The 72,089-nt window shown below is 40.0% G+C and overlaps 2 protein-coding genes across 2 annotated transcripts in view; both read right to left on the bottom strand.

Annotated features, from left to right (window-relative positions):
• rab33a (RAB33A, member RAS oncogene family) overlaps positions 1 to 9,915 on the bottom strand; it is a 20,785-nt gene extending 10,870 nt beyond the window's left edge. The window contains exons 1-2 of the mRNA XM_047353545.1: positions 9,160 to 9,915; positions 1 to 84 (exon numbers count right to left, since the gene is read on the bottom strand). The exon at positions 1 to 84 is cut by the window's left edge and continues 57 nt beyond it. Coding sequence (XP_047209501.1) covers positions 1 to 84; positions 9,160 to 9,573 — 498 coding nt within the window. The 5' untranslated portion in view covers positions 9,574 to 9,915. The remainder of the gene's footprint in view (positions 85 to 9,159) is intronic.
• Positions 9,916 to 18,019: 8,104 nt separating this feature from the next.
• si:ch211-159i8.4 (matrix-remodeling-associated protein 5) lies at positions 18,020 to 61,410 on the bottom strand. The gene is made up of 17 exons (XM_047353544.1): positions 61,245 to 61,410; positions 52,808 to 52,933; positions 52,358 to 52,494; positions 44,459 to 44,588; positions 42,552 to 42,790; positions 42,267 to 42,418; positions 31,231 to 34,221; positions 30,859 to 31,103; positions 28,331 to 28,592; positions 28,015 to 28,206; positions 27,360 to 27,878; positions 27,104 to 27,275; positions 23,555 to 23,821; positions 23,308 to 23,434; positions 21,212 to 21,292; positions 19,822 to 20,968; positions 18,020 to 19,206 (listed from the first exon to the last, which is right to left on the bottom strand). Exons 2-17 carry the CDS (start codon positions 52,892 to 52,894, stop codon positions 18,653 to 18,655), a joined length of 7,302 nt encoding a protein of 2,433 aa, XP_047209500.1. The 5' UTR covers positions 52,895 to 52,933; positions 61,245 to 61,410; the 3' UTR covers positions 18,020 to 18,652.
• Positions 61,411 to 72,089: the final 10,679 nt, after the last annotated feature.

Below are 72,089 nucleotides of genomic sequence, written 5' to 3'. Positions count from 1 at the left end.
CACCACTGCGTGAACATTGCGATAATAATGTTCCACCATGGATTTGCGAAAGCGCTCCTGGCCTGCTGTGTCCCACACCTGCACCTGTGGAGACAGACAGAAAACATTTTATTATTTAATACATTTGATCTTTCTTTTGTCAGTTTGATACATGATAGCTCCCATCTAGAACGACAAAGTTCAGACTTCCAGGTTTCATTGCAACTTTTCAGCTATGTTTACCAATAGCTAGAGATACAAACTGGGTAGGTGTGTCTATAGATGTCTTAAAAAGAAAGTACACCTTCCTTCAGTTCTAGTGTTGCATTAGAAAATAATATGCATGTTCTAGTTTCTAACCTCAAATGTGCAAGCAATACATTATTTTCCGCAAAGTCTGTGTTTATGAAACAAAGAAGCCAACAAGGAGAAGTTTGCTGGGAACAGTTTGGTAGACCCTCTGATTCAGTAGTTTTAGAACCACCTTAAGCAGCAACGTCTTAAAGCATACACATTTTATCAGTTTCTTACATCCCTGTGGAGGAAATCTGGCCCACTAATATTTCTAAGGTTGCTTCACTTCTTTAAGGTTTGCAGACATATGTTTCTGCATAGCTCTCATACAGCGGAGTTAATGGTCAACTCTATAACCCAGGGGTTTCTAATTTGCAAGCCGGGGGCCATTGAAAACTTTTTTTGCTTTCATTTTATTGTGGTAGGTAGGACCAAAACCATTCAGCCCAAAATCATTCCAAATCATTTCAAAACAGACTTGGGCACACCCATTCATTGAACTTGTTTAAATACAGCAAGGGTTTTTGAAGAAACTTCTCATTTTTGTTACTGGGAAAAACATTTTCTGTTTGGAAACTGTACAACTCTATTTTTTAAGGAAAACACCAGAGACTCTTTAGCCATTGGGTTTTCAATTTAATGCAGTGTAGGACAAAATAGGTAAAAGTGAAAGAATTCACAAAAAAATGATTTTGTGGTTTTAACTGGGGTAAAACCACTTCTGTTTGTTGTTTTGTACCATCCACCAGGTCCTTTCTTTCAATTTTTAAATCAGTTTTCAGACCTTTTATCTGATTTAGTGTTAAATACAGATAAGGTTATTATAGTGGGGGATTTTAACATTCATGTAGATGCTGAAAGTGATGGCCTAAATATAGCGTTTAATACTATCTTAGACTCAGTTGGCTTTGCACAAAACATTAACAAACCTACCCACCTTTGTCTTCATTCTCTGGACCTTGTGCTGACAAATGGCATTGAGTGTAAAGACATATTTTCTCATAACCCTGTCCTGTCTGACCATTTCTTAATAACCTTTGAGTTTAATTTAACCGAGTACTCCACACCTGAAAGAAAATGTCATTATAGTAGATCATTATCAGACAATGCTGTAACAACCTTTAAAGAATCTGTTCCACTTTTAATTTCCTCATTGTCACAGAAAAGCACAGTGGAGGGCAATAATTTTGTTTCTGGCCCTTCACAAGTTGATTCTCTTGTTGATAGTGTTACTTCATCATTGCGTGATGCATTAGACAATGCAGGCCCCTTGAAAAAGAAGGTAATTATTCATAGGAGGCTAGCTCCCTGGTTTAATTTAGATCTGCGTACTTTAAAGCACAGTGTTAGAAAATTGGAGAGAAAATGGCAATCTACACACTTAGAGAATTCCTACTTAATCTGGAAAAATAGCCTACTGTTGTATAAAAAGACACTTTGCCAAGCCAGAACAGCTTATTTCTCATCATTAATAGAAGAGAACAAGAATAATCCTAGGTTTCTCTTTAGTACAGTTGCTAAACTTACACAGAGTCATAGCTCTGTTGAGCCATCCATTCCCTTAGCTCTCAGCAGTCATGACATTATGGGATTCTTCCAAAATAAAATTGATTCTATTAAAAAGAAAATCTTTGACATACTCCTGAAGATGATTACTTCATCCTCAGCAAGTGAGACAACATTGGAAGTAACTGTAGAACCTGATCTGTGTTTGGACTGTTTTGATCCTATGGAGCTTCCTGAGTTATCAGAAATATTAGCTTCATCTAAACCTTCAACTTGTATGTTAGACCCAATCCCAACCAAGTTATTTAAGGAAGTGTTCCCTCTGATTACCAGCCCCATTTTAGATATGATTAATCTATCCTTAGTAAATGGATATGTACCACAAGCTTTTAAGGTGGCTGTAATTAAACCTTCCAGTTTGTTCATGTAAATGATAAATCATCTTTAAACTCCAGGGTTAATTGTGGAGTACCACAGGGTTCAGTACTTGGGCCAATTCTCTTTACTATATATATGCTTCCAATAGGTCAAATTATCAGGCAGCATAGGATAAATTTTCACTGTTACGCTGATGATACTCAGCTTTACTTATCCATAAACCCTGATGAGCCCAACCAGTTAGATAGACTACAAGCATGTCTTGAAGAGATAAAAACTTGGATGACTTTAAATTTTTTGCTTCTAAATTCAGACAAGACAGAAGTTGTCGTCTTTGGACCGGAGTCTTTAAAAAAAAAAACTGATTAGTCAATCACTTAACCTGGATGGCATTAAATTGACCTTCGGTAATAAAGTAAAAAACCTTGGTGTTGTTTTTGACCAGGACATGTCATTTAAATCCCATATTAAACTGGTTTATAGGATTTCCTTCTTTCACCTCCGGAACATTGCCAAAATTAGAAATATCCTATCCAGGAGTGACGCTGAAAAACTAGCCCATGCATTTGTTACTTCAAGGCTGGACTATTGTAATTTGTTACTATCAGGATGTCCACAAAATGCAGTTAAAAGCCTTCAGATGATTCAAAATGCTGCAGCAAGAGTTATGATGAAAATTAAAAAGAGAGATCATATTTCTCCTATTTTAGCTTCCCTTCATTGGCTCCCTGTTAAATCCAGAATAGAATTTAAAATTCTCCTCCTCACATATAAAGCCCTTAATGATCTAGCTCCATCATACATCAGAGATCTGATTGTTCCATATGTTCCTAACAGAGCACTTCGTTCTCAGACTGCAGGTTTGCTGGTGGTTCCTAGAGTCTCTAGAAGTAGAATGGGAGGCAGATCCTTTAGTTATCAGGCTCCTCTCCTGTGGAACAAGCTCCCGATTTTGGTCCGTGAGGCAGACACCCTGTCTACTTTTAAGGCTAGGCTTAAAACTTTCCTTTTTGATAAAGCTTATAGTTAGAGTGGCTTAGGTTTTCCTGAGCTATCTTACTTATTTTTTTAGCTCCGCCTTCCTCCCTCCCTGTTGGATGGAGTAAGGGGTGTCAGGTTTAGCCTAAACCGGCTCAGTTATGGTTGAGGTGCAAAGACACCCTCTTTTCCAATGGTTATAATCAGTCTGACAGAGAGAGGTATCCCAATCCTTGTGGTTTTTAGTATAACAATGGCCATCAGTGGGTTTTAGATGGACAAACTTTATCAGTTTATTATTTTACTTAATGCCCCTACACGTGGCCCGTTCTGGGGTGGCCGGGCTTTGGCACTTGGTGGTTTGGTCTGGCCTCCCCGGCAGCCCCGCGCCATTCCGGACCCTTTGTGGGTTGCCTTGAGATGACATTGTTGTAAATACGCGCTATATAAATAAATAAACTGAAACTATCTCTGTAGTTATGCTGCTATAGGCTTAGGCTGCTGGAGGACATAATGACCACTTTTAAACTGAATTGAACTGAATTAAAAACAAAAGCATGGTCAGTGAGTAATTTCTATTTGCCCATTTTGGCCCACGGAGTGAAATGTTTGGACACCACTGTTATAACCACAAGGTGCCAAGGTACCGTAGCTGCAAAACAAGCACAGATCATAAGTCCTTCACCACCGTGCTTCACCGTTGGTATAAGGCTGAAATCCTGTTTTTGGTTTCAACAAATATTAATCTGTGAGTTTAGGCCAAACATCTTCACTTTGGTCTCATCTATCCAAAGGACATTATTTTACACGTCTTGTGGCTCATTTCAATTCACCTTAGTTCTTTTCAGTAGGAAGAGACTCTCTGCTGACAGCCCTTCTAAACAAGTCATACTTGTTCATCTGTTTTGCAGTTGTACTGACATTAATGTTAGCATGTTGAAGCATGTAGAGTCTGACATGGAGCTTTTGGGTTTTTGGGATTTTCTCTGAGCATCTCCTGCTCTGACATTGAGGTTAAATTGCAGGGTCATCCACTGTTGGGAAAAATGCTGAAACGTTTTACACCCATTGAAGGTCTCCCACTCTGCAAAATAATAAAATACCAAAAGTGTGCAAAAGGCCTTCAGGGGGCATTAGTGTTATCTAATAATCTTGTATTCTACATAATATGCTCCTGAGATTGTTCAAGAGTTAAGATTATGATGCTGTTACGATGAACTGTTTATTTGCATGCATGTAGAAAGACTGCTCTGAGTAAGAATGTTTTTCTGCTTGCTTAAAACTCAGTAAACTGAATGCAAACATGTATTTTCCTCTGCTAAGAATACATCAGTGCACTCTGAGACCTTGAAGTCTGCTTCCTGCTAGTTTTTATCATTTATTTTCAAACACTACTCTCCTTTGAAAATTTAACATGAGGTTTTGAAAAATAGAATCTATTTTCCTAAGGACTATCTAAGAAGACATGGGAAAACACTCCTCCGACTTCTTTTTTATTCCTTGTAGTGATCTAATCTTCTAGCAAGACAGTTTTTTGAACAGCTAACAATTCTGTTCTGAATTCCAAAGAGTTGTCAAAGAAATAAACCTCTCCGGGCAGACAGAACAGCTGTGAGCCAAGGCTGCTGACGTTTCACAATGGATCCCCAGACAGATGACAAGTCGGTTTTCCGCAAAAGTAAACAGTGTGTGACCTACCTGAAGGTACTCCTCTTTATATCCAATGATAATAACAATGATTGGTATCGGGACGTACTGGACCTCAAGGTTTTCCTCTTTTGAAATCCTCATCCCTTTGCAAACATTTCAAAGGTTAAGGCACGTATTTAGAAAATCCAAATCATGTGGGAAAACCGTTAGTTCAGCCTATCAAAGAGAGACAGAGAGATTAATAGCAGTCTTGATTAGGGATTAGCTATGTGCTATTTGTTTGGGAATGTGACAGTGATGGAGCAAAGGACTGTGGGGTGTTTAACTGAAGCAGAGAAACAATGTCAGTGGTGTAGTAATTTTTTCAGTATATATAACATAGATAATATCGGTAAATATCAATGATCGGCCATAACAGCAATATTAATATCGGATATCCATATCGGCCTCATCCCTCATCTTAATAACAGTAAATCTTTAATCGGCTGAAGATGAGCTAATCATTCTTTCTCAGTTTCCCCTCAGAATTCCCTTTAATTAGTTTGGTTTAATGTTGTCTCAATAATGTCTTTTCAAATACAATAATGTGATTACTAATAGGTTAGTTATGTATACATTCAGTGACTAGATGCCTGACAAAATAATTAACCCTACAGGCAAACAGATATTTGACTGATTTGACAGCAACGATTAAAAAAAAAACTTTTTTTTTGTATATTTTCAGAATCAGAATCAGAATCAGAAAAGCTTTATTGCCAAGTACGTTTTTGGACATACAAGGAATTTGTTTTGGCGTAGTCGGTGCATTTATGAGACTGATGTGATTTTTGACACAAACACTAAATTGAGGGGTTTATCTCTTGCTGTGGTTAATGATCTGTCACCGATGAGACATTTATTTCTATATCTATCAATATCTACTTGGTACATAACACTTCATAGATTGATGGGAAACCGTCATTGCTTCTATGAGGTCTGTACTGGCATCTCCTCCTTTCCGTCATGTTAACACACACCTGAATACTTTGAACCAGAACACAGCCAAAAACTCCTCCTTTACAGAGGCGGTCATACTGACTGATGATCAGCTAATCCAGTGAATTTAATTAGCAGTACCTGGCTGAAATATTCCCTTTTAAATCTTAAGGAACAAGCAAGTATCTACAACTTTCATTTTGGCTTCATCTTTATATAATAAATGCTGTCAGTGAAGAATCTGTTGTATGTGTTTGTACAACTGAAATTAGACTCAAATAAAATAGAACCCTTAAAGGCCATTTCCGTTTCATTCTGTCCTAAAAGAAAGTCCATTGACAAGCAGCTTATAAACCCGAAATACAACAACATTACAGCACTGGGGCTTGTACCAAGTCAACAGGAAGCATTGTGAGGATATTCTTACACATTCTCAGGGGGGCATGATAGGATTATCCTCATAATCATTAATACAAATGACAAGCAGTGTTTATAGTAGGCTAAGTGAAAAGCACTGTATACCTCAGAATAAGGTGCAGGTTTCACTCTAAGAACAGCAGCAAATTAGGCTTTACTTTCTCTCAGCAGCATGAAAAATCTAAAACGATCTTTGCATGGTGTTTATTAAATAAAAATTTAATTTCGGTACATTTAAAAATTAATGTACCGAAGTACTTTCTGAAACTGTTAAATAACCATTCCCGTTTTATTCAACATTAACCATGCATCAGGTTAATAAAATAATACGCCATATGCGGCAACATCTGGTGGGACAGAGTGGACACCATTGCAACCTTTGCCCAAACCCCAAACTACAGTTACAGCATAAAAAAGAAAAAAAAAAGCTGGACATTTTGGCTCCTTAGTTATTTAGTGCTTTCGGAGTAATGTTCTTCTTTATGCTTCACTTTTTCTGATATAAATAAGAGTCATTTGCAATATGATTCAATTTAACAGCTGTAGTGGGGGTGTTTCATACCTCTTAATATATATTAATTTCCTGTAATCTATTCTTAGTCTGCTGAAAGGAAATGTAGCTATATGCCTCCAGTAAATGATTGATTCATTTCATTTGTATATAATAGTTTGTCTACAGGAATGGCATAGCAGTAGCTGGGAACAAAACACATGGATACAAAATGGGGGCACGAACTAATGCAGAACCACCAAAAACAAAAGAGCTGATGCAGGGCCTGAGTTTGTTTTCTACATGTGGTGGTTGCTGTGGTAACACAGGGATGCAACATAACAGAAGGGCAGGGGAAGGACAATATAGTAATAAAAATACAAAGATTTCTCATAATCAATAATAATTCTAGAGGGCTGCAAACAATGCTGCAAACATATTTACATAAGTATAATCCTCCATTTATCCCAAGGTGGTTTGATTACATGGGATTGATATTAACACTTACACACAATCCTACAGTGCAAGATATTTGTGTGGAGGAGGTGTTTTCTGGTGGAGGTTCAGTGATTCAGACATGCTGGCCCCAGAGATAATGCATGTGTGTGTTTGTGAGTTAGCATTAGGGGTCATCTGGAGGTTCATCTTAGACACAGGTCAACCCCTAGAATGGGTCTGAGTACTGGTAACTTTATGCATGCAAGTGTCAGGATCTGCCATTTTGGACTTTGTTGTGGTTTTATGTTTACTTTTCAGCTTGATGTTTCTATTCCATTGGGTTTAGTAGTTATGTTTATTTATTCCTTCTGTTTCCTGATAAGTTTTGTTCTCTCTCCTGCCTCCTAGTTTTAGTAGTTATTTCTCCCCTCGCCCATAGTTCCCTTGGTGGTTGCTTTCTCATTAATTTATTACTTAGAATGGTTTTCTCCTCTGATTATTGTTATTATTATTATTATTACAGTTCTCTTTGCTTCTTTGGGTTTTCTAGTTTAGTTTCCTGCTTAGTGTTTCTGTGGTTGTTTATTGTTAGGTTATTTGTTCTTGCTGCACTCTTCTAGTTTATTAGTTTCTTTTCCCTGTTCCTCCTCTTGTCATTAATTCCCCTTCAGTTATTATTTACTCAGTGTTCGTTTCCCTTTATATTTGTAGTTCTTCCCAGCCTTATCCCTAGTTTAGTTCCCCGTGTTAGTCTCTTTTGTTTCAGTTCCTTCTGACAGGTTAGCTTTTAGTTATTGTTTGCCGTTATACTTAGTTCTATTTATTGTTTACGTTTTGATTAGCATTTATTCTAGGTCATCACTTTCTCTGCTTCCCTCCCATTAAGTTCAATCAGTACAGGTCCTTCTCAAAATATTAGCATATTGTGATAAAGTTCATTATTTTCCATAATGTCATGATGAAAATTTAACATTCATATATTTTAGATTCATTGCACACTAACTGAAATATTTCAGGTCTTTTATTGTCTTAATACAGATGATTTTGGCATACAGCTCATGAAAACCCAAAATTCCTATCTCACAAAATTAGCATATCATTAAAAGGGTCTCTAAACGAGCTATGAACCTAATCATCTGAATCAACGAGTTAACTCTAAACACCTGCAAAAGATTCCTGAGGCCTTTAAAACTTCCAGCCTGGTTCATCACTCAAAACCCCAATCATGGGTAAGACTGCCGACACTCATTTCCCTCTGTATATTAGTTGGTCTGTTTTCTTTGTTCCCCGCTGGTTTGTTTTGTCAACTTCCTTGTTCCTTTAAACGTCTCCACAAATTTCTCCCTGACCTGTCGGCTGTGTTCCTTGGTCTTTGTGATGCTGTTTGCTTAGTAAGGATCTCTACCAAACGTCTGAGACTGTCAAAGTACAGCTGTGTTTATAACAAGATTAAATAGCACACATGTGGACTTTGTTAAATGGTTAGCTGGCTTCTGGAGGTAACTGATTGCCCTTTGAGTTTATTTAGAGGTACCAGAGGAAAGGGGGATGAATACATTTCAGGGTTTTATTTTTAGAAACAAACATGTCCTTTTTCTTCCAATTCATGATGATGCACTACATTTTGTCTGCCACATAAAATCCAAATGAAGCACTGAGGTTTATGGTGGAAAAGGTAGAAAAGTAGGAGGGTACTATAATTAATCATGTAAATGTATTTTCAATTTTCTTTTCAATTCAAGAACAAGCTACGTCTAGTTAGCCATCCAAACACATACTGTATTGTCTTGCTTTGTTTTCTAAAACAAAGAGAGACAAACCCCTCAAGTTATTGTGGATTTCTGCATTAATTTCATTAATGTAAAACACCCTAGAGATATTTAATAAAGCTGATTAGGCGAACTGTGCTTTGGCAGTTTTGAGATAAATGAGAAAATAGGCCCTGGCATCCTCTGGCAGCCTCTGAGCTGAATCCGATCAACAAATGGAGGGGAGGGGGAGGAGGAGGAGGGGAAACGGCTCTCATCAACCTCCAGCTCCACTGCTGCCTTTACCTTGATGGTCTCCCCTTCGATCTCCACCGCCTTCTCCCTGAAGTCCACGCCGATCGTGGCCTCAGTTTTGTCGGGGAAGCTGCCCCCCGTGAAGCGAAAGGTAAGGCACGTCTTCCCCACGTTGGAGTCGCCAATGACGATGATCTTGAAGATCCGCGTCTGAATGCTCGTGTCCAGGGAGGAGCTGCTCAGGTCAACGGAAGAGGTGAGGCTTGGGGCGGCGTCGCTGCTGCTGCTGGCTCGGCTCCGTCCGGCTCTGTAGAAATCCATGGATGATGTCAGGATGGTCACATTGTCGTCCGCTACGTTTCTTCTGGATGTCCCTTTTCCTGCGCCTCCTCCTCCACCTTCACCTCCTGCTCCGCCGCCGCCGCCCGGAGCTCGGGTCTCCTCCTCCGGGGAATCCTTGGTCATTATTGCCGGAGGAGGCTATGCGCAAGTCGGGATGCGTGTGTGGAGAGCAGAGTGGAAGAGAAAGGGAGGAGGAGGAGACCAGAGATGCAACAATGACCTGGCTGCTGTTTTTCAGCAAGTGACGGAAGCCTTAAAGGGAGAAGAAACATTCTGACACAACACAACACTGGTTTGTGAATAAATAAAGAGAGCTCATTAAAGGTTGACACATTAAACTCAGTGTGTCGACCTTATCCCTGCTGAACATATGCCTTAAAGTCTGAATAAAAGCCAGATCTGTGTGAAAAAACCAACCAATTTACATAGAAACTAATAACATTTTAATTACCTGTCATTTCTACCAATAACAGTGGTCAAGCAATCAACAATAACTATGCCAAAAGCTTGCTGATGACAACAAAAACCATGTGGGTGAGGTGAAATCGTATGTAATCAAATATTAGTGGTGATGTATGGATATATTTAGCCCTGTATGTAGAAGTTTAACCTCGTGCGGTTAAGAGGTTAATACTTTAACCATAGTAAAAGAACAGACATTCATGTCCAAGATGAGTTTAGGTCTCACCAGAACAGTACTTTAACTGGAATTTAAAGTACTGTCGAATCCCTTTATTATAAATATTTAATATGCTGTAATTGTGAAGTTGAAGTTGAAAGAATACATTAAATCATATATAACCATATTAGATTGTAAAACACAAAATAGTGCTCCATTTAAGGTTGCACCACAAAATAGTTTTTATGACATTCCTGTGTAAAACCTCAATGTCCTGTAGCTCTAAACAGTTCATGGTTTGACTTTAAGAAAGATAGAAATTCAGTGGGATTTTACTGATCTTCTCTATTAAACTCCATATTATTTTATTTATTTGCTCTGGATCAGACTTTCTAAGTTAATCACCTGCTGAATTCCACACAGAAACATAAATCAAATTATTTTTAAAACTATAATATCGCTGCAGCTATAACTCAGAAGTTTCCCACACCGTCTAGTTACATGATCTGATCAGCTAGTTAAACTTGTCACATTCCATGAAATAACACGGTCAGGATGCTGAGGATTGTAGCGTTCCCAGAATCCAGTACTCATTAACATAATATGAAGAAGCCACATTAAATCAATACTATGATCATATTTTCATATTAATATTTTAATATTAACTTTGTTGTAACTAGGTTATGAGAGCTAAGGGGTTTTGTGCTGAGTAGGAATAAAATAAAATGGACTACATCCCCCCAGGGTCAATAGATCTAGTAACTGAAAGGGTGTGCTAGGATATTAGCAGGTGAACAAGCAATGGTTCATTCTATAAAGTAGACATTTTACATTGTCTATTTTTCTTGAAGTTACAGTTAACATTTAATCATTGCTAATAAGTAGAGGAGTCTTCCTTCTTGGGCCCTTCTGCTTAATGTCACTGTGCCATTGTTTTAAAAAGGATTTCCTGGTCTGATCCCACACGCCAGCTCCTTGTCCCAATCAAGGCTTTTTAAAATCAAAGGTAATCAGAGTTGCTGATGAAAGTCCCAGTACCTGTTGTTGCTTTAGAGTCTGTGATTTTACACTGTCATACCCCTTGTAAGTCATGTGGCTGAGTGTGGAAAGTTTGTGTAGCAGCTAAAAAGACACAAGTCAGTGTTCACAGCCTGCAAAGCTGTATTATAGGTCATGCACATTATTTTCCTGACCTGATAAATCTGACTTTTTGCAAACAATATAGTTGTTTTTTATCTGAATGACATTGGTGCTGAAAGGCAGGCTGCTCTGCCTTTCTGTTCATCTGTGTCAGGTCACCTTGTCAGCATACTTTGCTCAGATAACATGGTTTAGACGTCTACAGGACGGATATCCCCAGCATCCTGGTAGAGGTGTAAAAGGGGAGCTGAAATGCCAGAAGTTAAAATTTATGATGTTTAAAGGAAAGCACTTAGTCTATGAACCAGGAGAAAATATGTTTTGGTAAGTTTTCTCTGCTCTCGATTAACTGGAACAACAGGAGCTTGGTTAAATCTAATGTGGCACCACAACAAAATGTCCCCTGTGCAATAAGTCCAGTTGTGAAATGTCTTTTTGACTAAATATTACACCGTCAACTGTTAGTGATTTTATAATAAATTGTAAAAAATTGGGAACAACTGCAACTCAGTCACAAAGTGTTAGGCCACATATATCAAAGAGCAGGGTCTGTGGATGCTGGGGCTCCAAATGTCATGTGACTCTCAGATTAACTCTAGAACAGTTTGTAGAAAGCTTCATGGAATGGGTTTCCATGGATACGGAGCTGCATAAAAGCCTTCTAGAGAAGACCTGTTCTCTGGCGTGACAAATCAAGGCTCCATGGCTGGCTTATTTTACTGAAATGTATCACTGATTATACTGAGGCATCTGTACTGGCAAATCCCTGTGCCTAAATAACTTAGACTGGTATTGGGGGCACAAAACTCCTGATAGGGACATCACTTATTCTAGAATTGCGCCGCTCAAGGTGGCAGCAGGTTGAAGTAGCTCTGTTACTTTTGATTCTGATTTATTCTTTTTTGGGAACTATTCCTCTTGTGGTGGATACAGTTGATTTTTTTTGGACTACTGTCCACTCCGGTGTTGGATGCTGTGCAGCTTGGAGGATTTTTCTTGAGACTTTCTATTTTTGGACATTTGTTATGATGCATTGCCATGGCAACGGGGTTGTTTCTTACAACCGGGAGCAGCTGATTAATATCTCAAAAGCTCAAATAATACTTCAACTACAACCCCAAATCCCTGATGAGTTGAAAAGGAGACGCCGTGGATGCAGAGCAGGAGCTAAGAGAAGAGAGAGAAGGAGGAAGTTCAAACCATCTCTTCCGTCGATTATGATGGGCAATGTGAGATCGTTGGGAAACAAGTTGGATGAACTCCAAGCCCTACAAAGGACCCAGCCAGAGTACCGGGCATGCAGTATCATGTGTTTTACTGAGACATGGCTGCAGGATCATATCCCCGACTCCAGCGTCTCTCTGCCGGGCTTTTTAACCATACGAGCAGACAGAGACTTAAAGAGGAGCGGCAAATGTAAAGGAGGTGGACTGGCAGTACTTGTGAACAACAGATGGTGTAATCCAGGACATGTTACTGTGAAGTGTCAACTCTGCAGTCCAGATATTGAACTGTTGGCAGTAAGTTTTCGTCCATATTATTTACCCAGAGAGTTCACCAGTGTTATTTTGGCAACAGTTTACGTTCCACCTTCCGCTGTTGCCGACACTGCATGTGATGTCATCAGCTCAGTTGTTGCTAAGCTACAGACACAAAACCCCAATGCTTTTGTGGCAATTTCTGGTGATTTTAACCATGCTTCACTCTCTGCTACACTTCCAACGTTTCAACAGTTTGTCAGCTGCTCTACCAGAGAAAACAAAACATTGGATTTGTTTTATGCAAATGTCAAGGACTCATACATCTCTACAGCAAGACCTCCGCTAGGCAAATCAGATCACAATCTTGTTTTTCTCTGCTCGAAATATAAGCCCCTTGTTCAGAGGCAACCTGTAATAAAGAGGACTGTGAGAAAATGGTCACAGGAAGCTGAAGAAGCTCTGCAAGGTTGCTTTGAGGCTACAGACTGGGACGCACTGTGCCAGCCACATGGAGAGGACATCAATGCCATGACTGAGTGTGTAACCGACTATATAAACTTCTGTGTGGATAACATCATCCCCACCAGAACCGTGAGATGCTTCCCCAATAACAAACCTTGGATCACCAGTGACCTGAAGGACCTGCTTAACAAGAAAAAAAGAGCCTTCAGAGAGGGAGACAGAGAATTATTGAGGAGTTTACAGAAGCAACTTAAAGTCAAGATAAGAGACAGCAAGGAGGTGTACAAGAAGAAGCTGGAGAGCAAGCTCCAGCAAAACAATATCAGAGATGTGTGGACAGGGATGAAGAAGATCACAGGCTTCAAGCCGAAGGATAATCAGACCGATGGACGTCTGGACAGAGCCAATGAACTGAACCTATTCTTCAATAGGTTCAGTTCAGAAGGAAGCTCAGCATCCTCCTCTCCTGCTCACAGCCAAACAGACATCCCACCCTCCTTTGGCCCACAGAACCCACAGCTGTCCAGTAACACCTCACATTTTTTATCTTCCACCTCAGCCCTAGACCCTTCTACATGTTTGCCATCAACCATATCAGAAGATGCTGATGCTTCCTTTGCTTCCCCCTTCCACCTGTGTTTCTCAAGAAGTCAGGTGAAGAAACAACTGGAGAGACTGAATAGGAATAAGGCTGCAGGTCCAGATCATGTCAGCCCTAGAGTCCTGAAGGCCTGTGCAGAGCAGCTCTGTGGGATTCTGCAGAACCTCTTCAACCTTAGCCTGGCCCAGAAGAAGGTTCCGGTGTTGTGGAAGACCTCCTGTCTTGTTCCGGTACCAAAGAAAACTCACCCATCAGTCCTCAATGACTATAGACCTGTTGCCCTGACATCTCACATCATGAAGGTCCTAGAGAGACTCCTGTTGGCCCACCTGAGTAAGCAAACAGTAAACCATCAGGACCCCCTTCAGTTTGCTTATTGCTGTGGAGTTGGAGTTGAAGATGCCATCATACACCTGCTTCAACAAACCCACTGTCATCTGGACAAAGCCAGCAGCACTGTGAGGATCATGTTCTTTGATTTCTCCAGTGCATTTAATACAATCCAACCTGATTTGCTTTGTCAGAAACTCCAGAAGACTCAGGTGGAGGCCTCAACAATCTCCTGGATTAAAGACTACCTGACAAACAGACCACAGTTTGTGAGACTGAAGGGTTGTGTGTCTAACCAGGTAGTCAGCAGCACAGGAGCACCACAGGGGACTGTACTCTCACCATTCCTTTTCACTCTGTACACCTCAGACTTCCAGTACAAGACAGACTCCTGTCATCTGCAGAAATACTCGGATGATTCTGCAGTCGTGGGGTGGATCAGAGATGGACAAGAAGCTGAGTACAGGATGGTGGTGGACCGCTTTGTGGCATGGTGTGGAAACAATCATCTCATGTTGAACGTGACTAAAACAAAGGAGATGATTGTAGATTTTAAGAGAAACAGGAATAAGTCAAACACTATTTCTATCATGGGAGAAGAAGTGGAGGTGGTGGAGGAGTATAAATACCTCGGTGTTCACCTGGACAACAGACTAGAGTGGAGATGCAACTGTGAAGCCATCTACAAGAAGGGACAGAGCAGACTGTACTTCTTGAGGAAGCTTAGGTCATTTGGTGTTTGCAGCAAGATGCTGCATATCTTCTATAAGTCTGTTGTGGAAAGTGTGATCTCTTCTACCATCATCTCCTGGGGAAGCAGCATCAGAACCAGGGACTTAAAAAAGCTCAACAAGCTGATAAAAAAGGCTGGCTCTGTTCTGGGGACTCCTCTGGAACCTCTGGAGATAATTGTGGAAAGACGGATTCTTCATAAAATGAAGAACATTATGGAAAACCCTGAGCATCCTCTTCATGAGACTGTCCTACAACAACAGAGTGTCTTCAGTCAGAGGCTTCTTCAGATCTGCTGTAAGACAGAGCGCTACAGGAGATCCTTCCGGCCCACAGCCATCAGCATCTACAACGGCTCTTTGAAGAAACCTTCATAATATGAGCTATAACAACATTTAATTTCCCTTTGGGATTAATAAAGTATTTTTGAATTGAATTGAATTGAATTGAATTGAATTCTGTTTTTACTGTTGGAGTAAAATGTATTTAGAATCAAACTGATTAATAAACCTATGAGGTTCATTCTTTATTCAAAGACATTTTGAGCAATTTCACAAGCAACCAGACTGTTCTTGGGGTTAGCTAAAAACAAAGAAGGAAAAGTCTGACTTACCTTTTTAAATGGTGCTTCACAAGCAGCTGCAGAGTGTTTGAGATGCTCTGCTTTCATTTTAACTCAGCCCAGCAGTAGCATCCCCTACGACACACACACCCACCTTTGTTGAAACATAGACACACACTCTCTGTCTGTCGATATCAGACTGAAATATGGACAGAATGACAAAACACTTGTCCTGATTTTGCACAGTGTTTCTTCTTTTCACAAACACAGCCACAGGCGTGCCACTCGATCTCTTCCTCGAAGAAGTGCACGCTATCTGAGACACCCACATAATCTCGTTCTCATACAGACACACAGCAAACACACACTGGCAGCGTTAAACAATCCCAAGGCTTCCATCTGACAAAGCCCCCCTTTATCCTCTGTAAAAGGCCTATTTGTCTTGGAAAGATGCTCAGTGGGACATTCACGTCCTGAAGAACACAAACCAGCAGTGAAATACAGAAATCATTTGCATATTATGTAGATATATCGTCAAACAACTCCCTGATGTTCTATTTTCACAGATGATGTAATATTTTCACAAATCTTATTGTAAATCTCTCATCACTAATTTTCTGTTCCATCAGCATGTACAGTGATGTGAAAAAGCATGTGCACCTTTACGGACTATTTTTGTCCCACTTACAACACATTTTTAAATGAATTTTGAAAATTAATTTTAAATTTTCTAATTTGCAAACAATGGGGCTGTTTATTCTGCTTCAGACAGAGGAGAAGTTATGTCTTCAGATAGTCCACTTCATTTGGGCAGGCAACTCTGGACTGCCTGCAGGCATGGGTCTCAGTGAACCTGGGTGCAGTTTGCTTACAGTGGAAATTGAACCAAACTATCTGGGGAACCAAAAAGAGGAAGTAACATCTTCTTTTCAAATGACTGCTGCTGAGATTTATTTGTCTCATTCATACAGAACAGCAATTACGCTTTCATCTTTACATTTCTTTAGTGATTGATATTTGACATATTTTAGCCTGCTTCATGTTGTCAGACAGGCTCTAATTAACTGATTTCATGATTCTGCATGGATGTTTGGGCATGTGACCCCCCCACCCTTGAATAAGGGCTACGTTCTTCAGTATTCATCTTAAACCTTGATAACTGTAGTTTCCTAGCAGAGGGGGAAATATGATCAGGCACTGGGGGTAGCCCCGGGTCCTAAGTATGTGTCATTCGGTATACCATTACAGCCAGCAGTGTAAAGCACATCAGATGTATGTGGCTGTTTTTAAAATGAAAATAAAGCAGTTCTTTTATACTAATGCATGTGTCAAAGTCTCAAATGGTTTGAATGTGCAATACATAATTACATAAGCTACTCTTCAGCAGCTGCTGAAACAGTCCAATCCAGGTTTACATAACTCTTAGCTCTAGGTATGAGTCAAAGTTCAGTTCTTTTTAAAACATTTATGTTACATAATTTGCTGTATGTGTATGACATTTTTGCATTTCTCATAGAGTACCTGTGACCTAACAACAAGGCAGGCACCATGCAAGGGTACTCCCAGTGTCAATCAGAGGCCCAAATTTGCTTAATAAAACAAGCAGATAATCAGATGACGTTGTGATTTGTAGTAACAGTATGAAGCAGGTAGAAAAAAAATTGTTACGGTGGAGGTACCACCTATGTGAACAGGCAGAACAATGAAGCTGCAATGAGAAGAGGTATTGATTGTTGGCATGTTTAACTACCTTGGGATCATTCATCCAAAGAAACAAGCAGGTAATCAAGGAGTGGAAGAGCAGTATGCAGGAAGGGTGACGTGATGGAGATGAGTGTCAGGGAGAATCTGTGACAGAAGGATGACTTTAAAAGTTAAAGGGAAAGTTTGCAAGGTGGAAGTGAGACCTACTATGATGAATGGTTTGGAGAAAGAAAAAGAAAAGAGAAGGGGCTATAGAGGGCAGAGGTTAAGATATAAAGATTTACATTAGGACTAACCTAAATGGACTTGATTAGAAATTAGTGTATCTGAGGGAGAGTTGAGGGTTAGTCGTTTGGAGACAAAGTTAGAGAAGCAAGATGGTAAAGATTTGGCCATATGCAAATGGTAGATATGTTGGACAAACGATGAGGAATACCACAGTGAAGGTCCATGATTGTGATGAAGGGGCATATGAAGACAGTTAGTGTAACAGAGAAGAATATTAAGATGAGTTAGATGTTGGCAGAGGATCCACTGTGTCAATCCCTAAAGGGAGCAGCCAAAGGAAAAAGATAATGTCTTTTCACCAGTTACTCCTGTTAACAATATGTGAAGGTTTTGTTATGTAGGTAGTCTATGCTGGTCTATAAGTATAATTCAAAGTATTTAACAGCTGACACATTTTTCCACAATTACACATCATTGCTCGGTATAATATTGGAACCTGAAGTCGCTTAGCTGCTTAGTTTAGTGTTTTTGTCTAATAAGTCCTTAATACCTCTATGCGTGAAAGAGAATAAGGCATTGTGTTCCACATCACATGACAACTGCTAGTTGGAACGTGTTTGTGGTAAAGAAGGAATTGAATTTTCTGAATGAAAAACATAATATTTCATAAAGCCTTGCTAACATCCAAAAGTGAAAACTGGGGCAATTGATAAAAATATCACACACTTGTTTATTTTTTTAACTCATAAATTATGCAAACATCTTCTTGTCCTCAATAAAGATGTCTCAATGTTCCTATGATGCCAGCATTCTGAGAGAATATATGTGATAATTATACTTACAGTGCATTTTGTGATGTAGAATGTAGAGCAGGGTTTGAGAGCAATTTTATCTTGTATGAAAAATTCCCCTAAAGATTTTGGGACATGAATATAGAAACAGCTGAAAATACTGTAAATTACATTTCTGCCACAACAGAGGTAGAATTTTCTAGAAATAAGCACCAGATTACACCAATCTATATTAACCTCCTTAGATATTAAATTGCAGAAAATCAACAACAATACCATGGAAGTGTAAAATGTCTATAAGGGTGAAAGGCCAAGAAGTCAAAGCTTCCTATGGAAAAGGATTCTTCATGAATGTATATTTCAGTGTAAATCTGTAGAGCTGAACAATACTTGAAATATAAAACAAATACTGCAGTTACAATAAAATGTTACTGATGGTATCTCAGGCTTTAAGCTACATGTCAAGCTGTTTTACATCTGCCAGCAGAGCATCTTTATCATGGTTAGTCAGTCTCACACAGTCATAGTATGCTATGAGATTATCTTTCTCCCTCAAATGACTTGCAGGTATGTTGATTTAAAATCTGTTCCAAGAGCATTTTTAGCATTGCATTTGTAAATTCCAGAGTTTGTCAGCACAGGATTTTGTATGACCAGACTACCCCCGTCTGTCATATGAATTCCTCCCTGTACTGTATACCAGTTGTGAGGTAAGAGTGTGGTGCGCCCAGGTAATGTCCATGAAATATCTGGCTTTGGAATACCTGTCGCAGCACACCGTAGCATCACTGGGGTTCCTCGAATGACTCTTGTGATGGAGGCCATTGTGCTTGTGATCCGGGGAGGGAAAACCATCACAATGACGGGGTAAGATAGTGTTGATGACCCAAAAGAGTTTGAGGCTCTGCAGATATATGTTCCCTTATCAAAAGGGGCAATTTGCCTGACATGTAGGGTTCCATTGGTGAGGAAAGACATTCGGCCAATGGTCTGAGGTTTGTCCAAAACCACACCATTGGGTAGGGTCCATGTAATCAGTGCCTGTGGCCAGCTATCAACAGTGCAAGGTAGGTTCAGACTGAGGCCATAAGTGATCTTCATTCCACCTGATTAAATAAAATTGTATGAGAAATTGATTAAAATTTGACAAAGACAACACACAAAACTAGGTTAAGGGAACTACGTTTGTCCTAGTTGCCTTAACCCTGGTATAACTAATTTTGAGCATCATTTTCTAGTACTGTTATGACTCTAAAACCTTAAGTGGTATTAATCCTTCTTTAACTGATATCTGGAGCTGATACAAAGCACACTCTAATGGAGGGGTTTCCAGCTCCAGTCCTCGAGAGCCACTGTCCTGCAACTTTTTGAAACATCCCTGCTCCAACACAATTGAATGAAATGGCTAATTTGCCTGCTCAATGTCATCAAAGCAGAAGCCTGGTAAGGAGCCACTCATTTTATTCAGATGTGTTGAAACGGGGATCCATCTAAAAGGTGCAAAACGTGAAGACCTGTGCTCTACAGTGAGATAAACATCTCAGTGGATGCAATTAACCTACTGGAATATCAGACAAGCCAAACACTTTTTGCCTTATCTTAAGTGTACTACTTATATTTTGGGGCTAATGTGTCTTTCTTTTGGACATCATAGCAAATTGGGACCGTTATAGTGATTACCAATTATTTTATTTGTAATGTATAGAGAAGCAACGGCATACCTGTGGTTCCTCTGATCATAGGTTTCCAGCCAGCCTCCAGGGAATAACGTTTCTCCGCTTGTCCTGCAACATTTCTCGCAAGGCATCTGTAAATTCCTTTATCAGTTGGCATTGGCTGAGTGATCCGTAGAGTGCCATTTCCAAAATGGTGGGTAAAGCGCTGAAGTCTCCTTCCAGATGATAACATTGTCCCATTAGGTAGCACCCAAGAAATCTCTGGGATTGGAGTGCCACGAGCAGGGCACTCCAGAATCAGTTCACCACCATCTTGCTTAATTGGTAAGATCTCAATATTAGGACTAGCAAAGCTGGGTTTCTCAGCTAGTGGCACCACTTCTAATTCAACTGAAAGGGAGGCTTCACCTAGGTGATTCTGAGCAAAACACTTGTACCTGCCTGCATCCGTCTTCCTTACCCCTCTCAGTTCTAGGCTTCCATTTTGGTGGACTTGGAAACGACCTCCAAGGTAGGGTGTTGTTAGTAAATGGCCATAGGGAGTAAGCCACCAGACCTTTGGCTCAGGTTTTCCCTCCACTCTGCAATCCAGAAGTGCTGTTTGGTAGGAAACAGCCAACAACTTTGTAGTAGTCTTCCCTCTCTTACTGTTGATGAAAGGTTCCTGGAGTTCAGCTTCAACTATCATGTTTCTAATATCATCACCAGCAGAACTCTGTGCCACACAGACATACTTTCCTTCATCGGCCAGTGTTACTTTATTCAAAATTAATGTTCCATCATCTGTAACTCTGTATTTGTCTGACAATAGTGGTATTACATCCGTTTGTGGTGAGATCCATGTGATTCTTGGTTTAGGATCACCTGTTGCCTGACAGCTAAGTTTAGCTGATTCTCCCAGTTTCACTTTCACAAGTGATTGCGATTTTAATCCAATGTGTGGACCATTTGGTCCCACTTTGACAATGAGTTTTCTTTCATCTTTGCCCAGTTTGTTCGTAGCATGGCAAGTGTAGTTGCCTTCATCTTTTTTGCCCATCTGCTGAAGAAGTAAAGTTCCATTCCCGTACATCACATAACGTCGATTGCGAAGGCCACTGTCATCAGATTGAAGGGCATTGTTAACTAAAGTTCCATCTGGAAGACTCCACGAAACCTCTGGGTTAGGTAGGCCAGTTGCAACACAGTCCACCTTGATTAATGAAAGTAAAAGAAGAACAAATAGTGATTCTGATGTTGTGATAAGGTAAACTCATTTACTTGTTGAAAAGAAACCGCAAGCCAGGTGTATGATTTTGAGAATGACTCAACAACCTGCGCTCAACCAATGTCTCATGGATTATCTGTTGTTAAGTTTATAAAGAAAATTATAGAGGCACAATTGAAATTATGCCACTGACAACTGATTGAAAATATTCAACCTTTGAGCAGTTACCTGGAAATTGTCTCCAAAGGTCACTCTGGTCTGTGCAGACTTTACATGTTCTATTCGAGGGGGAGTCATCAAAACGTCTACCTGTTAAGGTAAATATGCATTGAATGTTTTAGACAAAAACCAATTAAAGCAAACTTTTACTTGTCATTTTCTAACCACAAGATTTAGTAGGTGTGCGCACAGTACTTGAGGACAGGGGCTGTGTCTCTGACAGATTGGTCTACAGGATGGGTGCCCTACAGGGAACTTGGCTGGCACCATACCTGATTACCTTCTACACTTACCCCATTTCCCCCAATCCGGTAAGCCCTTTCCAGTTTCCGAAAATGATTTTGAACCGGTTTCCACCAAAAGAGGTTCCAAAGTGTGAACTGTGGTTCAACGCGGGCACGGCAGAATACTTGGTTCTTCTGCGCAAACTGAAACGTCACCCGTGGGCAGGTCGAAGCCGCATATAATAGAAGCAGCAAGTATGGCGGTGAAGACGGAGAACGCACCTTCTAAACATTATTTATGTTTGTAAAAACACACAAAACATTCTGTTACACTCAGGAATGCTGAACATGTGCAAATGAAAACATTGTACATACATTGTTCGTGCACGGAGTTGCCATCTCCTTTTCCGTATTAACTGTAGTTTAAGTAATGCTCTCATTTTGCCTTCACAAGAACACTGCACGCAGTTCAACAACTACCCCCCCCCCCCCCTCCCCCAAAAAAAACCAAAAACCTCCCCCACCCCTGCCAGCCACGCTGTGTAACGCCCACTGTTGATGCTTGGTTCACAAGGCAGGTGGAAAGGGGCATCAGCGGTCAACCAAACACCAAAGTTTGAAGGCACGCATACCAAACTGTTTCAGGAACAAGAGTTCTTTTGGTGGGAAAAAAAGTGTAGACTTCTCAGTTAATTACCCTGGCTTGTAATCCTCATAAGTTCTCAGGTGACTTTGCCATAGTCGGCCTCACCACAGGTGAGGACATCAGTGGACAAAGGACTTTGTAGACTGGTGTCACTGTCCCAGAATTTTCCTGATCAACGCAGGAAAACCCAAGGAGCTAGTGGTGGATTTCCACAGGAGCAAAACAACCACACTGACACTGGAAAACAACAAAGAACAAACATTGAGATAGTGGACTCTTATAAATACCTGGGTGTTTACCAAAACTAAAAACTGGTCCGGAGTCACAACATTGATGCTCTTTACAGGAAGGGTCAGAGCAGAGTTTACCCGCTAAGGAAACTGCAGTCTTCTTGAGTGAAGGGGTTGCTCCTGAAAACCTTTTTTCACTGAGGTGGCATTAGCCATCTTCTATGTAGTATGATGGAGCAGCAGCTTATCTACAGCTGTGAGGAAGCTGTTAGATAAGCTCATTAGGAAAGCTAGCAGTGTCCTTGGATGCCCCCTAAACCCAGTGTAGGTGGTTGAAGACAGAAGCACTCTGACAAAAATAAACATCACCGTTGGACAATGTTTACCGCCCGCTGCATGAAGCTGTTGCAGAACTAGAGAGCTCCCGTTTTGATAGACTGTTGCATCCTAGGTGCACAAAGGAGTGTTATCTCAGATCCTTCCTTCCAGCAGCTGTTAGACTTTATTACCACCACAAACATCAACAATTTTCACAGGTTTTCCATTTATTGTAAATAGTCTGTTGTTTATTATGGTCAAGCATACATGCACATTTTGTACATTTGTAAAATCACCCTATTCAGTGACACATTTCTTTTAATCTGAGAGTGCTTTTTTAAATAACTGTACAGTATTTCTCTTTGGTTGTAAATGCTTCCTTTACTATACTGTTATTCCTTTTTTTGCTTTCTATAAATAATCTTATTTTACTTTTGTGTGTATTTGCATGCTTTCATTTGCCTTTCACTTTGCTGCTGATGTACCTGAATTTCCCCACTTTGTGGTAATAAAGTATGTTTCAATTTTATTTTATTAACTTTTGAAGGAAATGTACAATTTAGTTGGCATTCTTCATCCAGATAAAGATTGCTTATGGAAAAAAGTTAATTGAGACAAATGATAGAAAAAGAGACCCAGTGGAAAGATACAAGCTGAACCTCAAGCTATTATGTTTTCTGTTCATACCTGGAAGAGCTCCATTACTTCCCCATTTGGCCGCTGAAAGATGCACTGATAGTTTCCACCATCCAGCTCTGTTAGCTGAAGTATCCTCAGGGTCCCATTGCGAAAAACTTTAATTGGTCTCTCTGGGCTGAAGGCAAAAAAATATGGCTTACAATAATGCAGTTGAATGGCTGCATAAACCTTTTCGCGTATGAATTATTTTATTAATGTTGTGGTTGTTCACAAAGTCAAAGGGTATTTCAATTGCCTGTACTGATGCTCCAGGATGATCTTGGAGGGCAGCAGCCAGAAAGTCCCTCTTGAGGAATCAGTGGACTCTGGACAATGGAGGTAGACAGCAGAACCATACAAAGCTGACACAACATGTTGACGGGATGGAGAACCATGGCTCTGGGTTGGTGGAATAGGAAGACGAGGAGGGCCTTGACGAAATACAGAGGAGGAATCTTCTCTCACCTCCAGCAGGACTGTTCGCTTGGCGATACCCACTGCGTTTGTGGCCAAACACTCGTACCTGTGCAGGAAGATGGCAGTATGGTGACTTTATCAAATTTCTACCAACACCATGACTGCATTTTGTTATAAAACATGAAGAGGTTTACAAGCTTGGTACCTTTATCAAAGAGGCTCCAATTTACTTGAATGTAACTGTGCAATGTTAAGTAAGTGCTTTATTTGTGGCACTGACATAATTCTAAGATAATCTTGTCAAATTCTAACATTAGTTATGAACGTTGTAGATGACAGATATTTTAGGTAGAATAGCAGATGTCAGTTCCCAGAGGAACCTTGTTCTGGGATTTTGAGTTTTCTGTTTCTCTGTTATAGAGTTGACTACATTTGCCACATTTGAGAAACTTTCTAAGATGAACATGTCATTTAAAGGAAAAGAAAAAACAGAGACAAATTTAAACCGCTGATAGGACAACATTTCAAACATTATGTTGTCACTTTATAGACATTATGTAAAAGACACCTATGGGAAATATTCCTGACCATTTCACGTCATTCCATCCAATTACGGATGCACGATTTCAGGAAAACATTTAAAACAAATACCACTGCTGAAATGTGTGATAATGATATTGATTACAATTAGCACTCCTTTTAGGGACCCTATTCTTTTTTAACAGTTACATACTGTTCCCACCACTCCCTATGAATTAAAGCATTGTTGGCATTAAGGGAAGTTGGAATCTATTCATCTGGTCAAATATGTTATGGATATGCAGGACGTGAATGCATGGCACTTAAAATTTAGTATCTTACTAAATATCGTATCTGCAGGCCTTTTTGATTGTGACATTGCATAGGCTGATATTGCAGTGGTGATTGCGATTCAATATATTGTGCAATTCTATATCCAATAATAACTCTAAATATCTAGTTGTTCCTGTTCACACAAAAAGTACTAATTTAACAAAAAGCCCTCTTTTATTTCTTGTTTGTGATGATAAAAAAAAAAACAATAATGTTAGAAAATGTGTATTGATGTACAGTGGCTAGTATTCATACCCCTTGAATTTTTTCCACATATTGTCACATTACAACCACAAACATAAATGTACCTTATTGGAATTTTATGTGAAAGACCAACACAAAGTGGTATACAATTGTGAAGTGGAACGAAAATTATACATAATTTCTTTTTTTTATTGACAAATAAGAAACTGAAAAGGGCATTGTGCAAAATTATTCAACCCACCCGAGTCAATAATCACCCTTTGCTTCAATTAGCAGCTTTTAGGGTATGTCTCTACCAGCTTTCCACATCTAGTGACTGACATTTTTGCAAAACAGCTCAAGCTCAGTCAGATTAGATGTAGAGCGTTTGTGAACAGCAGTTTTCAGATCTTGTCACAGATTCCCGACTGGGTTTGAACTTTGACTGGGCCATTCTAACACATTAATATGTTTTGTTTTAAACCATTCCATTGTAACCCTGGCTTTATGTTTAGGGTATTTGTCCTGCTGAAAGGTGAATCTCCACCCCAGTCTCAAGTCTTTTGCAGACTCCAACAGGTTTTCTTCCAAGATTGCCCTGTATTTGGCTCCATCCATCTTTCCATCAACTCTGACCACCTTCCCTGTCCCTGCTGAAGAGAAGCACCCCCAGAGCAGGATGCTGCCACCACCATATTAGACAATGGGAATGGTGTGTTCAGAGTGATTTGCAATGTTAGTTCTCACCACACATAGCGATTTGCATTTTGGCCAAAAAGTTAAATTTTGGTCTTGTCTGACCAAAGCAACTTCTTTTGCATATTTGTTGTGTCCCCAACATGGATTCTGGCAAACTGCAAACAGGACTTCTTTTGGTGTTGTTTTAACAATGGCTTTCTTTTTGCAACTCTTCCATAGAGACCACATTTGCGCAGTGCACGACTAATAGTTGTCCTGTGGACAGATTCCCCCACCTGAGCTGTGGATCTCTGCAGTTCATCCAGAGTCACCATGGGCCTCTTGGTTGCATCTCTGATCAGTGCTCTCCTTGTACGGCTGTAAGTTTAGGTGGGTGGCCTTGTCTTGGTAGGTTTAAAGTTGTGACATACTCTTTCTATTTCCAGATGATGGGTTGAACAGTGCTCCATTAGATGTTCAAAGCCTAGGAAATCTTTTTATACCCTAAGCCTGCTTTAAACTTCTCCACAACTTTATCCCTGTCCTGTCTGGTGTGTTCCTTGGACTTCATGATGCTGTTTGCTGCCCGATATTCTCTTAACCAACCTCTGAGGCCGTCACAGAGCAGCTGTAATTGTACTGAGATTAGATTACACACAGGTGGACTCTAGTTAGTCATAAGCAATCATCAGGCGACGTCTGAAGGCAATTGGTTGCAAAGAGTAAAGGGGGCTGAATACTTTTGCGCACTGCACGTTTCAGTTTTTCATTTGTGAAAAATGTTTTAAGTCATGTATAATTTTCGTTCCACTTCACAATTGTTTACCACTTTGTGTTGGTCTTTCACATAAAATTCCAATAAAATATATTTATGTTTGTGGTTGTAATGTGACAATATGTGGAAACGTTCAAGGGGTATGAATACTTTTACAAGCCACTGTATCTTAGTAGACCTGAGAAAGGCTTCCTGGTGCATGGCCACTAGTGCTTTCAGGACTAAAAACTATGAAGATGAGTGATTTTTGATTGGGGATTTTTTTACTGCTTTCATATTTTTCAGTCAGAATTTAGATGTGTTCTACAAGCCTTTGTCTCTGATATGTTACAACTGACAGGAATGGAGGAGGTGGAATTCGATCCACTCATTTAGTGCCTCTGAGCTGCAAAAAGAGGCAGTCAAAGAGCCAAGTTCCTGATCAGGAATAAAGTGACAGAAGGCAGTGCAAGCTACAAGTCTTCTGTTTCTAGCTGGCTAGCTAGTTGTTAGCTTTAGTTATGTAAACACTGATTGTCGCAGTTCGCGGACACCTTGAGTGGTTGACTTGTGAAAGATGGGCTGGTCTTTGCAACCATATTATGAAAACATCTGCTTTTATGCTATAAACAGTTGCGGTGCCTGAAAAAATTCATTAAGTCCATCTCAATTTGACCCGACTTTCTCATCCTCGATTTTTAATCAAGTCAATAAGGTCAGTGTCTAAGAAGAAATATCAACATATAGGTTCATAATGATGTTCATGTCTATTTTGATGTGCAAATTGATATTTACATCACCACCACCTATAGGCAGGACATAATTATTTGAATAAAAATCCAAAGTACTGCTGGTGACATTTTTAAAGTGAATCAGATATTAATTTCATTCAATAAAATTACATTGAAATATATGTCATACCTCCCACCATCAGATGGCACAACATTCTTTACAAACAGCGTCCCGTTTGGGAAGACAAATAGCCTTCGTCCCAGAAACTGTGATGCTTTGACACGGACGCCTGCTGGAAGCATCCATTTAAGATCAGGCGCTGGTTCGCCCCTTGCAGAGCAGTGAACATACACACTCCTGTCTGGGTAAACGGACTACTGTAAGCCACAAAAAGACAAGCTCCAAACAGGATATAATTGTAATAGACGAGTTTGTCATGTCTCACCTGGCTGAACGATTACTGTATCCTGTACTGCTTCACTTATACTAGGAGGCAAAGCTGACACATGGAGTTGATAAGTGACTGTATCAGCACCAGCTGCATTGCTTGCAATACATTTGTAATCTCCTTTGCTAGAGAAATTGGCTGAGTGAATTCTGAGGGTCCCATTCTGAAGCAAAGACATTGGAGAAAGAATGGTGCGAATAGTTCCAGCTTCTCGGACAAACGTCCTGTCTGGGAGAATCCAGGAAATCTGGGCAGGTGGTTTTCCATCTGCGACGCAGTCTAATGTCACAGTTTTTCCTAAGTAGATTGATATTTCTGCAGTCTTGGGGAGCTGGATGTGGGGGGCCTCCGTCTGGACAGCTAGAGTGATTACTGTACGATCTGACCCAAATCGGTTGTGGGCAGTGCACAGATACTGTCCTCGATCCTGAAGCTGTACGTTTTTAATGAGAAAAGTTCCATTTCTAAGGACTTCAAAACGGGAGCCATGTTTGGTGTTGGCCGGGATAGTGGCACCTGGAGGTAGAACAGATAACAAAGCAAGATAAAATATGGTGGCATCCCTCAAGAATTCACCAATATTGTCTTAACTTTGTTTTACATCTCCTTCTTCCTCTTTGGCTTTAATCATTTTTTCCTGTCTATATTTTACCTGTCGAGACTTTGGTCCAAGCGATGTTGGGTTCAGGGTTTCCGGCTGCTTTGCATGGCAGCAACACATCATCCTCTGCCAGCACTGACACACTTGCTGTTGTAATTGTGGTTATACGGGGTTTCATCCCATTAACTCCAAACAGCCATGGGAAAGGAGGTGCAGATGTGGGACTCTGGGAGATGATTCTTCCTGAAGATTGACATAGTAAAACAATAAATGCTTCAAAATATATTTAGAAATTCATGTTTGATTTAACACATTTTATGTTTGTTTTTATGTACTACTTTCCTGCATAGGCCGACTGGCCACCTACCTCCATACAGAGCAGAAGAGGTTGTTAGGCTTGAGGGAGGGGTTGAGGGAAAAACAAAGAATGATGATGACGAAGGTTTAGCAGGGTTCACATGCTCCAAGGAGTAAATGTATAAAGCAGTGGGTGCTGGTGGTTTCAGCGTTAAAGGTCTATAAGAGGACAGAGAGTCTTTTTTAGGTGTGATTGGAGGTGGCGGATCGTATATGGTCCGAGGTTCGGGTGTGGCTATCCTTCTGAGCTGAGCGATCCGATCAAGCTGGGCCTGAAAAAAATCAAAACCAGTTATGCATTCTAATCTGTCTTTAAGCATACCGGTCTTTATCTATTTACAGAGGTATGTACCAATGTGGGGCAAGTCAAAGACAGATAAAAACGATGAGGACATACTACAGCTGTCGTCTTCCAAATATTTACAAGGCAGGCCAAACCATAACATACCAGTGGGCCACTTTTCTATATAATTAAAGATGTAAAAATGTAATTTATATATACAGGTCATTCTCAAAATATTAGCATATTGTGATAAAGTTCATTATTTTCCATAATGTCATGATGAAAATTTAACATTCATATATTTTAGATTCATTGCACACTAACTGAAATATTTCAGGTCTTTTATTGTCTTAATACGGATGATTTTGGCATACAGCTCATGAAAACCCAAAATTCCTATCTCACAAAATTAGCATATCATTAAAAGGGTCTCTAAACGAGCTATGAACCTAATCATCTGAATCAACGAGTTAACTCTAAACACCTGCAAAAGATTCCTGAGACCTTTAAAACTCCCAGCCTGGTTCATCACTCAAAACACCAATCATGGGTAAGACTGCCGACCTGACTGCTGTCCAGAAGGTCACTATTGACACCCTCAAGCAAGAGGGTAAGACACAGAAAGAAATTTCTGAACGAATAGGCTGTTCCCAGAGTGCTGTATCAAGGCACCTCAGTGGGAAGTCTGTGGGAAGGAAAAAGTGTGGCAGAAAACGCTGCACAACGAGAAGAGGTGACCGGACCCTGAGGAAGATTGTGGAGAAGGGCCGATTCCAGACCTTGGGGGACCTGCGGAAGCAGTGGACTGAGTCTGGAGTAGAAACATCCAGAGCCACCGAGCACAGGTGTGTGCAGGAAATGGGCTACAGGTGCCGCATTCCCCAGGTCAAGCCACTTTTGAACCAGAAACAGCGGCAGAAGTGCCTGACCTGGGCTACAGAGAAGCAGCACTGGACTGTTGCTCAGTGGTCCAAAGTACTTTTTTCGGATGAAAGCAAATTCTGCATGTCATTCGGAAATCAAGGTGCCAGAGTCTGGAGGAAGACTGGGGAGAAGGAAATGCCAAAATGCCAGAAGTCCAGTGTCAATACCCACAGTCAGTGATGGTCTGGGGTGCCGTGTCAGCTGCTGGTGTTGGTCCACTGTGTTTTATCAAGGGCAGGGTCAATGCAGCTAGCTATCAGGAGATTTTGGAGCACTTCATGCTTCCATCTGCTGAAAAGCTTTATGGAGATGAAGATTTCATTTTTCAGCACGACCTGGCACCTGCTCACAGTGCCAAAACCACTGGTAAATGGTTTACTGACCATGGTATCACTGTGCTCAATTGGCCTGCCAACTCTCCTGACCTGAACCCCATAGAGAATCTGTGGGATATTGTGAAGAGAATGTTGAGAGACTCAAGACCCAACACTCTGGATGAGCTAAAGGCCGCTATCGAAGCATCCTGGGCCTCCATAAGACCTCAGCAGTGCCACAGGCTGATTGCCTCCATGCCACGCCGCATTGAAGCAGTCATTTCTGCAAAAGGATTCCCGAGTGCATAACTGTACATGATTATTTGAAGGTTGACATTTTTTGTATTAAAAACACTTTTCTTTTATTGGTTGGATGAAATATGCTAATTTTGTGAGATAGGAATTTTAGGTTTTTATGAGCTGTATGCCAAAATCATCCGTATTAAGACAATAAAAGACCTGAAATATTTCAGTTAGTGTGCAATGAATCTAAAATATATGAATGCTACATTTTTATCATGACATTATGGAAAATAATGAACTTTATCACAATATGCTAATATTTTGAGAAGGACCTGTATATATCCCCTGCTTAACAATATAATGAAATGAACAAAGTAGTCAGTTTTCTGACAAAGAGCAAGGTGAAAATCACTGTAGATGATAAATATCAAAAGGGTCTCACACTTCTGCCTTATTAAAAAATTAGGTATAAAGTTTTCTAATTTTTCTTTCTTAGTTTATTCTTAGCCACAACAGGACGTCGGTCAACATTTCTCACAAAATGTTTGTGTACTTAGCCGAGTTTAACAATGGCTGCAACCAAAGTTACTTTCTAGAAAGTCACTGGATGTTTGTGGTTCTATTTAATTTAAAATTCAAATGTAAGCAAAACACTTGGTTAATGAAATACAAATACTTTGCATTGCACCTAACACTTTCCATCTAAAATTATTTTACACTGTCAGATAAAATGTGTTTTCCTGTATTTCTACCCAAATACAGCCCTCATTTTACCTGTCTGTATCGGTTTCTGAGCCTCGATAGAAAGAGACGATCTCTTGTTTGGGATCTGCTATCAGTGTGGTGATTTTGCTGATTATGATAATAGATATTGGGTGGTAGAAATTTGGAATTGTCTCTTCCTGAGACAGTGGGAGTGGATTTTACAGTGTCAGCTGTTATCTCTGGTCGGTTGGTGACGAATGAGCTGTGACCCCATGGGTGAAGAAAAGGCCACGGTCGATGGGTGGGTTTCAGCCCTGTAAAGTGACAATGGGTTGTAACTTTGAGTGACCTATCCACTCTCATAGCTCAAAGCTAATAATTTTGAGTCAAACAAAAAATACTCATGATTGTTTTTTAGATCTTAGTGTAAGCTGTATTTACCTTGCCTTGGGTGAGAAAATGGCCTTTGACCTGCCCAGGAAGGGTATATGGGGTAGTTTTGATGAGGATGATGGTGTGCTGACCAGCGGGAGGTTGGAGAGACTTTTGGAGGCTGGGAATGCCTGCTGGGATTTACTTGAACATGGCTTCCTGGACTTCTGGAAATGGTAGTTTGTACTCTATCCTGATTGTTCTGGTGGAGCCAAGGGTGAAGAGGTTCCATAACTTGGAGGTGGTGGTTTACAGGCTTTTTAGTTGGTTTTGCTGTCTTGGGATGAGCAGGTAGGTTTTGATCAGGTGAAGGTCGAGTGTTAATTCTTTGTCTGCTATGGGATGTTAAATGAAATTTATCTTGTGAATTGTAGCTCTGAGTAACTAACTCCATTTTTGATTTTTCCTTGTGTCTCACGTTTGCTTTTGTAAAATTTTCTTGTTCCTCCATTGTGTTCATATTCGTTTTCTCATTCACCCTTGCAAGGCTTTTTTCATTGCTTTTAATGTGATTGACAGTGTCTTTGGTTCGTTCTGTCACCCCTACTTCCTCTATCTGGCTTTTCTCAAGGTTTAAAAGATCTTCAGCTGTCCATAAAATTTGAGTCTCCAACCTTGAAGTTGGAATGGTCTTTGGATTAGGTAATTCTTGCTCAGTCAATTGAGGATTTCTTACTCTGTCCAGTGGCGAGGGAGTAATGCTACTATGAAGATGGGTGTTAGGAGAGATATTGCTGATTGCATCTTCCGTAGCATCAAAGCTTTCACCACTCTTGTAATCGTATTCCTCATAGTATTTGTCATTGTCTTCTTCTATCTCATACTCAGCAAGTAGGGGTTCATTGTATGCTGCTGTAGCTTCAACAGGGGTGGTTGTTGTAGTAGTGGCTGGGGTAGTAGTAGTTGTAGTAGTGGTTGTGGTGGTTGTTGTTGCTGGTGTAGTGATTGTCTTTTGAGGAACAGTTCTTTGAGGCTTGTTAGATGTTTGGTAGAAGGGGTTTTTGTGTGGATGGAGTCTTCTCATCTGGGGTTTTCTATGTCTTTGAAATGGCCTTCTCCTGTTAGACCAACCAGGAACAATGTGTATTCTTCCCTTGTCAGTATGTTTGCTTTCTGGTTGTTGGACAAGGGGATTGGATGGAGGTGTAATACTTTCTACTGTTTCTGAGATCTGCTGTACAGATGATACTGTACTTCCAAGGATAGTAGGGTGTAAAACCAGCAGCTGATTTGGCTGTATTTCAGAAACTTTGTAGCTATCCTCCATTTTCTCATATCTTGAATTGATTTTAGTATAAGGAGGGGTAGTAAAGAAGAATAAAGTCTCTGCAGTTGTACTCAGTCTTGTAGTTGTGGGTTTGACTGTGCTAGCTTGGATGGTTACTGTACTGGGTTCTTCACGTGACTGCTCAGTAGGCAGAGGAACACTTGGCTTAGCTTTAGTTTTAGCCAATATCTCTTCCCAGCGATTTGGATCTAATTCCTTAACAGATTTATTGGGCTTTCTCTTTAGATTTTTCAAACGAGTTCTCTTAAACAACCCATCGGGCCTCTTGTGCTGTCGTCCAGCCTTCTCTGGGAGCTGTGTGGCAAAAGGCTGAATAATTTCTTGGTAGTTACCCCCTGAACCCTCCCCTTCATCAACACCGAGTGGCAAGATATGGGGTTCTCTGTCAGTCTGTACTTTGGTCTTCTCTGAAGCCATTTCCCCTGTGACTTCTACCATGTGAGAGAGCATGTCAACTCCATACAAATTGGAGGCCAAGCAGCTATATTCCCCTGCATCCTCCTGTGTCATCTTCCTAACCACCAAAGTCCCATTTTCCATTACTTCTGCCCTTCTCGTCTGTTGCGTCGGCAGGAGAGCTTGGTTTTTGGGCAGGTACCACAAGGTTTGACTGGGCTGAGTTGAAGTCACCTCACAAGGAAGAGCGAGAGAGTTCCCCTTTTCAATTATAATTTTCTGACCATTAAAAGCTGTTGGACCTAGTAAGCGCTCTTTGACTGTAAGTCTAAGTGGCATCAAATCCACACCAGGTTTGCTTCGGACTACACAGTGGTACAGGCCTGAGTCAGAGAGCGTGGCATTTAAAATTACAAGTTGGCCTCTTTCAGATATTTCTACCTTATCCGTCGCTTCCTCTGCAGTGGATAAATCAGGAAGCATCCATTCTACTTTTGCCTCAGGGTCAGAAGTAACAACACTGCACTCTAAATGGACCTTTGAACCCTCAAGAACAGCTTGAACTCTCCCAGTTGTCCTTCTATGGATTAAAGCCCATGAAGAAGTAACGTCATTGTCATCCTCTTGCCTCCCATGGCTGTTGATGTTTTTTGTGATTAAAGTGGTGAAATCCATGACAAGTTTCCTCGTTGTTGTCTGCAGCCTGTTCAGCTTCAGTGTGACTCTAGGTTGAAGCAACCATGCTGGTTCTGCTTCTAAATATCCTTTCAATTCTGTGAAATAGGGCGAGTTCTCATTGACAGCCTGAGAATACTGATACGTAACTCTGCTTGTATTAACCCTCTGTTGACCTCTCTCCAAAATTGCTGGGCTTTCATAGTAATAGGCAACCAGTTGCCATAAATTTTGCAATGTTTCTCGATCAATCTCGCACTCCAGGATGGTCACCAGTGATACATTTACAGATAGCTCTATGGGTGACTGTGGATTTAAAGTCCAAGTCATGGATGAGCTATCGCCCGGATGGCGTACATCACATAACACAAAAGCACGGTTTCCATGACTGTCTGAGAGAACGATGGTCAGTTGACCCAAAGGTTTTTCTAAGTCCCGGGTGTATGGAAGGTCAGGCTCGGCTTCAGACTCTGCCCAAAGCGGATTGTCCCATTGTTTGAGGGGGGAGCGAAGAACTGGCCGTTCACAGATGAGCTTCCCTGTAGTCAACTCCAGCAGCTGGGTTCCGTTCAGAAATTGAGGAAATGAGCACTGAGGGCATGTCTCAGCGGAGCCTCGCTCTTTCTTACATTTTACTACTCCTGGAAAAAAGTAAGATGGAAAAAAAGAAAATTGGCTTCTTTGAAAATTGACAAAGGTCAAAATGAAAAATGGATAAATATCAGAGTAAGGAAAAAACACGAACAGAGTTGGATGACAAATAAGGACAGTAGAAAAAAGAGGGAAAACATTTTCTGACTTAATTTCAAAAGTCATAGTGATATAGAATATTTGGTTACTGTATTGGGTTTCTAAATAACTAGAACATGTTTTAAAGTATTAAAATAAGGAAAAAGCTCTGCTTCTAGAAAAGAAATTACAGTTTTGGAGTGATGTGACGGCAGGCGTAGTTGGAGGGACACAGACCTCAGGCTTCCTTTGATCACTGAGCTCATTCAACACATTCAGATATGGTCAATACTTGTGTATGTTGGGGTCGTTCAAATTCTAGTTTGTTTGGACATCGTGTTCATCGATTTCTAGCACAAAAAACCCAACTTTTTTTCAGGCTTGGTAAGATTTAGGTCACTGAAAAGGAAGGATTTCACTAGCAATATTATGTCAACAAACTTTGTGGTTTGTAGGGTTCACTTCTGAGAGGAGGGTTACAAGAAAATGGCCCCGGCAAGTTCACTAGTTGGTTTCCCAATTTTGTACCCAGCCCTGCCCATTCCAAGACCATGCATTTAAATGTATGCATTCCACTTTATTTCTTTAATAAGAATTCAAATATATAACTTGTAATTTTATGTATTTATGAAGTGGCTTATTAAGATTTTATACTACTCAATGAGGGCCAGCTGACTCCAAAAGTATTAGAGTTTATGGCCCAAATGAAACCAAAATGACCAAGGGTATTTATTTGTCTGTCAATCAAATTTCTAACAAGAACATTATTTTTTGTGACTCCAAAATCACACCAGACATCTGAAGGCAATTGCTCGCCCAGGTCATTCTGAGGTATTTGTATGTCATATGCGGTTCTAAAACAGGACTTATTGTTGGAAACAAACATACTAAATAATATTAAGACATCATAAAGAATGAACATATTCAATAATGTTTAAAAATAATGAATTGTAAACTTCATGAGAACTTCTGTGAATATGTCTCCAACGTTTCCAAACGGTACGATCCCTAAGATGTTGGAAAAATTGAGGGTTTCCTGATATTTTGTTTTATACCGTTTCATCATTTGAATTAAATGTATACACCTAAATTGTTTGGATATTTATGAAAATTAAAGAATTACAAATTAGTTGGGATGCATGTTTTATAGATGATGGCAGATGTAGTGTTGAAGATGAAAACTGCAGGAGTAACTCCTTACACTACAGATGAAAACCTTGTACCTGATGTGATGGAGGACTGCCTATCTGGCCATGAGAATGCCTGTTTTTATCCTTCAGGCACTGCAATTTTTGTGGTCACAAAATATACTGGCAAAATCATGATCCACAAAAACTCGACCGCTTTATTGGCTTCATTGTTTATGGTCACAACTTGCATAAAAAAGCTCAACAAGCTGATAAAAAAGGCTGGCTCTGTTCTGGGGACTCCTCTGGAACCTCTGGAGATCATTGTGGAAAGATGGATTCTTTATAAAATGAAGAACATTATGGAGAACATTGAGCATCCTCTTCATGAGACTGTCCTACAACAAAGTGTCTTCAGTCAGAGGCTTCTTCAGATCTGCTGTAAGACGGAGCGCTACAGGAGATCCTTCCTGCCCACAGCCATCAGCATCTACAACGGCTCTTTGAGGAAACCTTCATAATATGAGCTATAACAACATTTAATTTCCCTTTGGGATTAATAAAGTATTTTTGAATTGAATTGAATTGAATTGAATACTGCATTTCTAATAGTCCTATACAGTACATTATATATCACATACAAATGTATACATTTTGAACCATGCTTGTCCAGACTAATCAGTTGAAATCCTATGTAGTCTCCAGGTTTATCTGGGAAGGCCACACAGGATGGCAGAGGTTTGTGTATTGCTCAGTGGTGCCATGTGCCAATCTAATCATCTGCCTATAGGCAACATAGCCATACTGCCTGCAATATAAGGATTGTATAATTGTCAAGGTCACTTTACTCATTGTGTTGTACTGTTTTTACTGTTGATTAGTTATTCAGGAATATTTTGATAAATGTAGTTTAATTGTGTACAACATTGTGCACAACGTTGTGTAAAACTCAATGCGTTTTTAATCGTTTACATGTGATGTATTACAACCAAATGAAATACTTATAAGACGATGTAAGAAACGTGTTACTTACTTACTGCTCCCAGAGTGTGTGATAAACCAGCCTTACCTCATTAGGATTCAAACAGCAGCTCTCAAATCCACAATGGTCTGTTACACACTGAACATGAGATGCTGGAGCATTTAGACTAAGCAAGAACTGCCTGAATGATTCTGGGTCCTTACGGCACACACATGATAATGCTCTCCATTGGTTCAAATTGGCCAAACGGACACCTCTATAATATATTACGAAATAACCAAGAATTAATTAAACTGAGGGAATGCTTCTTATTACTGGACTTTTATGCTTAAAATGAAATTGTGAACAGTATAAAGTTTCAATCGCCCTTCTGTGCATTTGTGTAGCAGTAACATGGGATATAAAACCTACACTGTACTTAATATAATATAGATAGCCAGAGTCCCAGCTTGGATCTGAAAGAGAATATGAGGAGGGAGCTTTCTGTTAGGATAATGTTATAAAATCTGCCAGGGGTATGGGTGATTTTAAGCCTTATGTATGCATGATTATGTTTAACTACAGGTCCTTCTCAAAATATTAGCATATTGTGATAAAGTTCATTATTTTCCATAATGTCATGATGAAAATTTAACATTCATATATTTTAGATTCATTGCACACTGAAATATTTCAGGTCTTTTATTGTCTTAATACGGATGATTTTGGCATACAGCTCATGAAAACCCAAAATTCCTATCTCACAAAATTAGCATATTTCATCCGACCAATAAAAGAAAAGTGTTTTTAATACAAAAAACGTCAACCTTCAAATAATTATGTACAGTTATGCACTCAATACTTGGTCGGGAATCTTTTTCCAGAAATGACTGCTTCAATGCGGCGTGGCATGGAGGCAATCAGCCTGTGGCACTGCTGAGGTCTTATGGAGGCCCAGGATGCTTCGATAGCGGCCTTTAGCTCATCCAGAGTGTTGGGTCTTGAGTCTCTCAACGTTCTCTTCACAATATCCCACAGATTCTCTATGGGGTTCAGGTCAGGAGAGTTGGCAGGGCCAATTGAGCACAGTGATACCATGGTCAGTAAACCATTTATCAGTGGTTTTGGCACTGTGAGCAGGTGCCAGGTCGTGCTGAAAAATGAAATCTTCATATCCATAAAGCTTTTCAGCAAATGGAAGCATGAAGTGCTCCAAAATCTCCTGATAGCTAGCTGCATTGACCCTGGACAGCAGTCAGGTCGGCAGTCTTACCCATGATTGGGTATTTGAGTGATGAACCAGGCTGGGAGTTTTAAAGGCCTCAGGAATCTTTTGCAGGTGTTTAGAGTTAACTCGTTGATTCAGATGATTAGGTTCATAGCTCGTTTAGAGACCCTTTTAATGATATGCTAATTTTGTGAGATAGGAATTTTGGGTTTTCATGAGCTGTATGCCAAAATCATCCGTATTAAGACAATAAAAGACCTGAAATATTTCAGTTAGTGTGCAATGAATCTAAAATATATGAATGTTAAATTTTCATCATGACATTATGGAAAATAATGAACTTTATCACAATATGCTAATATTTTGAGAAGGACCTGTATATTAGTTTATTTCTAGGAATTGTGTTTCTAGATAGAACCCCAATTCCAATGAAGTTGAGACATAAATAAAAACAGAATACAATGATTTGCTAATCCTGTTTAACCTATATGCAACTTAGTGCACTACAAAGACAAGATATTTAACATTCAAACTGATAAACTTTGTTTATTGTTTTATTGCAAATATTCACTCATTTTGACTTAGATCCTTGCAACATGTTCCAAAAAAGCTGGGACAGGGGTAAGAAAAGTCTGGGAAAGTTGGGGATTGCTCAAAAGACACCGGTTTGGAACATTTCCCAGGTTAGCAGGTTTATTGGAAACAAGTGAGTGTAATAAATGGATAGAAAAGGAGCATCCCTGAAAGGCTCAGTCGCTAAATCACTACATCTATAAGTGCAAGTGATAACTCTACCATGCAAAGCGAAAGCCATATATCAACACCCAGAAACGCTGTGGGCCAGCTCGTCTGAGATGGACTGACACAAAGGGGAAAAGTGTGCTGTTGTCTGACAAACCAACATTACAAATTGTTTTTTGGAAATCATGTATGTCGTGTCCTCCAGGCCAAAGGGGAATGGGACTATCTGGATTGTTATCAGCACAATGTTTAAAAGCCAGGATCTGTGATGGTATGGTGGGTGTTAGTGTCCATGGCATAGATTACTTGCACATTTGTGAAAGGCACCATATATGCTGAAAGCTACATACAGGTTTTGGAGAAACACATGCTGCCATCCAAGCAACATCTTTTTCAAGGACGTCTCTGCTTAATACAACAGGACAATGAAGCCACATTCTGCACGTGTTACAACAGCGAGGCTTCGATGTAAAACAGTGCAGGGACTAGACTGGCCTGCCTGCAGTCCAGACCTGTCTCCTACTGAAAATGTGTGGCTCATTATGAAGAGCAAATTATGACAATGGAGACACCGGACTGTTGAGGAACTAAAGCTGTACATGAAGCAAAAATGGGAAACAATTCCTCCTTCAAAGCTTCAACAATTTGTGTCCTCAGATCTAAAATGCTTATTGAGTGTTAAAAGGAAAGCTGATGGAACACAGTGGTAAACATGCACCTGTCCCAGCTTTTTAGGAATGTGTTTTGCAACTATCAAACTCAAAATGAATGACTATTCACAGCATAATAATAAATCCATTTATCAATTTGAACAATAAATATCTTGTCTTTGTAATATATTCAATTGCGTATGATTTGCAGATCTTTGTATTGTGTTTTTATTTATGTTTTACACAACGTCTCCTCCAGTCACTTCCGGTAGCCACAAGGGGCTTTATTTTGTTTCAGGCAGATTGGTGAGAAAAGCCATGTAGGGGCAGCAGTAGCAATTTTTTATTTAGAAATATGAGCCGTCTTTGCATTCGAAATTTTATATTTAGACCTGTTGCAACACAAAGGTTTCTACATGTGTTTAATGTGAAAAAGGCACCTTTACGGGCATTCATGCTCAAATATTTATTGCCAGTGATTGCAAATGATTGCTGTTGCCATCGGTTATTGTTACTTTTTGACATAGGGTAATTTCTCCCTTCATAAATAAAATAAAATTAAACATTAAAAATTAAAAATTAAAATCCTCCATGAGCACAGGGCCTCAGTCAGGTAATAAAATGTGTTAGATGATCTGAAACATAAAAAAAATTACAAAAAAACAACCAAAAATGACAATGGGGTAAATGCTTATTCACAATACACTAGAACTGTGTACACATGGTACAACCTGGTATGACAGAATGTTAATGTAAGGTCCACTCGGATCAAATCCTTTGTTTGAGGGTTGGGCAGAGCAAATGGCATGAATGGATGATGAAACCCAGGTAGAAGAGAAGCACTGCAGGTCAGTCTATATACACTGCTCAAAAAAATAAAGGGAACACTCAAATAACACATCCGAGATCTGAATGAATGAAATATTCTCATTAAATACTTTGTTCTGTACAAAGTTTAATGTGCTGACAACAAAATCACACAAACATCATCAATGGAAATCAAATTTATTAACCAATGAAGGCCTGGATTTGGAGTCACACACAAAATTAAAATGGAAAAACACACTACAGACTGATCCAACTTTAATGCAATGTCCTTAAAACAAGACAAAATGAGGATCAGTATTTTGTGTGGCCTCCACATGCCTGTATGACCTCCCTCCACGTCTCCTGGTGTACTGGCCTGTCTCCTGGTAGCGCCTCCAGGCTCTGGACACTACGCTGACAGACACAGAAAACCTTCTTGCCACAGCTCGCATTGATGTGCCATCCTGGATGAGCTGCACTACCTGAGCCACTTGTGTAGGTTGTAGAGTCCGTCTCATGCTACCACGAGTGTGAAAACACCACCAACATTCAAAAGTGACCAAAACATCTGCCAGAAAGCATAGGTACTGAGAAGTGGTCTGTGGTCCCCACCTGCAGAACCACTCCTTTATTGAGTGAGTCTTGCTAATCACCAAAGATTTCCCCCTGTTGTCTATTCCATTTGCACAACATCATGTGAAATTGATTATCAATCAGTGTTGCTTCCTAAGTGGACAGTTTGATTTCAAAGAAGTTTGATTTACTTGGAGTTGTGTTGTTGAAGTGTTCCCTTTATTTTTTTGAACAGTGCATGTCCACTGTGAGAGACATAATCTAAAAGACAAAAATCCAGAAATCACAATGTATGATTTTTCAATCATTTATTTGTGTGTTACTGCTGCAAATAAGTATTTGAACACCTGCCAATCAGCACAAATTCTGGCCCTCAAAGACCTGTTAGTCCGCCTCTAAAAAGTCCACCTCCACTCCACCTGTTGGAGGTTAGCTGCATAAAGACACCTGTCCACCCCACAGAATCAGTTAGACTCTAACTACTAACATGGCTAAGACCAAAGAGCTGTCCAAAGACACCAGAGACAAAATTGTAGACCTCCACAAGGCTGGAAAGGGCTACGAAGCAGTTCCCAAGCAGCTTGGTGAAAAGAGATCAACTGTTGGAGAAATTATTAGAAAATGGAAGAAGCTAAACATGACTGTTAATCTCCCTCGGACTGGGGCTCCATGCAAGATCTCACCTCGTGGCGTATCAATGATCCTAAGAAAGGTGAGGAATCAGCCCAGAACTACATGGGAGGAGCTGGTCAATGACCTGAAGAGAGCTGGCACCTCTGTTTTAAGGTTATTGTGGGTAATACACTAAGACGTCTTAATATAAAGTCATGCATGGCACAGAAGGTTCCCCTGCTTTAATCAGCACACGTCCAGGCCCGTCTTAGGTTTGTCCATGACCATTTGGATGATCCAGAGGAGTCATGGGAGAAAGTTCTGTGCTCAGATGAGACCAAAATAGAACTTTTTGGTCTTAATTCCACTCGCCGTGTTTGGAGGACGAAGAATGATGAGTACCATGCCAAAAACAACATCCCTACTGTGAAGCATGGGGTTGGAAGCATCATGCTTTGGGGTGTTTTTCTGCACATGGGACAGCTGCACTGTATTTAGGAGAGGATGACCGGGGCCATGTATTGCAAGATTTTGGGGAACAACCTCCTTCCCTCAGTTAGAGCATTGAAGATGGGTCATGGCTGGGTCTTCCGACACAACAATGACCCGAAGAACACAGTCAGGATAACCAAGGAGTGGTTATCCTGACTGTGTCAGGATAACCACTCCACTGTGGCCTAACCAGTTCTTACGGAACCAAGGAGTGGCTCCGTAAGTCTCCAGACCTAAACCCTATAGAAAATCTTTGGAGGGAGCTCAAACTCCGTGTTTCTCAGTGACAGTTTCCCAGAAACCTGGTTGATCTGGAGAAGATCTGTGTGGAGGAATGGGCCAAAATCCCTGCTGCAGTTTGTGCAAACCTGGTGAAAAACTACAGAAAATGTTTGACCTCTGTAATTGCAAACAAAGGCTACTGTAACAAATATTAACATTGATTTTCACAGGTGTTCAAATAATTATTTGCAGCAGTAACACAGATAAATTATTAAAAAATCATATATTGTGATTTCTGATTGAATTTGCTTTTTACATTATGTCTCTCACAGTGGACATGCACCTAAGATGGAAATTTCAGACCCCTTCATGATTTCTAAGTGGAAGAACTTGCAAAGTCGCAGTGTGTTCAAATACCATTTATATATATATATACATATATATATATATATATATATATATATATATATATTTTTTTTTTTTTTTTTTTTCCCATAAAGAAGCACATTATATAAATGTTTCATTGATCACAGTATTGATTCACCTTCATGAGCGGCACTCCATTCCACCAACCACTGAAGCTGACAGTCACAGTTCCAAGGATTTCCATGGATAGTGAGGAGCTCCAGCTTGGGAGCTGTTTTCAGTGCTGCAGGGGGGAGCTCCTCCAGCAGGTTGTCTGATAGGTGTAAGTGTCTAGACAAAAACATCATAATTTGTTTGTTGTTAATCGTGTTCTGTGAGGATATACTGTATGTTTAAGTAAACTGGCCAAATGTTTGAGAAATTATTAATTAAAATGAATGTTCTTGGTTTCTTGGCCTCTTACTTGAGTCCTGAAGTCCAAAAGCTTCCTAGTACTGAGACAGTTATGAAGGTGTGAGGATGGATCTGTTTCAGCAAGTTCCCCTCCAATTGTAGAAGTTTAAGAGAGATCAGACCAGAGAAGCAATATGGCTCTATAAAGTCTATAAGGTTGTGATCCAGATGGAGGCGGATCAGACTGACCAATCCCTCGAAGAGACCAGAATTCACCGATGTGAGTTTGTTGTAACTCAGCTTCAGGATCTGTTTAAAATAAAAACATTTGCTTACACCAGGGGGGGGGGGGGTCCAATGTATTGGCATTGATTTTTGCTCTGATTAAAATCTAATTCCGCCTGTGATTGGAGCCATATGGACCTGGCAACAGGGAAGCAATCAAAGTGCAGCTAATTACTGTGTAAAATAGGGCTTGGGCAGGAAAGCATTACTGTGGCTCTGTTTGTTCAGTACGTTACATGCATTCACATTTACCAGCCTCATTACTGGCATTTTTCTTTGTGATGTTCCAGCCCTGAACAAGATTAGTGCAACATTTAATAAAGAACATTTTTCCAAACAACAGTATGCAAGAGCAAACAAGGGTGTGGGTTTTTATATCCACATATTGTCAGAATCCGTGGTGTGTCTGCCTGCAGCTAACCATTTACCGCCAGGTGCCGTTGCCTGGAGGTGCTGGAGAAGGGACAGGTGCAGCTCATCAGGCATATCAACTGGGCAGTATATGAAGAGGCCGCGCCTGCACTTCGTTGCCTGAGCGTTTTGCCCTTGCGGTACAGCTACTGGCCTCCCCTGAAATCTACTCTCGTAGTTTGAAAGTTATTTCTGAAATTTTCTGTGAACTGGCACTGATTTTGCCTGTCCTGACACTTCCAGGTGCCTTACCTCTGGATCCCACGGAGTTGACCAGAGATTTAAAGAATCGGTCTGAACTGAGTCTTGAAATGAACCTTCAGGCTGACTCTTCTGTGAACCACCAGCGAAGCGAATCCTGTCCGCCCTCCCAGCACCTTCTGTCGGCCCCGTCTCAACAAACACGGCGGTCAAGGCGAGCCACTCTCTCTTACACCACTGGATCTATCACCATTCCCCCCGGCGGGTTTCCCTGCGCTTACCTGTAAGCTGCACAATCAGTTCTGGTGCGTTCTCTGAGGTCCAGTTTGTAACTCTGCTCTTCTCCCGCAGGGAGACGGTTCCAGTCTTGTTTCCCGTTCCCAGGATCATTTGTTTACATAAACATTCACTAATCTCATCTGTCTCTGGTTGTTCTCTGCATGTGGGTCAGGTCGGTAGTTAACATGACACTTATATCATAATCTAGTCTCTCTCTCTTTTATGGACTTATCGGTCCATCTACAGCCAGATTTGAAGACAACATATTCAGAAGGCCCAGTAAGTTCTACGTCAATGTTTTATTCCAATTAAAGGTTTACCTGAGTAACATCAGTACTCAGACATATTGTACTGACTTAGATCTGCTGAAACCGATTGACAACATCAGAAAACCAAAGAATTAGGTCCAATTAGGTCCAGTCAATTTTTCCTGATGGTTATCAATTAGAAAAAAAAGAGATTTATCTGTTTATGTTTACATTTTATTAAAAAGAATGAGACCCTTCTCAGTGACCAATGGAAAAACACTTTATTGGGAATAAAGCAATCAAACCATTTTTATGATTGCCTCTGGTATATCACAGAGGTTGGAAGGCCTCCTTGCCATCACCTTAATCTTTACCACCACAGATTCTCTAATAGATTCAAGGGCCACTAAAACCTTAATATTACTTCCTGTCAGAAGAAATAATGTTAGGAAAATTAAAAGATTACTTTAAACCTTAATCTGACAGGGGTATTAATTATTCCGAACGTAACTATTCTTGCAAACACTCATACGCTAACACAATAAAACAGTACCTGCAGTGACCTCAGGGTGTAGAAGGCCCCAGGGTGGACTCTGCTAATGTCGTTTCCATGCAACATGAGCATTTCCAGTTGCCGCAGGGACCTAAATTCTGACCCCTCCACCTCTGTCAGGCTGTTGTAACTGTAAAAGAAAGAAAATAAACAGAATCTGCAATGAAAGAGAACCCTTCAGGATCAGTGGGGGCTGCAAGACAATGTCTGGATCAGACGGTATAGAACTAAATATTTGCTAGCGAGTGTTTGTCTGGGAAATAATATCACTGAAGGGAAAGAAAAGGAAAACACTGGAGGGACTGACAGATTGGAGCATGGAAGAGAAGGCCAACCTCTGACCTACAGTGAATTTCTTCCGTGGTGAACCTTCTTACCACTCATCTTAGGCATATCCTGTTCAAACCAGAGACTGGCCTGTTTACATTGAAAAGCTTCCTTAGATAAGAGCCTTCTTGTTTCCTTAAAAAAACAGCATTATTGCAAAATTATACCCACAATCCAAACTTATTATCTTCCAGGAAACCTAATCTAACTCAGAAAATTCAAAAACAAAATATTATTTAGTACAACAAATCAAATTATCAGCTGACTGAGTCCATCAAATTCATGCCAGACCTGCCAGATTCATTGACCAGAAGGTTTACCATCCTTTAGTGAGCTGTGAGTTTCCCAGGCTGAAGGTACCCCATCCAAACACATGTGGGACCTTCTGGAGTTTGCCTTTCCCCCACTATACCATCCGTTAAAAGCAGCTAACTGGCAATATATCATGCAGTGCTCACTTTCATCCAGTGTCTTACATTACCATAAATGCACACATTTTAGTGTAGGTTTCCCCGACGGGAGCTGAACTTCAAACCCCGGCAGCTTTAGCTTTAGTTTTCTGTTATAGCGTAACAAAAGTAGATGTATTCCTTCAGTATGCAGAACTTTCAGGGATTCACAAAGGAACATGTGGAAGGATTCAAGTTATAAACTCCAGTAAATCTTTGGTCATTTCCAAGTGATCTAGGCAGCCAACCAATCACTACCTGAGTGTTAAATACAACACGCAATGACTAGTTAATCACTTTTATTTGTGTTCATCACAAAGAGCTGCATCCTAACTCCCAGGATCACTGTTTCCTGTTTGAGATCCATCCCATCCCAATGGTTCTCAGCTCCTCTAACTCAAACTGTGAGGTCTTGGGTTCATCACAGTAGCTCCAGATTGAATGTAAACAGCAGTTCTCCCAACCTAAACTGAAGACAAACAGGTCCCAAAATCAGTAGAGGATGCCCAAATGATTGTTATTCACGCTGGCGGTAATGACACCCGGTTACGTCAATTGGAGGTCACCAAAGTTAGTTTTGCTTCGGTGTGTAAGTTTGCCAAAACAATGTCGGACTCCGTAATTTTCTCTGGTCCCCTCCCCGATCGGACCAATGACGACATGTTTAGCCGCATGCTGTCATTCAACCACTGGCTGTCTAGGTGGTGTCCAGAAAACAATGTGGGTTACATTGATAACTGGCGAATGTTTTGGGGAAAACCTGGTCTGATCCGGAGAGACGGCATCCAATCCCACTTTGGATGGAGCTGCTCTTCTTTCTAGGAATCTGGCCGAATTTATTAGTTCTCCAAAACTCTGACATCCCAGGGTTCAGACCAGGAAGCAGGGTCGTAGTTTAACACTCCTCTCTGCAGCTTTTGTACTGCTACCCACCCATTAGCCTATTAAGACAGTGTCTCGCCCACGGCCAAAATTGAATAAATTAAAAAATAATCTAAAAGGAGGAAATCAGGAAAATCTAATAAAAATAAACACAACTCAGACCGAAAAGAAAAATAAAACAATTAAATGTGGCTTACTGAACATAAGATCTCTCTCTTCAAAGACATTGCTAGTTAGTGACCTGATTTGTGACAATCAGATTGATTTACTTTGCCTCACAGAAACCTGGCTGCAGCAAGAGGATTATGTTACTATAAATGAGTCAACTCCTACTAATTATTTAAATTTTCACATTTCAAATTACTGGGCGAGGAGGAGGAGTAGCAACCATCTTTTAGTCGGATTTATTGATTAGCCCCAGACCAATCAATAGCTACAACTCTTTTGAATATTTAATCCTTAGTTTTCCTCATCCAAATTGCAAAGCACTAAAACCTCTTCTGTTTGTTGTTTTGTACCGTCCACCAGGCTCTTACTCTCAATTTTTAGATCAGTTTTCACACCTTTTATCTGATTTAGTGTTAAATACAGATAAAGTTATTATAGTGGGGGATTTTAACATTCATGTAGACGCTGAAAGTGATAGCCTAAATATAGCGTTTAATGCTATCTTAGACTCAATTGGCTTTGATCAAAACATTAACAAACCTACCCACCTTTGTCTTCATTCTCTGGACCTTGTGCTGACATATGGCATTGAGTGTAAAGACATAACAATATTCTCTCATAACCCTGTCCTGTCTGACCATTTCTTAATAACCTTTGAGTTTAATTTAACCGAGTACTCCACACCTGAAAGAAAATTTCATTATAGTAGATCATTATCAGGCTGTAACAACCTTTAAAGAATCTGTTCCACTTTTAATTTCCTCATTATCACTGAAAAGCACAGTGGAGGGCAATAATTCTGTTTCTGCCCCTTCACAAATTGATTCTTTTGTTCAGTGTTACTTCATCATTGCGTGATGCATTAGACAATGCAGCCCCCTTGAAAAAGAAGGTAATCATTAATAGGAGGCTAGCTCCTTGGTTTAATTCAGAGCTGCGTACTTTAAAGCACAATGTTAGAAAATTGGAGAGAAAATGGCGCTCTACACACATAGAGGATTCCTACTTAATCTGGAAAAATAGCCTACTATTGTATAAAAAGACACTTCGCCAAGCTAGAATAGCTTATTTCTCATCATTAATAGAAGAGAACAAGAATAATCCTAGGTTTCTCTCTAGTACAGTTGCTAAACTTACACAGAGTCATAGCTCTGTTGAGCCATCCATTCCCTTAGCTCTCAGCAGTCATGACTTTATGGGATTCTTCTTAAATAAAATTGATTCTATTAAAAAGAAAATCTTTGACATACTCCCGAAGATGATTACTTCATCCTCAGCAAGTGAGACAACATAGGAAATAACTGCAGAACCTGATTTGTGTTTGGACTGTTTTGATCCTGTGAAGCTTCCTGAGTTATCCGAAATATTAGCTTCATCTTAACCTTCAACTTGTATGTTAGACCCAATCCCAACCAAATTATTTAAGGAAGTGTTACCTCTGATTACCAGCCCCATTTTAGATATGATTAATCTATCTTTAGTAAATGGATATGTACCACAGGCTTTTAAGTTAGCTGTAATTTAACCTTTACTTAAGAAACCTTCGGTTGATCAAGATGACTTGAAAAATTACAGACCTGTATCCAATCTTCCATTCTTATCTAACATTCTTGAGAAAATTGTTGCTAATCAAATGTGTGAGCATTTATACAGCAATGACCTGTTTGAAGAGTATGGCCTCAGATAATGGACTTGTGTCTGTTCTGGTTCTGTTAGATCTCAGTGCTGCATTTGATACAGTCGATCACAAAATTCTCTTAGAAAGGCTGGAATATGTTGTAGGGATCAGGGAAACAGCGCTAGGCTGGTTTAAATCTTATCTGTCTGACAGATTCCAGTTTGTTCATGTAAATGATAAATCATCTTTAAACTCCAGGGTTAATTGTGGAGTACCACAGGGCTCAGTACTTGGGCCAATTCTCTTTACTATATATATGCTTCCAATAGGTCAAATTATCAGGCAGCATGGGATAAATTTTCACTGTTACGCTGATGATACTCAGCTTTACTTATCCATGAATCCTGATGAGCCCAACCAGTTAGATAGACTACAAGCATGTCTTGAAGATATAAAAACTTGGATGACGTTAAATATTTTGCTTCTAAATTCAGACAAGACCGAAGTTGTCGTCTTTGGACCGGAGTCTTTAAAAAATAAACTGCTTAGTCAATCACTTAACCTGGATGGCATTAAATTGACCTCTGATAATAAAGTAAAAAACCTTGGTGTTACTTTTGACCAGGACATGTCATTTAAATCCCATATTAAACAGGTTTCTAGGATTTCCTTCTTTCATCTCCGGAACATTGCCAAAATTAGAAATATCCTATCTAGGAGTGACGCTGAAAAACTAGTCCATGCATTTGTTACTTCAAGGCTGGACTATTGTAATTCGTTACTATCAGGATGTCCACAAAATGCAGTTAAAAGCCTTCAGATGATTCAAAATGCTGCAGCAGGAGTTCTGATGAAAATTAAAAAGAGAGATCATATTTCTCCTTTTTTAGCTTCCCTTCATTGGCTCCCTGTTAAATCCAGAATAGAATTTAAAATTCTCCTCCTCACATATAAAGTCCTTAATGATCTAGCTCCATCATACATCAGAGATCTGATTGTTCCATATGTTCCTAACAGAGCACTTCGTTCTCAGACTGCAGGTTTACTGGTGGTTCCTAGAGTCTCTAGAAGTAGAATGGAGGCAGATCCTTTAGTTATCAGGCTCCTCTCCTGTGGAACCAGCTCCCAGCTTTAGTCCGTGAGGCAGACACCCTGTCTACTTTTAAGGCTAGGCTTAAAACTTTCCTTTTTGATAAAGCTTATAGTTACAGTGGCTTAGTTTATCCTGAGCTATCTTCCTTATTTTTTACCTCCGTCTTCTTCCCTCTCTGTTGGTTGGAGTAAGGGGGAGTCAGGTTTAGCCTAAACCGGCTCAGTTATGGTTGAGGTGCAAACACACCCTCCATTTCTGCTACCTGTATGACCCCTTCTCTTTTCCAATGGTTATAATTAGTCTGACAGAGAGAGGTATCCCAATCATTGTGGTTTTTAGTATAACAATGACCATCAGTGGGACCCTTTGTGGGGTGCCTTGAGACGACATTGTTGTAAATAAGCGCCGTTTAACTGAATAATCTGAACTGAAACTATCTGTGTAGTTATGCTGCTATAGGCTTAGGCTGCTGGAGGACATAATGACCACTTTCACCCTCTTCGCTACATTCTCACACTACTCTCCAATATTGCATTATTTACTGTTATTTCAGCTTTTAACTTTGTTCTCTCTATTCTCTTCCTAGAAGCTACACCTGGCCTGGCTCTGTGTCTACCTGTGACACCTTTCTGGAGAGGGGAATCATCCGAGCTTCTGCTGGCAACAACTTAATGCTCACCCTCTACCGATGATCCACATAGCCTTGTCTTTTAGTGTTTAACCCTTTCTCTCTCCTAGACATGGAAATTGACTGAGCTTTGACTTTAACTAATTATATGTGCTCTTTTTCAGACTCTAACCTTGAAAACTGGCTCAGAGTTTATCTGTTCTTTCTTTCTAGGTGAAACAACTAAAGGAGCTTTTGAATAAAAACAGCAACATCATGGTGGGTTAACTCCCTAAAGGCTAAAATTATATGAAGACGTTCTGAACGTAATTAGATCTTATGCTCGTAAAATTATCACAAACTGTATGCTGAGTGGCTGATTTTGTCCAAGACTTTCAGTATTTGGCAGTTATTGAGTGCTACTGTGGCATTTTGACTGAGCAGTGACAGTTAAAATGAGAAAAAAACTACTGGCAAAATAGGCACCTTGCATTCATTGCAAACTATGAAATCAACGGATGTACTTAGTTTTTCCATTTTCACTTCATCTTGGTTTGATAAATAATGACATTGTGAAATATGTACTGTGTTATGTAATATTGTTTTTCTCACTACAGTATGTATTTACCCATTTATGTCAGGATGAGGGTCATTGTCTAGTTTTGCCTATATCTTTCTTGTCCATGTCCCTGGAAAAAGTTATTGCTGATGACCTTTGACCCTGTTACAGAACCTAATTTATGTTATGTTATGCTATTTTAAGCAAAAATAGTAAAGATGAAATTTGAACTGTAAAGAGGATTCATCGTCTTTAATGAGTTATGTTTTTAATACTAATCACTAATCTACTGCTATTTTATGATGGTTGAGAGGAAATGAGCCTCGTTGGTTGCTATTAATATTTCATTTTTTGCCCATGTCATTTAAAAAAAAATATTATTTTGATCAAAACTGTATCTGTAACGTTTGCAATATGCCAAACAGTTTCAGTATACCCCATAACATGTATGCTTGCTGTTTATAGCAGCTCACAGCAGTTTGGTTTGGTTTATCTTCCCTGCTGTGATAATCCTCCTTGTGTTGGAGCTAATAGTGAGACAGTTTACCACTTTGCACTGCAGTGAGATTTTATTACTTTCTGAAATGCTTCATCTTTTGTCCATGGCTGAACACTGATTATTCTGAAAAATGAAATTTCACATGGAAATGCTTAGTTTTCCTTTAGTACTGTAAGTATTTTATTGGAACTTTTTCATAGAGAACAACAGAAAGTAGTTTATGATTATTTAGTGGAAAGGAAATACAGTAATACATTGTTTTCCACTTCTTTACACATAAAACAGTGGTGTGTTTGCAAGTCTCTTGGGATATCTCTATACCAGCTTTACACATTTAGAGACTACCATTGTTTCCCATTTGTCTTTGCAAAATAACTTAAGCTCAGTTAAACTGCAGAGAAAGTATGTGTGAATAACAATTTGCTCCTGATTCTCCATTAGATTCAGCTCTGGGCTTTGACTGGGCCACCCTAACACAATTGTGGTTATTCCATCAAGTCTGACTAGCTTCTCTCTTAGTTTTTCCTCACCAGAGCAACGTCTTCCACGTGCTGGGTCTGTCTCCTACATGGCTTGTGGAAAACAGCAAAAAGGACTTTTTATGGCTTCCGTTAAAAAACGTCTGTCTTTTTTTCACCCTTTCAGATTTGTGGAGTGCACAATTAGCACACAGTGTCCCTGTGAAGAAGATGTCCTAAATGAGTCCTGGATCTCTGCAGCTCCTCTAGAGTCACCATGGGCCTCTTTTTGCTTTTCTTATTAATGTTCTTGTTGTCCAGTCTGTCAGTTTCAGTGGGCAGCCATGCCTTGATAGGTTTCTGATGACTTATTCAAAGCTCGGAGATATTGTTTTATAATCTAACTGCTTCTCCAGAACTTTCTTCCTAGCCCGTCTGCTGTGTTCCTTTGTCTTCATGATGCTGTAGTTCTCTTATGTTCTCTAACAGACCTCTGAGGCCTTCCCAGAACAACTGGATTTACAATGAGAGCAAATTACACACAGCTGGATTCTATCCACCAATTAGGTTACTTCTGTAGGCAAGTGATTGCATTGGATTTTATTTAGGATACAAGAGTAAAGGGGTATAAAAACAAATGCACACCACACTTTTCAGATTTTCAGTTGTACACAAATTTTAAAACATTTTTCCTCCCGCTGCAGTAACTTGCTACTTTGTGTTGGTCTGTTGGATGAAAGTACCAAAAATTACATGGAGGTTTATTGTCTTAAGCCAACAAAGTGCAAAAATGTTCAAGGACATTTAATAGTTTTGCAAGGTACTCTATCAAGTCCTTAATTTTCAGCTAAACTCAAACAATATCAAACTAACTAATGGAGCGCCTGCTGATTTCCTCCCAAATAGATCTATAAGTGGAAGAAGATGCTTTTTTGTTGGCCTGCAGGTTGAGTGAATGGTTCTTAGGATTCTACTTTGGCCAGCATGGGACTTGTTTTCAAGGCCCCTTGACAGAAATGAAATATCTCTAAAACAAGGGGCTTTCCACAAGTGATTCCACAAGACACTTACTTTATCCTTTCATTAATCATTTGTTGTCTAATGAAAACATTTCACCTACACTCCATTCCTTCTACCATCCTGTAGAGGCAGTGAGGGAGTTTTTTATCCGCCTGGACTTTCAACGCTAACTACAGTAAGTCTCTGTGCTCCTGTTTAAACATGGTAGCTGCGTCTTACCCCAGGTTGAGCCTCTCAGTGGCTTTGGGGAAAGCCTTCGGAATAGTGGTGAAGTGTCTGAACGTACAGTGGACCTCTTTAGTGCCTGGGCAGCTACAGCTCCGTGGGCAAGATGGGGCACCATGGACAAATACAATCTAAAGAAAGTGTGAAGGACAGATAAAAGATACAAAGGGGAAAAGTAAGAGTAGTTCTTCACAGATAATGTTACAGACTAAAAGTAAGTAAGTAACCATTAAAGATTACAACAGGTATTATAACCTATCCTCCTTAGATTTCATATTTCAGGCGCAAATGTATTTTTGAACATGATGAACACATTTTAGCTGAAAACTAAACATCCCCCACATGGTTCTTCATAAGAAAGTAGATGGTTTCACTAATCCCATCATTGCAACTTTAACTGTTCCCATCCACAAAAAATCAACAACGTCTGCAATAATGATTTACCGTATGCAGTAGGAGTGATGAGAAGAACAGGTGAAACCACACTGCAGCCAGTCTGCAGCGGGATTTATTGCACAAAAAAAGCCCCATGACTGGAGGTCTGTCAGAGTGCTTCCAACATGAACATACCTACAAAAAGTGGTGATCACACAGATTAATATCAACAAAAAGAGTGACTTAATGACTGCCTACATGTATTGAATTGCACAGATACTGCATTTGATCCAGGAGCAGCATATAAAAACCTGTACAACTTTGGGATCTGAAAAAGGTGTGAAATACTTGCTCAGTTTACACTGGTAATATTCAGGCTGTCAGATCAATAGATGCTTTAAAACATGCCTATAATAAACATAATGCTAGTGCATATTAATCCACAGAACACAATACTTCGTCAGGATGCCTAGTACCTCAAAAGCAAAAGGTTTAGTCTAATGAGGGTCATAGAAAAAGGGAAAGCAGAGGAGAATAATACATTCAATGATCAGCATTTGAAGACGTGTTTTTATTTCCGGTGTCATCTGTTGCTTTACATCTCCTGAAACACTGAATCGGTGCATTAGCAACCCTTGTGCTGTCTGTGTCTTAACAATATTATGCAGGGCTTTCTTTTCCTGCTGCGGGTGAAAGTTACAACAAGCACATTTAAATAGGTACGTTTTAGTATCTTGTTTGTGTCCTTGGGGTAAGCCAGTTATGTGCTGCACATCTCCTTTGCTTTTTTTTTTTTTTTAAAGCTCTGTGAATTCCTTCAGGCCCTTAAAATAATTCCTAAACATTTACCAACAAACGTTTTTTTTTTAAAACAAGCACATTTTGACATGTGTTTCACACAACTTTATGTTTTGCTTTATGATTTTGTAATTACCAGCCATAATTTGCAACAACATTAAGAAGTAAAAAAAAGGAAATTGAAATTAAAGCTTTTGACTAGTGCACTATAAGAGTTATTTTGTAAGTCTAATTAAATATGGAATAATTTAGCTATATGCATTATACTGAGACCCATGGCAACTCTGGAGGAGCAGCATTAATTGTGTTCTCCACAAATCTGACCTTTCTGAAGCAGAGGCAAGAAGAAAGCAGTTGTTTGAAGAAACCCATAAGAAGACTAATGGACACAGTAAAACCGTGGAAGAAGATACTCTGGTCAGATGAGCGCAAAACAAAACTTCCTTGCTTATATGCAAAACTCGGGGTGTGGAAACTCCCAGCATCATACTGTGGGAGGCTTTTCTTAACAGGGACTGGGAAGCTTGCCACAGATGATAAGAACATGCTTGGAGCTTCTTTCAGGATTGTCCTCAATACAGAACAATCCTGGAAGAACACCTGTTAAAAGCTGCAATAGACTTAAGACACTAAACATACAGACAGAGCTAAAATGGTTATGTTTACATCATGTGTTAGAATGGTCCAGTCATAGTCCAGATCTAAATCCAATTGAGAATCTGTGGCAAGACTTGAAAACTAATCCAGAGATGCTCTCCATCCAATCTCACTGACCTTGAGCTATTTTGCAAAAACAAATGGGCAGAACCCATTTGTCCCTAAAGTGTAAAGCTGACAGACATAACCCAACAGACTTGCAGCAAAAGGGGGTTCTACAAACTATTGACTCGGGGGGAGAAATACAAATACACATCACCCAAAACAATCATGAAAACCACGTATCCTTTGTGTTGATCTGACAGATAAAATCCATGAAAAATAATTTGGATTTGTTGGTCGTGAGAAGACCAAAGTTAGAAAAGGTCCCCATATGAACTGTTATGCAAGATACGGTACATCTTTACCTGAATTAAGTGACCTTATAGCATATTTTACTGCTTACATCAATATTCAGTCTTTGATCTTTTAGATTCTGTTCCTAATGTAATGCAAAACTCACCACATTCATAAGCTTTTCCTTTTTGCTGGAGATTAGATTAGAAAAAGCAAAAGAATGAAGAGAGAAGAAACATTAGTAAGTCTGAAGAAAATGTGAGGGTTGTGCGAAAGCTGGCATCATCTCCCACAGTATCAAAGGTTGAGAAACCTCCTCAGAAAGCTTTGAATAAATGTTTAAATCTTGTCTGTCTTCCTGTACATGTTTTCCCATGAAAGCCATCAAAGGACTTATCTTCTGTTATTCAGCATAATCAAGTTAAAGTGCAGCAATACATCTTTAGCTGTCAGATTCCAATCAACCCGCTACCTGTCTGCACTTTGAATTAAAGACTCAATTTTCAACGTTTACCAGCTCAGAGAAATTTCTAATAGACGATTGGGTGGTTATGGCTGGATAGTTGATAATCATCATGTTGGTTCACATGCTCCTTTAGGTGAACAACATACTATTTACATCAACAACTTTCTCAGATGCCGCAGCAATACCATCTGAGACGATTCTGTTAAAATGAGAGGAGGAGAAACGTTCACAGGTTGAACTCACCAACACATGCATTTCTGAAGTCATTAGAGGCCAGATTGGGGTTTCTGGTTTCTACTTCAGGCTGTGTTCCACACAGGGAGGCTAATTTACCTAACAGCTGTGTGCGCGCGTGTGTGTGTGTGTGTGTGTGTGTGTTTATGTAGAGAGAAACAGTACGGGTGTGAAGAGATCAGAATGTCATGTTATTATTATTCAGACAGCAGATTGATAATCACTCTCTTTCTCTATCACAGATCCACACAGGGCTCAGACTTCCTGATCTGATAAACACATTAACCTGTGTGAAGGTCAGTGAGGTTTGTTGCTATATCTATACCCGCTTTATCTGGAGCAGGCAGTGGATGCAAATACAGGTGGACACTCCATTACAAGCCAACACAGACACATAGCGCTACACACACTCAATTTCATGGGCAGTTGATTGTGCTTTCAGACTGTGAGAAACCAGAGTACCCAGGAACAATCATGCACGCTTTGTTTGATTTAGTCTGACAGTCATTTCAGCACCTTTGCCATTTTATTTTATTTTTTATGTTTTTAGCAGCACTAGTGGCCTTTATTTTCTTATTGTTTGACAGTGAACTGACAGGAAAGGAGGAGAGAGAGGGGGCAAGACACACAGCAAAGGTCAACAGGTCAGGCTCGAACCCGTGACAGCCTGTGTCGAGGCCTTTGAATATTTGTCACGCATTTTACCTCAGTGCCACTGTCGCTGCCCATTATTATTCCTTAGTTTTGGTCTTTTTATACGCGACTTTTGCAGGACAATAAGCTTCCTGCCACTAGATGGTTGTAAACCCTTACATGTTGCAGATACGTTTCGTGGCCGCTTTAATAAATGCTAATTCAAACTAATATTTACAAATCTACTCACAGTTTAAGACATTTTGATTACTAGACTTCAAGAAATATCAAACCAGTTGGAGGTTACAGTTGTATACAGTTATTTCGATTTGTTCTGAGGGCAGTCTGTCATATGTCAACTGGGAATAAAATCACAAACCACACAAATAGTGTTTAATCTTCAAAATAATGTACTTTTGAATTCAAAATATACATGGAATTTTAGCATTTTTTCAGTTAATTGTCTATAATTGATCAAAATACCAAGAGAAAGAAACTGATACACAGTGGTTACATACATAGTTATGAAATTGCTTGTTTACAAGTATGAAATGGAAGTGGGTTGGAGCAAGAAGGAAATGGGTGGTTATGAAATTACAGCACAAATTGGCCTCAGTATAAATTGACCCATGGCCTTTAATTCATTATTACTGATTTCAGTAAACTACACTAACAAACTTTTGCTTTATCAAGAATTTCTCTTTATCCCAAATTTAAAGAGAAACTAAAAGCTGTCTGGACAAATCTATATCCATGCTAGGATCTTTGCCCTATTTTGCTACATAATATCATATACCTGATGTTGGTCCCAGATGGAACATTATAAGATTGAAATCTGTGTGTTTTAAATTTGAACCATTTGCCATGTCCGGTGACGGTAAAGCAGAAAACCCCCTAAACCCTGTTCCCGACAGTCTCTAATGTCTTTCTCATCTTGAGACCAACATTATATGCTTAACATTCTTACAAAAGCTTGTATGGGGTAATGGTGGACATGTTTTGCTTTCACAATAAATTCAAAGTATTGCCCATGTTACTTTAATTGTGTTTTCTAACAAACCGTGCTATTTATGAGCTGTGGCACACAGCAGCACTGATTTCTTAGGAGTCAGAAAGATAGCCTGAAACACAAATCTGTGACAGGTCCTATGGATGTTTTGAAATGCAAGAAAGGCTCCCATTCGGTGTCAAGCTTTACTAGAACTGCTCTTTTCTGCACTGCCTTGTTTACTAGCACTTTGAAAAGTAAAGGAAAGAAAAAGAAATAAGGAGGATAAAGCACCAAAAGAGAGGAAGCAAGAAGATGAAAAGATAGGACTCTGAATAGAGAGCAGTGGAATATAATGAAAAAAAAGACGACACGAGAAACAGACGAGGAGATCCAAGGAAATACGAAAAGAATTTTGTGGATCTATAAAAATCACATGTCTGGTAAAGATGAAAGTGGTGTACTCCTTATAGAGGAGGAGCACAAAAGAGTCCTGCGTATCAAAATCTTATGCTGCCAGCATAGCCATAATAAGTCATTTCTTTGCTTTACAACTTTCTATAGGGTCCTCTCGCACTTTGCAATGTGATTTTAAGTGAAATAGCTTCAGAAATATAAGGCATAAGCTGCCTTGTCCATAAATTAACCATTAAAAATCCTTTCACAGTATGATTACTGATTTGAGCAAAACTCTTAACGGTGCATCTGTTCTGATTTGCATTTCCATCTGTAAAGTTGAGCTTTATTCAGTCAGGGTTTGTCCATTAACATGACAGACTTTAATGAATGGAGGTCTTTGGTGCTACAATAAGCTCACACTGTTTTTATCTATATATTTTCCCGATTTTGCTAGTTTGCTATTTGTACTTTAGTAGTTATGATTGCTTGCCACGTGCCATTTTGTATAAAACAGCATGTTGATTTATACCAACCAGGTCAAAGCTTATCTCCCACTTTGATAAGCAGTGACATTAGAAGGAACTACTACGGGAACGAATGTTATGTGACAAAACAATATGGTCTACCTGCAGGGTCACATTTTGATTTGATCAGGCTTCATAATATGGTTACTTGGGATTAGAATTACAAACAATAAAAATACGGTTTAATAGGGAAATATGGTTGCTTAAAATGATTTTGTTTTGATCATGACGTGTAATCTGACAGCTGGCCCACACAGGGATCAACAGCATGTTCAGTAATGACTGATAGTAATATCAAATACTTGAATATAATATACAATTAATTGACAATTAAGTATAAATTAAATGTTTTTCTTAATCTATGAAAGTATTTAATCACAAAATAAATTCAACTGTTCTGCAATGGTTTATGAGTTTGAAATGGAAGCAGGAAGTGACAACATCGCAACGGGAGGCTTGAAATTTACACTGTATATAAAGACCTTTCTTTCTTACTGTCTGACATTCAATCAGACACAACCTGTCCACTTTTAGGTCAGTTAGGATTATCAAAATTATTTCCATTTGCTAAATGACAGAAAAATTAGACAATATATTTTTTAGATGATTTCTTTTTGACATTTAACAAATTCCAACATTTAAATACATTTCCTTAGTTTTTGGCAGGATTGCTTTTTAAACTGTATGACTGGGATCAAATGTTTGAGGTATCCTTGCACAAGCTTCTCACAGTGGTTTGCTGTGATTTTGGCCCGTTCCTCCTGTCAGAACGGATGGAACTGAGTCAGGTTTGTAGGCGGCTTTGCTCACACACAACTTTTCATTACTGCCCACGCTTTCTCAAAAGAACCGAGATCAGGCCTTTGATGGCCAATCCAAAATACTGACTTTGTTGTCCCTAAGCTTTGTAGCTTGTTTGGCGACATGATTCAGGTCAGTCTCTCATTATGAAATCTATGTTGTAAGGTGCACCAGTGTCTTCTGCAGCAAATCACCCCCATAGTCTGATGTTGATAACACCTCCCACTCTCCCCCTGCTTACCTGACAGCATAATCATTGTCATTGTGATGTAACTCATAAATATTAGTTTCATCAGACCACAGGACATCTCTCCAGAAATAATAAAAGACTATCTCTGTGTAGACCTGCACACTCAGATCAAGCTTTTTTCCATTCTCAGATTAGAACTAGCACAGTTCAGAAAATTCCAAAAAGTTGGGGTCAGAGCCTTGGAGATGCTATGCAGAAGACTTAACATAAACCTTCAGTTAACCTTCCGATGCGTGTTTGGCATCTTTGTCCTGTTGGAACATTCAATAGTATACAAGATTCAAGCATGTGCATCAAAGTTAAACCCTAAAAATGAAGGCTTTTAGGAAGGTTTTTGATGTTCAGGTACATCCCAGCCACCACCAAGGCTCAAGCCAATAATCTACTGGAAGTAGCTGGAACACCACAGTAAATGTCCACAGAGAAGCAAGTTTTACATTGCCATGCATCGAGAGGGTGCTAATCAAGAGAGAAGCCCATGTTCCAAAATCAACACCTTTAAGCTTGACTGAAATTTGTTGGCTCCTGAATGGACAAGCACCTTCTGTAGAAGCTTAATGGTCAGCCGAGGCAAAAATTGAACTATTTGGATACATTGACAAATAGATTGTTTAAAGGAGTCATGGTGAGGCTTTCCAACTCAAGAAACCTAAGCACATTGTACCAACTCACAAGCATGGTTGTGGCACCATCATGCTGACAATTAGTTTTGCTGCCACTGGTGCTGGTGAACAGATCTTCAGCTTCAACAGCTAGATGGCTGGAACTTAGTACCAGTTGGTGTTCCAACAGGACAATGATCTCAAACACACATCAAACGTATTTTTAAAATGGATAAAACAGACTAACTTTAAGCTTGTATAATGGCAAAGACCTCAACCCTGTTAATGATTTACAGTATAAACTTGAAAGCTGAGTTTGTGCCAGGAAACAACAAATGTTAATGAAATCTACCAACTCTGAAGAGCGGTTAAATATCCAGCTAGAATTATACCAAAAGCTTGTTTATGGCAACAAAAACTGGGCAGTTTCTCTGCCAAGGGATATTTATCCAAATATCAGTGGGAGTGTAGGTAAACCTTTAAGCCCGTATTTTAAACTTTGACCCTCTGTGGATTATATATAATTCAGAATGAATTCAAACTTGTGCACCCGATATTAGTTTTAAAAGTCATCAGTCGGGTTGCTGTGTAACTCCACCCTTTATGGAAAATTAACAGCTAAAACAGAAATCACCAAAAAATGCAAAATAAATGTTAAGTAAACTAACATTGTTAACTAAACTGAGCATACTGGCTCTGCTTTCCAACTCAAGAATGGAGCTTCCAGCTCCATCCAAATGAGTTTGAAAACCTGGTGGATTCTTTAAAGAATGTTGGGACAAAGCCAGCACATCTTTAAGTAAAGCACTTTGAACTGATGGTCGGCCAAGTCCAAGCTGCTCTGTTTAAGATAACACATGTCATAAGAGGACCACAGCATGAAACCCACATGTTTTCCATGAATCTCTGTAATGTTGTGCTGCACATGCATTTCTAGTGTTTCTCTGCTGGACAGCATCTTTCTCCAAGTGTTTGTTTTGGCTCGGATGGTTGCATTACAGACTGGCACCAGGCACACGGGATGAGAAACTTTTTTATTGTCAGAATTTCTTTAAAGGGCAGATTCCTTTTAAATTTTTCTTCCAAGCATTATTTGCAATTAGATCAGAAAGTCAACATGACAATCAAGCCAATATTCAACTGTTTGTACTTTCGCTTAGTTTATAAGGATCCTCATTAGTTGCAGCTTAAATGCAACCATGTTTTGCAAGACCTCGCTGCCTGCTGCTTGTTATTACTGCATTAAAACATAGCAGAGTGTCTAATAAATTTTAAATGCTGTATTTATGGAAATTGTCTTTTCGCCTGAAGTGTTCACAGGCAACTAAGTGACTGGATGCACTTTCCCAAAGGACTGGATCAGAGTACTAAAACTAGCAGTTTTATGTCTTACCCACTTTATCCCAGTATAAATGACATTCTAGACGCTACTTCGATGGTTGATTGGTGTGTTTGTAACCAGTTTAATGGATGCACACCAATGTTACAGCTGTCTGTTAGTAATTGTTCTCACTCTGCCTATGTTAAATGATAAAAGACAACATAACTGATTACATGTCAGTGACACTGGGCATTAGCTCTCATATCGTTAAATGAAACATATCTTTTAAATTCAGCATTTTTACAAACACTTTAACAAAAGCTATTTAACCCTGCAGCTGAATGAGAAGAACAGATATTATTCTAATTCTTTGATCATAATACTAATAATAAATAATAAATGTCAAAAGAAGAGAAAAAGCTGAAAACAATGGGTTTAAAAGTAGAAACAACATCTGAGAGCATTTAAAAAGTTTGTTAAAATCACTAGGGACTCACCTGGAAATTCCTCCAGAAGATGGAAAACCGGCTGTTTAAGGAGAAAACAAAACCCTTGAACAATTCCTTGAGTTCTGCGTGGACGATGGAAAGTTTTACCACAGAAGCAGGCGTTAAGTATCCAGTTGATGTCCTCGTCCTGGTGATCTGTGAGAGAGTGCGAGAGGGGATGGAGCACTTTGTTTCTGCGGATTGGCTTGACCCTGTGTTGGTCCCCGAGGCATCTGGATTTCAGATTAGCTGCTTTTCCTCTTCCTTGCTGTTTAAACACGCAACCAGGAATGCCTCTCCATCCTCGTCTACACTCTTTCATTCGCCCCCTCATTCATCTCATCCCTCTCTGAGAGTCTTCTTTCACCTCACAAACTGTCCTGATGGAAACATAATCTCTCCTTTGTTTTATTGTTTTCCTTTCTTTAACTTTACTGTCTGTCTTACTTTCTGTGAGTTCCTCCCTACTTATTTTTCTCTTTACATGCTTTCACCTTTCCAACACTCCCACGCAGTTCCCCTTTTCTCCATCCAGAGGCTACATTTCACTATGTGAATACAGATCAGCAATTATCATAATCCATCTATAGGTTTAAAGCTTGAGCCTGCGGCTACACGCACATCAGCGTACTCTGCAGCCTTTGGCAGACTGTCAGAATAATTCATTTGATCTGTCTGGGTAAATGTTGTTGTGAATGAAACAGGAGGGGTACGCTTTAACTGTACAATCATACCTTAAGCCTTCCTTATTGAAACAATGCAGAACCATTCAATGGTGATGTGGGCACAGGAGGCAAATGTACAGTCCAGGCTTTTTGTCCTATTAGTGCTGAAATGCATTGGTTAAATACATGTATTGTCCACTCTGACTTTAACAGATTTAATTCTGTTGTTAACGGAAACATTTTATTTAATGACCTGTTCCTCTGCAGCCAGAGTCAAACTTTAAGCAAACATAAATGAATAGGCCTGTTGTTACAGGAGCATTTTATTGGTCTGCCCCGCCTCACAGTTTGATTATTAGAATGAGGGAAGGCCAAGAATGGTTGATTTACAAGCTCAAGCTCACAAAAGAACTGGCAAAATCAGACCAACGGGCATATTTTTAATTCCTTTTTTCCCTTACTTCATCCCCTGCACTGGAAGACGCAGAAACCTCCAGTTTGAGGTTAAAATCTTCTATCCTTATCAAACTACTAGAATTTTATATCTACTCATACATTAGTACCAATTACAATGCCCTGCAACTGTATTCATGTCCCGAGAACCTTTTCATATTTTGTCTAATTAAAACCACAAACATCAAGGCACTTTATTGGGATTTTATATGACAGACCAACACAAAGTAGTGCATAATTGGGAAGTGAAAGGAAAATAATACATAGTTATTGGTCCCAAGATTGTTGGAAGGATGGAGAGGGCAATTGAGGTTGGTAATAAAATTTTGAGAATAGAGAAAAATAAATTGTTTAACGGAATAACATGGTCAGTAAATTTAAAAATGATTCAAATAAAAAAACAGATCAATATCAACCTAAATCTTTTTATGAATTAATATATTCCCAATATCTTCTTTCCACTCAGGTCTGTAGTCCATTGATGAAGAAATAACAGAAATCCTTAGCACCCGAGTGTCGGACAATCCAGTTCCAAACCTATGGGAGAAAATGTCACACAGAACGCTTTCCTGCGATGCCAACGCTTGCGAGGTTTTGAGTGTTTTGAGTGTAAGGTTTTGAGTCCAGTGCAACATCAGAAAGAGAGCATCTAGTGTCTGTGAGAAGAAATTGCAGTAACCTGCAGAAAATGTGATCATTAAGGATAATAAATCTTAGTAATCAGAACTAACTTTCTGACACTTCAGAGTATGAAAACTATAATTAGAACACTGACAACTGAATTGCAAAAGGTTACATTTTGTCATAGCTGTTATGTGACCATCTTTACACTAAAAAGGGAAGAGTTTGAACCTCAAAGCAAACTTGACCAGAAGGTCTGACCCAGTTCTCCAGTCGCGCCTTTAATATGCTATGCTCAACAGTGTTGAATGCTTCTTCCACAGTCTGCATTTATGGGAATGTCATTGAACACACTGACAAGCGCAGTCTCAGTACTGCCCTTATCTCAGTACCAAATTATTGAGTTTAAAACTCTGCGTGTTTGTTTATATGAGTACAGACCACAAAACAACTTCTCTCCATTATAAATGTATTGAGATTTGATGGCACAACTCCTCTCTTGTTCAACTCACTGTACACACTATGGCGCACACAGCATCCCAGAGGAAGAGTGACAATCATTAAGTGCGTACATGTTTTATACAATGGATGATGTGAAACAAAATTACTGATATGCTATAAAAATGTATAGGGGGTGGGGTGGAATCTGTGGGTGAGACTTTAGAGCCCCTTTTGTGGAGATGAAATCTTGCTTCGTCTCTGCCTCTGGTCAGTCTGTCTTGTCCTTGTTATTCAGATAGTCAACATCTTATCATTATTCAGATATGAGGCCCAGCGTCAGCGTAAGCGCCTATCAGTCTGCAGTTGGCTGCAGTACACAGCTAAAATAAGCCATGTAGGAAACACAACAATACATGGATACACTATTCCCAGGGTAAACCATGGTGGTAGCAGCATATTGCTGTGGGGATGCATTTTTAAGCAGGGACAAGGAGGCTGGTTGATGTTATGATAGAAGGAGCTAATGACAGGGCAGTCTTGGAAGAAAACCTGTTAGAGGCTGAAATGTCTTGAGAGTTAGGCAGGGGTACACCCTGCACCAGGACAACGACCCTAAACATACAGTCAGAGTAGCAACAGAAACAGGTTAAAGCCATGGTTAAAAATTGGTATTCTCATGCTGAGTTTCAGCTATTTTTCAAAGAAGAGTTGGCCAAAATGTACTAAATATGAAAAGCTTTAAGTGACATACCCCTAAAGACTCGGAGCTGTCATTGCAGGAAATTGTGGTTCTACAAATCAACTGAGGGGAGCTGAAAACAAATGAGGGCCATTGAATTTTAGATTTTTAATTGCAAAAACCTTATAAATTATCCTCGCACTTTAATATTTTGTGCTACTTTGTGTTAGTTTGTCACATAAAGTCCCAATAAAATACATCAAAGACATGGCAAAATGTGAAAAAGTTCAAGGGGTATGAATACTTTTAGATGTAAACAAATTTGTTCAATGTTGCCTTCTCAAAAGTTGAACAAAAAAGCTACATTTTTTGATTTTCAGAACACATCTCGCATAACTATATTAAGAATACACAAAGTTGATTTACTTTATATCCAGAAAGAAATAGAACATTTCGGAAGGACACAAATTTAATTACAGATGTGCAATACATTCCTTGTTTATTCTTTGCCAGGTGAGCCTTTACATTGTGCAGCTTCAAACAACCCATTAATATGTGGCTCTCTCACTGCGAAAGTAATCAGAATGCTGCTGCACCCTTGTTACTCACCAAATATATCATCCCTGTGATTTTCCGCCTCCTGAGATTCTTCTGCCCCTCCTCTGCACACTCTAAGCATCTGCAACCCCTCCCCACGACAAGCCCATCACACATGAGCATGATTACAACATACCCTGGGCCACAACCTGGCATGACTTACTCAGACTGTGTCAGGGTGCTTAACACGGTCCTACTTTAAAATGTTGACAACCAATCCTCACAGACTACCATGCAGTATATCTTCTGCCACCGTTGTCACCCCACTCCCCCCAGGATCTTGACTCACTGCTGCCACTATCACAACAATACATATCCTTGTTACTGAAATGCTGAGGTCTCCTACAACCCACGGGAGACCCTCATATGCTCTATCACATATAATGATAAGGCCACATCTCAGAAGACCTTTTCAAGAATACGGCCATACGTTTGGCTCTAAATTAGACATGCATGGTCCGATTCACTCCAAAATAAATATGGTTGATCTTTGTCAGCCCCCAAACACCTCTATTGGATTACATTGGAATTTGGATCAACAGCGCCCCCTAGGACATTTCAAGTGCTCTATCTCCCTCATTCAAATTCGGATCCACTTCAAATGTAGGATACATCATCACTGATCAATGCTGAACCTGTTGTCACAGTCAGTTGATGACATCATTTTAGCCCCGCCCACTAATAAACAAGTGAGTGCCGCTTCCATCTGGAGGGTCGGATTTCCCCCAAATTTTAAATGCTTCTCACCAAACCAGAACTCTGCATGACCGAAGATCATATGACATGTCGCTCACAGTGCCACCTAGTGGCGACGTGTGGAATCTAACGGCGGCCTCGTCTGTGGCGTGTAGGCGGTGATGCCTGGCTCCTGCGGTCGCTGCACAGGCTGAGCTGCGGTGAGCTGCGAGGGCCTTCAATGCTGCTTGCAGCTTTAATATTAACATTGAGACTGAAAAGTATTATTTGTTTATAAATTATAACCCCACTGTATACCTGTAGCTGATTTGACTGATAAATGGTTTGCAGCCCCTAGACCCAAAAAGAAAAATCTTGCTTTCCTCAGTCCATAAAATATGGCACTTTAGTTTAGTCTTTGCCATATTTTGTTTTTAGTCCATCAGAATGGAAGTTTTCAGTTTTCTTTCATGTATTTCTGGTTAATTTCCATTTTAAAGCATTTGTAATTATTGGAGCAGCCTATCATTTTCTGCACTTCTTTATATATTTGACCCTCTCCAATCAACTTCAAAGTTTTTTGTTTAAAACGGCCCATTTTACTTAGATTTATATCTACAACATTTGCTGCCATCATCCTTAAATAAACACCAGTTAGTTCACACAATGAATGACCTCGCTGACTGACCTCCACACTGCTATTATCTTGAACTCTGTTCAGTTGATACTTCAGTTACACCCAATCAAAAGCATGAATGTCATGCCTGTTGGGTCTGTTGAGTTTTTATTTCTCTACAAAACCAACCTGTTAATGATTTGGGAATATATGATCGTCATATAAATTAATGCTACAAAATATTTCTTTCTTTCTTCGTGTGAATATTTGTCTTTGGCAAGGTTTTCACACACTTTTTGTTTTTCTGACTCTCACCGGAATGTTCAAGGTTCAGTTATGTTGTTCTGTCTTAATCTCGTCATTTGTTCTTGGTGCTCCAATCTCACAAGCCAAACGTCCTTTATAACACACTTTTGGCTTTGTGTTTGATCTGTCCATCTATAATCTACCACCTCTGTTTCTTTACCCCACATTCAAACCTTGTGGGCAAAGAAACAGATCCCACAGTCCCACTTTGAAAAGGAGTCTTGATTATTTTCTGTAGTTTTAGTAAATCTGGAGGTTCTACTCCACATACCTATTGGATTAGATGTGTGTTGACTGTGGTTCAGCTCATCTCGATTCAACTCATAGCCCTTAAACCTGCTTCACCCACAAAAAGGTATTGTGAACGCTGCATAGAAACAGTGCGAGCCAGGAGTTCCACAAGGCCTTTAAGCCATGAAAGTGGTGAGAATTTTCCTCATTTAGCCAGATCAGCCGAAGGACTCTAAATACAACATGCCTTCTTTAATGAGTGAATACAACTCTTTACAAAAAAATGGTTTAGCTGTAAATTGTTAACTGGAGAAAATAAACAGAAGTCACAACATGAATTAATAAGCAGTTTTAGAAACTTTTTAAAATTTGAAACAAGCAAGGCCAACCCATCTGTCCTAGCTTTTTATGGGAAAGTAAGTGTATCTCAGTGTGTTTTGGGATATTATTCTTATTATTTGAGTAAAAGTATTTTTTTTTTGGTGTAAAATTAAATTGTAGCAAGACCTATATTTAAAAAAAAGCATTGCCATTATTGTCTTCTACTTCCACATTGCTAAAAAATATGTTGATGGGACTCGGCGGTGGGGTAAAGCGTGTGGCCCATGTATGGAGGCCCTAGACCTTGGCGCAGGCAGTTGATGTCATGGCGGTTTTGTTTGAACAAAAAAGCCGTATTCCAACATGGTGGCCTCTACCACACGGCCCTCAAGGAGACCGGACGGAGGGACACAACGCACAAATGTCTCCTTGCTGGCAGATATAACTCTTCAATTTGGATCTAAAAGTGACTACAATCACAGCGATTTTATGCAACAAAGTTAAGTAATGATTTTGCTGTTCGAGTACCCAGCATCTACTTATAAAAAGGGTGTACCGTAATAAGACAAGCATGGCTTGACCTTTCCCTAATTGAAGCAGAGTTTCCCCCACGGCCAGGACAAGACATCGGGACCGCCACATCACACGCCTTCCTGCGTGCACATTTAGGTAGTGAGAGCTACCCCGCCGCACCACGGCCACTAAAGGAGCCAAACGTGCCTTTGTTGTACAGTTTAGTCCCTACGTGGCTGACCAGACAGCTTCGCTTCCCTCAGCTCATCACCTGGAAAGCTATTCCTCAGCAAGGTTCATGTAAGAGGTGGTTTTTGGGTAGAGAAGATTAGTTTAGAATGAAATAATCTAAATAATGTTCGTTTCATGACGTTTGGTTTTTGTTTGTGTTGAGAAAACTCAGCTAAGTGCTAGCCGACTAGCTGCTCAGCTAATGATGTGTGCTGTGTTTTTTTTTTAAGCTAAGATTAACTTTATTTAAAGGGTGGTTTTTGAACATAGATAGGCCATAATTCACCTTGAATGCTTATGCATTTTAATCATTTTATTTATTGGTATTTTAAAGGTATATGTTTGATTTTAAAGGAGTGGTAACATGCTATAAGCTACCATGGTTAGCTCAAACCGCTAACAGCTAAGGTAACACGTGACCCTCAGGGTACTCAGGGCGGATCTCATCCACCCCCAAAGCCTTGCGACTGTGGAGCCTTTTAACCAGCTCGGTGACTGCGGCCTGGGTACTGAAAGAGTCCAACTCTAAGTCCCCATTCTCTGCTTCTACCAGGCATGATGGCAGGACTGAGGAGATCCTCGAAGTACTCCTTCCAACACCTGATAATGTCCCCAGTTGAGATCAGCAGCTCCCCACACCCACTATAAACAGTGTTGACAAAACACTGCTTCCCTGTCCTGAGGCGCTGGACGGTTTGCAAGAATCACTTCCAGCTGATTGGTAGTCTTTCTCCATGGTCTCACCAAACTCCTCCTAGGTCCAGATTTTTGCCTTTGGCAGAGCCAGGGCTGCGGCACGCTTGGCTTCACAGTACCCGTCACCCACCTCTGGAGTCCCACAAGCCAAACATAGTCGATAGGACTCCTTCTTCAGCTTGACGGCATCCCTTACTGAGGGGGCCACCACCAGGTTCGGGGATTGCTGCCGCAATAACTCCACAGTTCTTATGGCCACAGCTATGGGTGGCAGCATCGACAGTGAGGCGGAGAACAAAGTCCACTCTGACTCTATGTCTCCAACCTTCTCCAGAATCTGGTCAAAGCTCTTCCGGAGGTGGGAGTTGAATACATGCCTGGCCAAGAGCTCCAAAGGAAGTTCCCATCAGACCCTCATTATACACTTGGGCCTGCCAAGTCTGGCCAGTTTCCTCCTCTTCCATCTGATCCAACTCCAAATCAGGTGGTGATCCGTGGACAGCTCAGCCACTCTCTTCACCTTAGGGTCCAAAACATGCAGCAGGTCTACAGACACGACTACAAAGTCAATCATCGATCTACTTTCTAGGGAGTCCTGGTTCCAAGTGCACAGATGAACACTCTTATGCTTGAACATGACATTTATCATGGACAATACATGGCTGGCACAGAAGTCCAATAATGAAACATCACTCAGATCAGGGAGGCCATTCCTCCCAATCACCCCCCTCCAGATGTCACTTTTATTTCCCAAGTGGGCAATGAAGTCCCCCAGCAGAATGACAGAGTTTCTGAGCCAAGAAGGCTGGGTACTTTGCACCACTGCTCGGCCTGTAGGCCGAAAAAACAGACAGAGACCTCGACCCGAAGATGTAGGGATGCGACCGTCTCATCCACCAGGGTAAACCCCAACACAAGACGGCTGAGCTGGGAGGCGACAAGCAAACCCACCCCAGCCCACCACCTAGTCCCTTAGGCCACTCCAGAGTAGAAGAGAGTCCAATCTGTCTTAAGGAGCTGGGTTCCAGAGCCTACGCTATGTGCGGAGGTGAGCCTGACTATTTCTAGCTGATATCTCTTAACCTTCAGCACAAGCTCAGGCTACTTCCCCCCTCCTTCATGCCAACAACTAACAAAAAAATAAAACCAAGTAAAATCATCAGAAATTATTTACATTCAATCAAAGCCTAGCCAGGGCAGAGAACTGGTACATGTCCTGTATTAGTTTAATTACAAATTACTTAGAAACTAGGCTGCTGTATTATGAAAACTAAACGATTTTGGGCCTGGGCTAAAACCCCCAATATTTCAAGACCTTAACAAAGTCCATGGTCTAACACATAAAACGCCAGTAAAATGCTAACGTATCCTGCAGTAAAGTTTGTGGTTGTAACGTGACAAAATGTGAAAAAGTTAAAGGGGTAAGAATACTGTTACAAGGCAATGTAGTTCTGCATCTGTATTGGGTGCAAACAAGTCGAATTTAACCACTTAGGCTTTTTACTATTTAATATGAAGACTGTCTGCTCTCTCCTTTTTTCTCTCAACAGGTTTGTAATCTGTATAAAAACAACAAAAATGTACAAGAAGCGAAAACAAAACCTACAAATGTTTAAGACTAAAAACTATCTTGAGGAAGGCATCTGTACTCGGCACAAAGGCATGCACCAGCCCTTTAAGACAGCAATCCCAGATGAATAAGGTGGGTATAGTAACAGCACTCTAAAATAAGCCTAATGGAAACTACAGGTTTTGCTCTAACACTCATGTGCCTCTCTCCATGTACGGTAAGTGGTGTGATGAAGCTGATCCAATCAGTCATGATGCAGTTTCTGAATCGGCTGAAACAGCTCTCTGTATCTCACTGTATTCAGTGACGTAAACAATCCCAACTTTCAGCCTTTCATATGGTGGGAGAACTTTCCAGTATCAAACCACTGTCTCCGTCTAAGAGCTGGGAAAGGGTTGGCATGTTGTTCTTTCAGCAGCATTTTGTTCAGTGGTGTTCGAGCTGTGGGTCGTGTAGTTTAATCACACGTGAGATCATTTTGATGCAAAGCGATGAATGCTGCATGTTTTTTGAAGGTAACCACAGCCAACACGAGAAGAGAATGATGACGTCAGACCCCATGTCACTCTTTTATAGAAATCACTGCTGATTTAGCGGATTATTTTAGCTGCACTCTTTCACAGCCTGACCTACTGATCATATGATTATACTTAAATGAAATTAGCTGATCATATTGTTGCAAGGGCAAAACTAGAGTGAAAATAGGTTTTTGATATAAAGTAAAATTTTCTTTGCTATTAAATATTCAGCATCTGATCCCTCGACATAATAATCCAATGATAAATTTGAACTGTTGCTACAAAAACTGACGCTGCAATGTTTGGGATTCACAACATATATGTCACCTCCAAAACCTTTGACCACAACTGAAGAGTGTGTGTGTGTTTTAACAAGATGACAGAGACAGAAGCTTGTCAGGAAAGATGAAACCCTGAGGCCAAAACAAGCCGGCAAAGGATGAAGCTTCCATACGCGCACATGCATGGATTGATTGCTATGCAAATAAAAATCCCGACAGGCTTCAAACAGTGCTCCTCACCTACCTAGTATGCGATGGTAACTAAAAACAGAAAGATAGAAGATAAAACGTAATTTGACCGACATGCTGATGAAGACATGGATGACAGTTGCACTCCCATCTGTTTACATACTGCAAACCTTCAGAACCTTCTGCCATGAGCGCTCAGATCATTCATCTTTGTCATACTTCAGCTCTAAGTAAAACCAAGGGAGGGTACGGGTGCAGGACTGGTTAGGTGCTGGCGTACCGCAGCACCTGACCAATCTTGCATGAAAAGATTAATGGAGCTCATAACAGAAGGTGCATGCAAAATTCACAGACAAGAGACATACATAGTCTAATGCTCACCAATGCTGAACTTACTATAACCTAAAACTTCTGTAATTAATAATACATAAAGCCTTCAATCCAGCGAAGACTTGCTCTCTAGCTGCAGGCGGAGAAACATGGAGCAGGGAGACAGACGGCTGGAGAGGAAGCAAATGGAAAGTCAAAATCTCAGTGAAACATTCCAGCGTTAGGCAGTCTGCAAGCCAGCACACATCCTGTTCTGGATGTCTGTCACTGGAGGATCTTTGTTCATGAATGCCATTGGTCAACAAGTGCAGAAGTATTAACTGATAAAAAGTTGATGCTTAAAAGCTTTACTGCATGACATTTTTAGGCACCGGCCACATTTATTATGTCATAAAATAATAGTCTTAAAACAAATCAATGGTGGCACAATTGTTGGTACCCCTAACAACCCCAAATTAATGTAACGGAATCATTTTTGTTAATTTATGCTTTATGTTTTTGAGTAGATTTTCTCACTAATCCACCACTTTCTGTTTTCCTTGAGTATAAGTATGAGCATTGAGCTGGACAAGGACCCATTGCCAGCATGGCAAGAGTAACCAAAGCTTATTTGAGTCAGAAGGAATCATCTAGAGCTGCAAATTATATCAAAACAAAATTGCCATCATCAGTGAATGCAATATCCCAGTCCCAGAGGACTGCTTGGATGCAATATGATAGGACAATATATTTTAAATGCAATGCATGTGAAGTCTGCATGCAAGTAACATATTTGGCCTGTTGAATCAACCTTTCCCTCAATGAACACATTTAATACATATGTTTTTATTGGCTGAGATGCTAAAGCTCACAAACAGTGCTGAAGACATTGTCATAAATTGTGGTAAATAATTTGTTATCGCAATATTCAGCAAACGTTTT

The sequence above is a fragment of the Girardinichthys multiradiatus genome, chromosome 23 (assembly GCF_021462225.1).
Source record: "Girardinichthys multiradiatus isolate DD_20200921_A chromosome 23, DD_fGirMul_XY1, whole genome shotgun sequence".
Lineage (NCBI taxonomy): Eukaryota > Metazoa > Chordata > Actinopteri > Cyprinodontiformes > Goodeidae > Girardinichthys > Girardinichthys multiradiatus.
This window is presented reverse-complemented; position numbering and strand designations above follow the sequence as displayed.

Bases quoted from the DNA above. Each gene is read 5' to 3' on its own strand.
- si:ch211-159i8.4 (XM_047353544.1), bottom strand. From the start codon at position 52,894: ATGGGGCTTTTTTTGTGCAATAAATCCCGCTGCAGACTGGCTGCAGTG. The intron at 42,791-44,458 runs GTACTGTTTTAT...TATTTTAAACAG, and splicing joins ACACCCTGAGGTCACTGCAG to ATCCTGAAGCTGAGTTACAA. The intron at 27,879-28,014 runs GTAAAATATAGA...TTCTACCTCCAG, and splicing joins TTGGACCAAAGTCTCGACAG to GTGCCACTATCCCGGCCAAC.